Source organism: Trichomycterus rosablanca, chromosome 17 (assembly GCF_030014385.1).
Source record: "Trichomycterus rosablanca isolate fTriRos1 chromosome 17, fTriRos1.hap1, whole genome shotgun sequence".
Classification (NCBI taxonomy): domain Eukaryota; kingdom Metazoa; phylum Chordata; class Actinopteri; order Siluriformes; family Trichomycteridae; genus Trichomycterus; species Trichomycterus rosablanca.
In genome coordinates, this window is record NC_086004.1 from 745,924 (window position 1) to 806,871 (window position 60,948).

General features: G+C 44.7%; 1 protein-coding gene across 1 annotated transcript; it reads left to right on the forward strand.

The window, feature by feature from the left end:
* Positions 1 to 22,625: 22,625 nt before the first annotated feature.
* On the forward strand, positions 22,626 to 60,678 carry LOC134331232 (arf-GAP with coiled-coil, ANK repeat and PH domain-containing protein 2-like). The gene is made up of 23 exons (XM_063012549.1): positions 22,626 to 22,896; positions 31,228 to 31,285; positions 32,279 to 32,398; positions 32,805 to 32,858; positions 34,845 to 34,903; positions 35,658 to 35,841; positions 36,429 to 36,473; positions 36,570 to 36,665; positions 38,463 to 38,537; positions 46,686 to 46,798; positions 47,745 to 47,796; positions 49,427 to 49,527; positions 49,856 to 49,961; positions 50,497 to 50,699; positions 50,941 to 51,010; positions 51,822 to 51,916; positions 52,007 to 52,191; positions 52,416 to 52,508; positions 53,341 to 53,552; positions 53,764 to 53,873; positions 54,161 to 54,271; positions 54,592 to 54,653; positions 59,305 to 60,678. Exons 1-23 carry the CDS (start codon positions 22,844 to 22,846, stop codon positions 59,382 to 59,384), a joined length of 2,337 nt encoding a protein of 778 aa, XP_062868619.1. The 5' UTR covers positions 22,626 to 22,843; the 3' UTR covers positions 59,385 to 60,678.
* Positions 60,679 to 60,948: the final 270 nt, after the last annotated feature.

Sequence of the window (60,948 nt, forward strand, 5' to 3'; positions counted from 1 at the left end):
TCATCCCGCGTTCCTGCGTGAGCCGAAACCCTCAGAGCCGCGCGGGGGGTGGGGGGTGTCCTACAGGAAGCGCGAGCCGTGTTTAGGGAAATTAGCGCGCGTAATGGATGTTTTCGCGAAGCCCCGAGCACCTGGAAGGTCTCACAGCGGCCCCGGTCACGCCGAGCCCTCCATCAGCGGCCCTGTAACGATTTTAGCGCGTAGCTTTATTCCGGCGGTAACCACAGCAGAGCCGCCGCGCCGCAGCTGGGAATCATTTAGCAGCGTTTGAGAGGAAGGAGCGGAGACCTCCGCCATCGACCCCGCTAATAGTAGCACACACGCTAGGGCTAATTTAGGCTACGGTAGTCAGGACGAGGGGGCGCGGGGTGTCGTCATGCTACCAGGTCACCGTCGCGCACGAGCGCCCGGGAGGATAGCAGGAGGAACGTAGCGGTCGTCACACGCCGGCGGGAAATAAAAGGAACTCAGGGGATTTAGCGCTGAAGTTTATTTGTATACTGTGTATATGTATATTGGGCGGCTCGGTGGGCAGCACTGTCGCCTCACAGCAAGAAGGTCCTGGGTTCCATTCCCAGGTGGAGCGGTCTGTGTCCTGTCTGTGTGTTTTGCATGTTCTCCCAGTGTCTGTGTGGGTTTCCTCCCATTCTGCACCATTTAAAGAGACCTTGAGGTGAGACGAGACACTGATGTTTTGTCCAGAAGGCCCGACTCACAGTCGGCATTCCGATTCATCCCGAATGTGTTTAATGTGGTTAAGGAAGGACCAAACTCCCTAAACTAATGTCTTTATAGAGCTTGTTGGAACAGAAAGGGACCTTCCCCAAACTGCTGGCACAAAGTCAGAGGCAATTCCTGGTCAGGGTCGCAGTGGGTCCACTTTATCCTGGTCAGGGTTGTGGTGGATCCACTTGATCCTGGTCAGGGTTGTGGTGGGTCCACTTGATCCTGTAAAGGTTGCGGTGGGTCTGCTTTATCCTGTAAAGGTTTATTTTATCCTGGTCAGGGTTGCAGTGGGTCAGCTTTATCCTGGTCAGGGTCGCAGTGGGTCCACTTAATTCTGATCAGGTTGTTGTGGGTCAGCTTTATCCTGGTCAGGGTCGCAGTGGGTCCACTTAATTCTGGTCAGGTTGTTGTGGGTCCGCTTTATCTTGTAAAGATCACTGTGGGTCCACTTTATCCTGGTCAGGGTCGCAGTGGGTCCAATTTATCTTAGTCAGGGTTGCTGTGGGTCCACTTTATCTTGGTCAGGGTTGCAGTGGGTCCACTTTATCTTGGTCAGGGTTGCTGTGGGTCCACTTTATCCTGGACAGAGTCGCAGTGGGTCCACTTCATGGTCAGGGTCGTTGTGGGTCCACTTTATACTGGTCAGGGTTGCAGTGGGTCAGCTTTATCCTGTAAAGGTCGCTGTGGGTCCACTTTCCACCGATCGTGTTTGTAAGCACCATCGGGGAATAGAACCCTGGACCCCGGTGTTGGAGGGTCAGCCCTGGTTACCTCTGTGCCCGTACGAGCAGATCAGTCGACACTCCGGACCGAAGCTGAAGAACCAGAAGCTCTGCGGCGAGAGATTTTCTCACGAAAGCCGATACGAAGGTGGCTCTCAGGAAGCGGATTCATTTCCTGCCGGGTCCCCGTCCCTTCCTCCTGCTCTGAGATGTTTTCTTTTCTCTGATTTCGGGGCGGGGTGGGTACAGGGGTGGGTACAGGGGTGGGGCGCTGAAGCCCTTTGATGTTTGATGTTCGTTTCCTCTGGGTCTCTTACATCATCTCATCAGAAACGTCCAGCGTCCGAGCAGATCGGCGTTACAGCAGAACCGGGGCTCATCAGGGGTCCGAAACCGTGCACCACTCACACGACAGGTCACCCCCACCCGCTTACATCACAGCAACAGTTTAGGGAAGGTCCTTTCATGTCCTACTGTGCCTGATCTCCTCCCAGAGATGCACTCCAAATAAAAAAACAAACAAAAAAAAGCTTTCACAGAGAAGCCGCTTTTGGAAAGACCTGTCATGAGATTTTGGAGTGCGTCTGTGGGAATTTATGCCTGTTTGATCAAAAGAAGTTCATTACTCAATCAACGTCCCGATTCATCCCAGTGGATATCAGCAGGGTTTCAGGGCCTCGATAGATTCTCCAAACCAACCATGTTTATACTGACCATCATACTGGATGAAGGGAAATGTCCTTCCCTAAACTGTTCCCACAAATCTGGAGGCATGTAATGCACATCACTGATTTTATCAGAAGGCTTTCCTGAAGATTTATAGTGCGTCTGTGGGAATTTGTACTCATTCTGCACCATCCAAAGAGAACCTGAAGTGAGACGAGACACTGATGTTTTGTCCAGAAGGCTGCGCTCACAGTTGGTGTTCCGATTCATCCCGAAATTGTGGTTGGGATTAAGGTTCCCAGAGTCTCCCCGAGTTGGCCGGCTGGGCGCCCCCTAGCGGGCATGATCAGCAGTGTTGTACACCATCGGGGTCTCCAGCAGAGGAGGAGGAACTGGCTACGACTAAACTGGGAGAAAAAGAAGAAAGTGCAGAAATAAAACAGTAAAAGTCTGAAGCCTGTTTAGCGCCTGAATACTTTTGGCATTTTATCCTATTACTTAATAACAGTAAATAGATTATAATAATAAATAAAGTCATGTTTATGGCGCCTTTATGAGACGTTGGAGACGACGCTGGATCAGTTCAGGTCAGATTTTAGCGTCTCTGAGCAGAACGCCGCTGCTCAGACAGTGAATCACGCTAACCATCGTTAGCGAGAATGAAAAATGCTAATTAAAAGCGAATCGGAGCGTAATCGTCCTAACTGACCGGACAGACGGACGCGTGTTCCGGTCGCTCATCCATCCTCATCACAAACTAAATTATCCGCTCATACAGTGTCCAGTCTAACGGTCCGACCACGCCCAAGGAGAGGGATCAGTGGTCACTGTGGTTCTCTGCTGACACCCTTACCCCTCCCACCTCCGGGGGCGCCGTGTCCTGCCCACCAACCCCACCGGGAACTTGGTAACATGTACACAGGAATGAACTCCAGTTAAACCAGAACACAGGAGCAGGAATTCAGGGTTAAAGGGCCTGACGGTGGGGCTTGAACTAGCAACCTTTTGAATACTAGTCCAGTACCTTAACCACTGATCGTGTGAACACGCTATGCTTTCTGACCTCCTCCACCACCACTCGATAGTGGATTTAGGTGGATGCGGAGGAGATGAAGGAGCTGAGATCCTGGTCAGGAGTGACGAGGACAGACGGGATCAGGAAGGTTTAGAGGAGAGACTGAGACGATCTGAGCATGTGCAGAACAGGGATGAGAGTTCTATAGGGAGACGATGCTGAGGAGGAGAACTAGCTTTATGGAGGAGGTGAGGAGGACGTGCAGGACAGTGTGATGTGGAGACGAGTGATCCGCTGTGGCCACGCCTAACAGCCGAGAGAAGAAGAAGAAAAACAAAAGTAAAAGAACAAAAAGAACAAAAAGAATAATACTAATAATAGAATAAGAAGAAGAAGAAGTAGAAAGAAGATTTAAGAAGTTCTCACGAGGTCTCCAGAACGTTGGGTGGAATGGGGATGATGACAGCAGATCAGGCGTCTCACTCTCAGTGTTACTGGTTTCATTAAGGACGTTTGTTCTGGTGACGCAGGCCGGTGTTTCAGGGATTGTTGAAACACCCCCGACGGTGTTTGTTTGATGTTTGTTTGATGTTTGTTTGATGTTTGTTTGTTCGAGACGTCAAACTTCATTTGGCGTCACTGACGCAGAATAACCAAAGAACATCAGCATCAGTCTCACCGCACAAGCACTCGACAACGACACTGGGGGAAACAAGGTCTGATTCAGCGGTGTGTGGGAGGCGGTTCTGATGGACACCGGGGTGACGATGTTAATAAACGTCGGTTATATGGTTCGAGTCGTGGTCAGAAGTTTAAATACAGCAGCAAACGGCGACTTACAGTTTTAAAAAACATCCCAACTTTTCCGGAAACTGCGTTTATATAACAAAAGGGAAAAAAATACAAAAAGGAGAAAAATGAAAAGAAGTAAAAAAAAGAAGAGGAAAAAGAAGAAAGAAGAAAAAGGAAAAGAGAACAAAAAGAAAGAAAAAGAAGAAAAAATAGAGGAAAAAGATGAAAAAGAAAAAGAAGAAAAACTAAATAAAATAAAGGAAAAAGAAGAAAAAATAGAGAGGAAAAAGAACCCAGTAAGGACCTTCCCCAAACTGATATATATTCTTACAAGTTAGGACTTGTTACTTAGGTACCCAGGCTGTTAGCTTATATGTCAGTGTTCACAGTCGAGCAAGCTTTATACTGCTGGTGCTGCTGGGTGAGCAGCTTAAATCAGCACCTCAAAGCTTTACTGAAGTTCGTTTCTGATCACCAGTGACCAAAAGTATCTGGACACCCCTCTTAATTACTGAGCTCAGGTTTCAGCCACACCCATCATATACACTTAACTCAGTGGCAACAGTTTGGGGATGGGCACAGAGCGACGCCCATAAAGACGTGCTCTGACGAGTTTGGTGTGAAGGAACCGTGTTGGCGTCTCGTCCGCAGATCGTTCCCTAGTTTACTGCTGCTATGTTGACCAAACGAGCACAAATTCCCACAGACGCACTCCGAAAGCATGTGGAAAGTCTTTCTGAGACGCCGCCTGTGATGTTTTTCTCTCTCAGCCGTGATGACGTATCCGCTTCCCTCTGAAGATTTACGGCCCGCCGCTGCCAGTGCAGGTGATTATCTCACACAGACACCAGGTTCAGGCTCGGACGCTTAACGAGGGAACAATTAATGACAGCGACTGACCTTTGAACCCCGGCGAAATCAATCATAGACGAGGAAGCGCAGAGACGGAACGAGTCACGAAAAAACCTCGACGTCCTTCACTGACTGAGGAAGCTCTGGATGATCGGTGCATCACAGGGTGTCACGAGCTTCCCTGTTCACTCACTTCATCTGTGGAGGAGTCTAGAGCTGCCAATCCACCTTCTGCATGTCTTAGGAAGTCGGATACAGCCTCAGAATCCAAATGGCGTACTGCCTACTCCCTACCTGATCAGCTCCCTAGTAGAGAGGATTCTAATAAGACCTGACCCTCGTGCACCTTTATACAGATTAAACATCAACCAGAATTTATTTACATGTGAGAGGATCTCTGTTGGTTGCTCCGCGTTTCGTTAGTCCGCCATGTTTGTAGTTCTTTGTGAGAAAAGTCATGCCGCACTGAATGCTGGGATTGATCTTCAGCGCTGAGGAGGCGTCGGACGCTCCCTCGTTATTCAGTCAGATCATCACTCAGAATTAAGGCGCCTCAGTAGGAGCATTTTAAGGGATCTAAGAATTTAGACACGCCTTCTTCTAAAGGGAGTAAATGTGACTGGACGCCTGATTGGAGGATTCATGTCACCTGACTAATACGGAAAAGCAGGAACGGATGCGAAATTAGAGATGCCAGCTACTCAATCCACCACCCAAAACAAGCTCTCAGGAAGAAAAACAGACTAAAGGAAAAAGATCCTCTGTAGATCACCTGAGGACTCCATCACTACAGTGAAACATGGTGGTGGTAGCATCATGATAGAGGAGAGCTTCAAAGCTGCAGGAACCTGGAGAACTGAGGGATGAAGGAATGCTGACAAATACAGGCACAAAATACATCAAACATCTGATCCAGTCTGACAGCCTGAGAGGATCTGCCATTAATAATGAGATAAAGTGCCTAAATCCACCTGCAAAGCTTGTGTAGATGTTTCCAAAAAGTCCTGTCAAACGTGCGTCCACAAAATTTCAGACAAAGTTGCTGATTAGGAGATTTTAGCTTTTAGTTTCTAATAAACAATGACCCGGCGCTTGCAGTGCATTATGGGATTCGTAGCTGTAATTTGAAAGCTAACAGAGCGGGTTTATCTCAGGTTGGCACCGGCGGCTTTGTCCCACCCTGATCGTCCATCACTCCCACACACCCGGCGTCCAGCGTCCTGAAGGACTCGGGGTCACGACCCCCGGCGGTGCGTGTGGTCCGGGGCGATAACGGCGGCTCCTCTGAGCGGACGTCAGCTCTGTTCTCATGCTAATTCAGACGTGAATGGAAACGGTGGCTGTTTATCAGGGAGGGTAAATATCACCGAGCTTCTGCTGAGGGTTCCAGCACCTGGAGCACCTTCCATCAGGACGAAAGTATCTGGACGCCCCTCTAATTATTACATTCACGTGTTTCAGACACAACAGTTACTGACAGGAGTAATAAATTAATCATATAAAGGAAATCACATGCTTCTGACTTTGCAGCAACAGTTTAGGGAAGGTCCTTCCTGTTCCAGCATGAGCGAGCTCTATAAAGTCTCTATAAAGTCCTGACCTCAGCCTCACTCAACAACTCTGGGATAAACCGGAACATCGACTGATCAGTTAAACCATTATTCAAAATTTTAAAAAAAAAAGAAAGAAAGAAGAAAAAGGAACAAAAGGAAGAAAAAGAAGAACAAAGAAGAAAAAGAAAAAAAAAAAAAAAAAAAAGAAATAAGAAATAAGAAAAAAGAAAAAAGAACAAAAAGAAGAAAGAAGAAGAAAAAAAGAAGAAAAAAGAGAAAAAAGAACAAAGAACAAAGAACAAGAAGAAAAAAGAAAAAAGAAGAAAGAAGAAGAAAAAACTAAAAGAACAAAAGAACAAAAAAACCAAAAAGAACAAAAAGAACAAAAAGAACAAAAAGAAGAAAGGAATAAAATTCCCTTTTCTTAAATCTTTTGACTGAATGGGCACAAATCCCCACAGACAGACTTTAAATTCTTGTGATTGTTGTTCCAGCTGAAAGGATCACACAGAGGGTCGTTCTGTTTTAATAGCGTTGGTTTTTAAACGGGACGTCCGACATGCTGACGGTGAGGCGTCCGAATACATTCAGTCACATGATGTAGTATCGTCCAGTGAGCGGAAAAAGTGTTTATTGTTTTAATGTTTTAAACAATAAAAAATTGTTTGTATTTTATTTTGTGTTTGATTAAAATGATCTGTGTTGTTTGTGTGGAATCACGTCCGGAGGTTCGAGAGTGAATTTAATAACGTGTGAAATAAAAATCTAAATAAAATCAAATAAAAATCTAATAAAATCTAATAAAATAAAAGTGATAATTTGAGGATAAACTATTGAAGCGTTTGTTCCCCTCTCGGTGTTTCAGGTTCTCAGGAGGGAGGAGGCGAGTAAAAACACATTATTGATGTTAACCGCATTAAGAGACGCGTGAATGAGCCGGAACGTTCCGCATCAGTCCGACACAAAACGCCAGAACGCCATCGAAATGCGGCGCACGCTCGGCTAACGCGGCGTTTCTTTCTCTCCCCTCTGTCCTCAGAGTCGGGAAACAGAGCGCAATAAAATTAAATAAACCTGACCGACGGTGATGGGGGTGCGTTTGGGGGGCGTGGGGGTGGGCGTGGGGGTGGGCGACCCGCCCTGAAAAGCAAGCGGACGCGCTTTTGTTCCCCGGCGTTTCACCCCAGCAGCAGGGGGCGTCCCTCCGACCGCGCCTGTGTCCCCGGACCGAGCGTGAACAGGCGCAGTGAAAGGAGCCGCCTCATCGATCATTAGTATAAAGACGCCGGAGGGTTTTTTACTCTCAATGAGTCTTTTCAAGCCGAACATCGGCTCACACGTCACGTCAGAGCCGGGCCGAAAATCTGGGGCGCAATCGGAACCCCTACCGAGATCAGGGATGGCGCCCAGGTGGTGCAGTGGGATATTCCTCTAGCACACCAGCGCAGAGATTCTGAACTCCTCGGCATGGCCACCGGTCGGCTGGGCGCCATCTAGCGGGCATAATCGGCAGCGCCTGCAGCAGACACGTTTCTGCTAGGGTGTCTACACAGACATGATTGGCTATGTCTCGAGGGTGGGAGGGAGAAAATTTAACTCACTCATGTGACAGATCTGGAGAACAAGCAGAAGTTCCAGACAGCTTTCAGCTTTGCAGCAACAGTTTAGGGAAGGTCCTGTCCTGTTTCAGCATGAGCGAGCTCTATAAAGACCTGAAGAGAAGCTTGATTTAGAGAAACTGTGTGTGTGTGTGTGTGTGTGTGTGTGTGTGTGTCGGCGGGTACCAGTGTATGTTTAGTGCGTGTGCACATTGTGTGTGTGTTTGGTGTGTACACAGTGTGTGTTTTATCAGTGTGTGTACAGTGTGGTTACAATACGTGTGACACAGTGTCCATTTCTTCCACAGTACACGTTTCATTGTGTGATGGTCCATCCCAGACGCCTCCGAGCCCAGAGAAGTCGACGCCGCTTCAGGACGTGGTTCCCATAATGCCTCTTTTTTACACAGTGAAGTGTGAAGCGCAGGTTGTGATTGTGACTCTGGTGCCACGCCCACGTGGTTCCTGATGCGACGCCGCCAGCTTAGACGCACAGAAATTCTTCCAGTTTACCTGAATGGTTTAATGATACCATGCACTCTAGAGGGAGAACATGCAAATCCATTCTAATCTTTCAATTTCAATAATAGTGGACAGACTGGAGATCCTCTGATCGTCTCTGCTCCTCTAAGACTTTTGTACCGGATCATGATTATAATCACGTCATTATTTATTTCTTTAAGCTCGTCACTCGCCCAGAATTTCGCCCGTCCCAACTTTTTTTGGAATCTGTTTTAGGTCTGAAATTCAGGAATGGATCTTTATTAACAAATGAAATGAAAGAGTTTGAATTTAGCTCTGCTACTGGTCGATTGGGCCACCAGTCCGCCGGGTGGGAAAAGACGGGAATAAAAAGTGGGCGAGGCCGTGTAAGGACCCCGGTTAGTCGAGATCAGTGCGTGACTCTCCCTGTGTGAGACCGACCTCACACGCCGATCCACCGAAGTATGGGGGGATAAGAAGGGGTCTGTGAAAGGGCGTGTCAGGAGAATATACCCTCCTCATACACCATCGGGGTCTCCAGCAGAGGAAGAGGAACTGGCTACGACTAAACTGGGAGGAAAAGCAGAAATAAAAATCTAATAGAAGTCAAAGGAAACAGAAAACTGAGTTTTTTATTTTTCTTCCTTTGCAGCTTTATTGATTTGAACCTGGACTTCAAAGATACAGAGGTGAGGACGGGCGTGGCTCGACTGCACTCGTTTGTTCTTTTAAACGGGACGCCGAGGAACCATGACGTCTCTTTTTTTTCGACTCGACTGCTGCTAATCGCGCTCTCGGGTTTCAGGGTTCAGATCTTCTGATTCCTGCCGGCGCACAAAGAGACGTTTGTTCAGATGAGATGATCTCAGCTCTCGCCTCCGTCCATACGCTCATCATCACGTCCAAACCGGCCCGGTACACCCCGTATATCCAAAAGTATGTGGACGCCCCTGAACCTCGTGCTACCGACCGGCCGGGTGTCTACACAGACATGATTGGAGGGGATGTTTGGGGGGAAGGGGGGGGGGGGTAGATTGGCGCCCTGAGCCGGACCAGGTATTTAATACTCACACACTCACACTCACACACACTCACACACACACTCATCGCAAGCCTGGTCTAATCACCAACGTTCTCTTCATTTAAGGGGCACAAATTCCCACAGACGTCATTCAAAATTTAACCCAAGGCATAACAGAGGAGTGGAGACTGTTATAGACACAAGTGCGGGGGCAATTTCTTTTTAAAGCCCATAGTTTAGGACAAGGATGTCCAGTAAGATTATGGTCGGGTGTCTAATAATAATAATAATAATAATTTTATCATTTTATCATCATTTACATAATTTAAATTTGCACTTAATCGCCCAGAACGACAAAATAAATGTATTTAAACATCAAAACCCAAAAATTTTTATTTGCAAAAGTATTTGGACACCTTATTTAACACTTTTGACGCTCCTTTATCAGTAATTACAGCTGCAGGTTCTATTAGATCTATAAGCTTTGCATACCGGATTGAGGCGCTTTATCTCATTCTTCATGGCAGATTCAGTCCTGGATGCTCCAGTTCGTTCAGTAAATTCTCGAAGCCTTGAACCCTCAGATGTTCCACCTCCATCCCGTCTCATAAATAACTGGACGCTTAGTTTGGTGGGAAACTCTTCCGACTTCTGATTGGAGCGTGGAATTCAACGCTCATTCATCAATGGTCTGTTTTACTAGCGGTTTATCCTGGTCAGGGTTGCAGTGGATCTGATTCGCTGGATTACACAATCACTCCCACACACACACAATCACTGGTTCAAACACACACACACACACATACTCACACACTCTCTCACACACACACACACACACACACATACTCACACTCTCTCTCTCTCACACACACACACACACATACTCACACACTCTCTCTCTCTCACACACACACACACACATACTCACATACTCACACACTCTCTCTCTCACACACACACACATACTCACACACTCTCTCTCTCACACACACACACATACTCACACACTCTCTCTCACACACACACACACATACTCACAGACTCTCTCACACACACACACACACACATACTCACACACTCTCTCACACACACTCACACACACACATACTCACACACTCTCTCTCTCACACACACACACACACACACACACAAATATATTTACACACTCTCACACACACATACTCACACACTCTCTCTCACACACACACACACACACACACATTCTCACACACACACACACACACTAACATACTCACACACTCTCTCTCTCACACACACACACACACATATGCTCACACTCTCTCTCTCACACTTACACTTTTATTTCTAGTATCTCCAGTTCACCTCACTTGCACGTCGAGGACTCTGGGAGATAACCCACACAGACATGGGGAGAACATACAAAACTCAGACCCTGCTGTTTGGGGGGTAGCGCTGCCCCAGTGTGAGTGTTTTCTGGAATTTCGACTCATAATGTACAGTCTTCTAAATTAAGCACTAATTCGTGTTTTAAACACTAAAAGTTAAAAACTAAACTTTTATTTCAGGATGAATTGGCGGCTCCGTCCTTCTGTTCTCTCTGAACTGTAAATTCATTAAGAAACTTTTCCCGCCCTTGAATTCCCGCCGAGTTTAATGTTCTAATGAAGCGAACGCCTTTACGGCCCGATTTAGCCGCGCTGCGCCTTTTAACGGCGTTTAGCGACACCGCCGAGGGGGTGAGAACGTTTAATCTGAGGCGTTTCATCTCTTATCTGCTCTGGTTCTCGCTCCGCGGGTTTTATAGCGCGGCTAATGGGAAACCTCGCGTAATACAATTATCCGAACACACACACACACACACACACGCGTATATAAACGACGCGCGGCGGAGAGGAAACTGAGGGGTGTGTAAATGCACCCGGTGGAATTTGTGCCCTGATGGGATTTTTTTTTTATTGTGGTGTTTCCACGCCGCCGCCGCCGAACTTTCCGTTAACTGCACCGACGCTGTGGAAAGTCCTCACTGCGCCGGTGTGTGTGTGTGTGTGTGAGGGTGTATGGGGAAGGGGGGATTATTGCAGAGTCTCAGGGTTCCTGGCTGCTGACGAGGCGCTCGCTGTTCCTCTTTGATTCAAAGCTTTAATTGATTGTGTTTCTTCATCCTGGACATTTTCAGGACGTCGCGGCTAAGAAACGCTCGCGGCGGTTTATCACCGGCACACAGCGGCTCCGGCTCGCTTCAGCAAACATAAAAGCGGCATAAAATAAAATAACAATAATAATTAGTACAGTACAGGGTCAAAAGTATTCAGACACCTGAGCGTGAGCTTGTATTACAATAGAGTGACCTCTAGTGACCTTTTCAGCTTCTCACAAGACTGTGTGTGTGGGAATTTGTGCCTGTTTGGTCAGAACATGACTGAAATGTACAGCTGGGCACTGATTGATCAGTTGACGTTCCAATTCATCCCAGAGCTGTTGAGTGGGGCTGAGGTCAGGGTTCTGTGCAGGACACAGGAGCTTCTTCAAGTCTTTATAAAGCTCTCTCATTCTAGAACAGGAAAGGGCCTTCCCTAAACTGTCCACTGTTACCCCTGTGCATAAAAGACCGAGGAGGGTCGTGACTGACACACGCCCCTCCGCCACATGTGCAGATCCGACCGCTTCTTCTCACCTGCACCAGGGTTCATACGAAGATCCGTATCGTGCACAGAGAGTCACACTGATCTCCATTATCCCCCGTCTCTGTGCAGCACCATCGATCATCCAGCAGAGGGCATAACTGCAGCAGTTATTAGGAATCCCTCCGGTCTTCCTATTCTCAGACGAGCCAGTTGTCTGTATAGGCGTCCGGCTGCTCGATAGCTCAAGATCTTAGTGCTGGTGCCGGTCTCTTATTGAATTGAATCTGGACTGACGTTCTTTCTATCGACAGCAGGGGGCGACAAAGGGGCGTCTTTAATTTAACCCCTCACTCCAACACAAATTGAGCAGGCAGGTATGAAGGATTTATTAGCTTAGATTGCATTTCTCAAATCATGAGCAGATAAAATGAAACTGAGCTGAACGCTATAATAAAGGATTATTATTAGAACGGGGCGTGGCGGTTCCCCTCTGAGGTGCACAGCGGGTCCACAGGGTGCCTCTGTGTTAATCAGGACGTGTTGTTGTTACACAGGTGCTCAGGTATTTCGGTTACAGATTGCTGGCGGCGGGAGGTGAGCGCCGCTCCTTTTCTCTCCTGCACTAATCACCCCCCCCCCCCCCCCTCGCCCTGCTGCCCCGCCCCGCCCGATTGGCCAGGTTTCTCTTCCCTGCAGGTGATATTCTGAATCTTCTGAGCTTGGTTCCCGTCCAAAAAGCTTTCAGAGGAAATGCGGCGGCTCTCGGGCTCATCAGCTGTCAGGGGGGTTCGACACGGGGCGAAAACAAAGAGCTTCATTATGGTGGGGAGGCGTCGGCACCCCGGCCGTCACGTCGCCATCCACAGATTTCGGTTTAAAGGATTTAGAGAGAAAGAAAAACAAACGTACGAAGATGTAATGAGTCGCTGCGAGCGCTGAGAGGGATTCGAACCACCAGTCAGCCAAAACGATCACGGTGGCGTCTGTTCTGTAGCGCTGGTACGGGTGAGGGTGAGGGATCTATTAGATGTGGATCTGATGGTGCGTGTGAGGGTGAGGGATCTATTAGATGTGGATCTGATGGTGCGTGTGAGGGTGAGGGATCTATTAGATGTGGATCTGATGGTGCGTGTGAGGGTGAGGGATCTATTAGATGTGGATCTGATGGTGCGTGTGAGGGTGAGGGATCTATTAGATGTGGATCTGATGGTGCGTGTGAGGGTGAGGGATCTATTAGATGTGGATCTGATGGTGTGTGTGAGCGTGAGGGATCTATTAGATGTAGATCTGATGGTGCGTGTGAGGGTGAGGGATCTATTAGATGTGGATCTGATGGTGTGTGTGAGGGTGAGGGATCTATTAGATGTTGATCTGATGGTGCATGTGAGGGTGAGGGATCTATTATATGTCGATCTGGTGGTGAGGGTGAGGGATCTATTAGATGTGGAGCTGGTGGTGAGGGTGAGGGATCTATTAGATGTCGATATGATGGTGAGGGTGAGGGATCTATTAGATGTTGATATGATGGTGAGGGTGAGGGATCTATTAGATGTTGATCTGGTGGTGTGTGAGGGTGAGGGATCTATTAGATGTTGATCTAGTGGTGTGTGAGGGTGAGGGATCTATTAGATGTTGATCTGGTGGTGTGTGAGGGTGAGGGATCTATTAGATGTTGATCTGATGGTGCATGTGAGGGTGAGGGATCTATTATATGTCGATCTGGTGGTGAGGGTGAGGGATCTATTAGATGTGGAGCTGGTGGTGAGGGTGAGGGATCTATTAGATGTCGATATGATGGTGAGGGTGAGGGATCTATTAGATGTTGATCTGGTGGTGTGTGAGGGTGAGGGATCTATTAGATGTTGATCTGGTGGTGTGTGAGGGTGAGGGATCTATTAGATGTTGATCTGGTGGTGTGTGAGGGTGAGGGATCTATTAGATGTTGATCTGGTGGTGTGTGAGGGTGAGGGATCTATTAGATGTTGATCTGAGGAAGGTTCCTTGTATTTCACGTGTTGAATGCAGCAGATCTGATCAGCATAAAGACCTGAGGAACTTTGATCAGGACCAGATCGTTATGATCAGATGACTGGGTTGAGAGTCTGAAGTCTGTGGCGTCTGGTACGGACCAACAGAAGCTTCTCACAAGTCTTTGGAGTAGATGTAGTCAAAAGATGGCAGGCTGTTTTGGAGTGATTTTGGAGTTTGTCTGTAGGAACTTGTGTTCGTTTGGTCCAAAGAGGTTGTCTGAAGTCAGGATTAAATGGCCTGGCTCACAGTTAAAGTTCCAGTTCGTCCCAAAGCTGTGTGCACAGGCTCTCAGTCTTGACCTAATGGGTGTAGCTGAAACATCTAAACTTTATAATTATTAAGGGTGTCCACATATTTTTGACCATGACGTATATGTTTGTACATAAATTAAGAATGATTCAAAATAAACATACAGACCCCTGAGAGGTGGAGTTTGTACCGCTCGGCTCTCCTCTCTGCCCTCGGCTGTGAGGCAGGTGGACGGAGTCGTAACCACAGACCCCACAAAGGAAGCTGGCGGCTCTATTCAGGCTCCCGCTCGCTCTTCTCTTTTCAGCTCTGATTGATCACCGCCGGTGATTGATGGCGACCTGGACGAGGGGAAAACGCTTCACGGCCGATTCATCACTTTCGCTTCAGGACGGCGAGGGAACAAAAGAAGTGGGCGCGGTTTTTGGAACGGGGGGCGAAACACCGACCCTGTTCTGAAACGATCGGGACGGGGGGGGTGAAACAAAAACGGAAAACAGCACATCAACGGATCTGTGTTCGAATCTCGGAGGTGCTGTCGGCCGGCCGGGCGTCTACACAGACGGGTGTGATCAGGGCCGGCGCTAGGGGGGGGCCCCAAGCACAATGCAAGCAACGGCTATTTTTAAAATTATCTCTGAACCAATCACAAAAATGCATTTTGTTTTACAGTGTGAAGATATTTCCTTGCTTATTCCTGATTGGCTCTTTGAGTCATATAAAAATCGGCAGACTGCCCCAAACAGTTCAGTTGGGCAGTATATGTTCTGTTAGTGTGAGCGAGAGGCAGGTATACTGGTAAACACTTTTTTTTTACAGAATTAGTATTCTTTTGTTTTCTTTATATTTTAATTTCCCAATAATATAAATATTCTCACTCATTCCTATTTCCACGTTTGAATATTCTCAGTCTGTGTGTAGGTACATTTGTCAGCTTTGACTTAAATTTGTATTAAAGCCTTTCAAGAAATAGAGTTGTTCTATTAGTAATGGCAATTTAATTAAGGGGGCGTATTAAAATGAAATACAATTAGATAATCTTTTTTCTCCATTTACATAATCAACATGTATTTTTTAATCATTGGGTTTTAAGTTTAGGTTCGAAAACATGCATTTTTATTTCTTTACCTCATACATCACTTTAAGCCAGTATCAATAGCTTGGCTGTCATCATTCATGCACAAATCAAGCCTTGAATATATTTCTGGCTTCAAAAACATGACTATCAACATGCCCCCTCATTAGGTTTTACTGCCCCCCTAAGCAAAGCAGTCCAGAACCGGGGCTGGGTGTGATGGATAAGCACTGTCCAGGGAGCCAGACCCCCAGAGACCCTGACCAGGACAGTAAATAGAAAGAAAGAAAAGTGAGAAATGGGGGGACGGAGTGTGTGTGTGTGTGTGTGTGAGTGTGTGTATGTGTGTGTGTGAGTGTGTGTGTGTGTGAGTGTGTGTGTGTGTATGTGTGTGTGGGTGAGTGTGTGTGTGTGTGTGTGTATGTGTGTGAGTGAGTGTGTGAGTGTATGTGTGTGTGTGAGTGTGTGTGGGTAAGTGTGTGTGTGTGTGTGTGTGTGTGTATGTATGTGTATGTGTATGTGTGTGAGTGAGTGTGTGTATGTGTGTGTGTGAGTGTGTGTGGGTAAGTGTGTGTGTGTGTGTGTGTGTATGTATGTGTATGTGTATGTGTATGTGTGTGAGTGAGTGTGTGAGTGTATGTGTGTGTGTGGGTGTGTGTGGGTAAGTGTGTGTGTGTGTGTATGTATGTGTATGTGTATGTGTGTGAGTGAGTGTGTGAGTGTATGTGTACAGTATGTGTGTGTGTGAGTGTGTGTGGGTGAGTGTGTGTGTGAGTGTGTGTGGGTAAGTGTGTGTGTGTGTATGTATGTGTATGTGTATGTGTGTGAGTGAGTGTGTGAGTGTGTGTGTGTGTGTATGTATGTGTATGTGTGTGAGTGAGTGTGTGAGTGTATGTGTGTGTGTGAGTGAGTGTGTGAGTGTATGTGTGTGTGTGAGTGAGTGTGTGAGTGTGTGTGTGTGTGTATGTATGTGTATGTGTGTGAGTGAGTGTGTGAGTGTATGTGTACAGTATGTGTGTGTGTGAGTGTGTGTGGGTGAGTGTGTGAGTGTGTGTGTGTGTGTGTGTGGGAGGGGTGGGTGTACAGGGTTATATTGAGGGGGTGTAATCGATTAGCCGTGTCAGGGGGCGGCGCCTCCGCTTGAGTTCTGGGTCCGATTCGTCCCTTTTTCTCCCCTCCGAAAGTCCAGCGGCGTCTGACGCATCAATCGAGCCGCGGCCGCGCCCTGCATCCGGCGACGTCCATTCATCTCACTATTCAAAAATCAGAGCTGGTTTATTCCCGTCCACCGTTCCTCTGAGGGGGGGACGCTGACGTCCCGCTGACGTTCCCGGATCGACCCGGCCTCCCGAGAGCAACCGACACGTAACCAACATTTCACCTAAAGTATGTGAACACTTGATAAAAAATCACTGGCGCATTCACACTCCTGGGAAAAGCTTCCACATGATTTTTGGAGTGTGTCTGTGGGGATTTGTGTGCATATTTAGTCAAAAGAGCATTTATGGTAAGGCATGGATATTGGACGGCAAGGCCTGGCTCACAATCGACATTCCAATTCATCCCAAAAGTGTTCAACAGGGTTGAAGTCAGGACTTCGTGTCCAGTTGTGTTTTACGGATCTATATTTGTGCTGAAACTAAAACAGGCCTTCCCTAAAATGTTTGCTAATATAAATACTTATAGATTAAGGACGTATAGATTAAAGGGCGAGGGTTTCTTCTTATTCATTCCCACAGTTTTGGGATGTTTGGGAATAAAACAGAACGAAGCGCCTCGTCTCGTTCCCCCTCTGACTGACGTGAGAAACGGAGGCCGCCGCACCGGCGAGGGTAAGAGGGGGGCAGAAAGGGGCTCGAGAGTGCATGTGCGCACCCCCGACCGGGCGTTCGGAACTCCGTCCCCGCCCGTTGCCCCGGGACACCCGGAAAAGAGGCACGGCGGGAGCAGGAAATAAAGCGCCGGAGAATGAAAGAGGGCTCAGAGTCGCACCGCCGACTGGGACGTGTTCAATAACACCGAACCGCAGGAACTGGGAGGAGAGCAGCGGAGGAAGGTGAAGTTCAGACCTCCTCCTGACCCCCGGGTGGACTCAGATACCTCTGACCCCATCCGAACCCCGCGCGTGTGTGTGTGCGGGTGTGAGATCTGAAACTAGCACCGTATATCCAAAAGTATGTGGACGCCATCTCATTCCAAAACCACGAGCGCTGAAGTGATTCTTAAAAGCTTTCCACGTGATTTTTGGAGTGTGTCTGTGGGGATTTGTATGCATACTATTTAACAGAACGTTTGAAGTAAGGCATTGATGTTGGACGGTAAGGCCGGGCTCACAATCGACATTCCAATTCATCCCAAAAGTGTTTAACAGGGTTGATGTGGACACCTGATCAAAAGCACTGGCGCATTCCACATGTTTTTTGGAGTGTGTCTGTGGGGATTTGTATGCATGTTGGTTAAAAGAAGGTTTTAGATAAGGCATTACAGGATTAAAAAACTTCCTCGCTTGCAGTTGATCGCTAGCTGTTCCTCCAGACCAAACTCCTGATCCTGATCCTCCATACTGGAGTCCTCGTGCTGCACGTCATCAGAAAGGTTCTACAGGAACCCCCGAAACGCAGCCCCCCGGATCAGGGGGGAAACCTTTCCTACACCGCCGAGCTTTTACGACGGGAGTCCCGTGTGAACAACCTGCACTCCTTCTATTTTTAGGAGAACAAATTAGCCCTGGCACCAGAACCCGGGGCAGAAAATAGAGCCGTAAAGTTTTGGGTGGAAGGATCGGTACCTGCGCGGCTCACGTGTGGTCCCGGCTCCGCTAACGGCCGCCGCTTTTCCACTCTCATGCTGGAAACTTCAAACATCTAAAGGACTTTGATATAAAGCAGGTTCCTTCGTTCTGGCCGGAGATCCTGGGAGAGAGAAAGCTCTCGGCTGGAAAATAAAGAAGCTTCTGGACAGGTTCCTGGATAAGGATCAGGAGGACGTGATTGGCTAGAATAAACTCTGCACTTGTTCCTCAAAACATCTAGCAAACATTGGGGAGGGGGGGGGGGTGTTTGAAGGGTGTTTGAGCCCCTTGGAGGTGGCACGATGGACCAGGGGGGTAGTACCAGAGCTAACTTGGGTTCGATTCCAGCCCTGGTGACTATCTGTGAGAAGTTTCCAATGTTCTCTCTGTGTTTCCTTCTGAAACATGCAGAAGGTGGATTGGCTGATCCAAAATCATCCTTAGATGTAATCAGCCCACCTGCTGTATAGACTGGGGGTGCGGGTTACGTTATCATGCCCACCTGCCCTGCCATTATGGACCAGCAGGGAATACGGAAGCACGGATGACTGTCAGTGCCGGTTTCTTAGGCAGTCTCCGCGCCTCATTTAGCCTTCATTTGCCTCTAATACTCAGATTTGATTACCTCACTTCCTGCATTTTATACAAGGCTCATTTTTCCGAGTTTTTATTCTCAGCTCTGCTACCGTTTGCTTGGGCGCCCCCTGGCGTGCCTAATCGGCGGTGCAGCAGACAAAACCATCCACTAGTCTGCTGGGAAAAACTGTCTGTCTGTGGGAATTTGTATGCATATTTAATTAAAAGGTCATTTCAGGTCAGGCACCGGTGTCGGACGGTAAGGCCTGGCTCACAATCGACGTTCCGATTCATCCCAAAAGTGTTCAAGAGGGTTGATGTGGACACCTGACCATGACCGCCTGACTAAAACCACTGGTGCATTCACAGAAATTGGAAATTGAAGTGTGTCTGTGGGAATTTGTATGCATGTTGGTTAGCTAGCAGCAGACAAAACCGTCCACTAGTCTGCTGAGTGAGAAAAGATGGGACTAAAAAGTGGGCGGGGTCTTCGACGCTGCGTAAGGACCCTGGTTAGTAGCCCGAGGTGCCTGTACAGAAGTGGAGGAACGTGGAAGATGGTCGGTGGAGCGCGGGCGTGTCGGAGGGAGGGTGTGTCAGGAGAATACACCCTCCTCGTACACCATCGGGGTCTCCAGCAGAGGAAGAGGAACTGGCTATGACTAAACTGGGAGAAAATGCAGAGATAAAAATAGGAGGGTAATAATGAGAGGACTCGATGTTCTGTGGACTAGATCACGTCTCATCTTCACCAGCATCACGGCGGTCTGACCGTCCCTCCCATCATCACCCAGTTAGTGGGTTTCGGACTGTACTGGTCTGATTACTGCGCCATCCTGAACGATCCCGCAGCCGCCGGAGCTCAGCAAGTGCTTTCACAGACCAGTGGAACACACACACTGGACGCTCAAAAGTATCTGGACGCCCCTTTTAACTACAGAATTCATCTGTTTCAGCCACAACAGTCACTAACAGGTGTAATAAATCAATCCTCTGCTTCTAACTTTGCAGCAACAGTTTAGGGAAGGTCCTGTCCTGTTCCAGCATGAGCGAGCTCTGTAAAGACGTGAAGAAAAGCTGCACAGAGCCCTGAGCTCAGCCCCACTCAACAGCTCTGGGATGAACCGGAACACCGACTGATCAATCAGCGCCCCCCAGCCGTACACATGCTGTCATGTTTTGTACAGCTGAACGGGCACAAATTCCCACAGTCTTGTGAGAAGCTTCTCAGAAGTGCGGCTGTTGTTCTAGCTGAAAAGATCACACAGACGTCACTCTGGTCAGGTGTCCAAATACTTTTAGCCAAAGGCTGTATGATTTATCTAGAGTTTGAGATTCATCCACCAGTTTAGGGAAGGCCCCACCCTTTTTTCTGTCCCACCATGACTGTGCCTGTGTGCCCATAAAGACGGTCTGTCCAGTTTGCTGTGATTAAGATGAACTGGAATCCAGACTGTGAGCCAGACCTTCTTGTCCACAGTGAGTGCCAGGCCTCATGAGAGCTCTTTCAACAGAATGGGCACAAATTCCCACAGATGCACTCCTAAATCTTGTGAAAAGCCTTTTTGATATCACAAGCTCCTTTGCTCTGGTCAGGGTCGTGGCGTATCCAGCTCCTCCCAGGCAAACAGGGTTCAGACACGACCCACACGCGCACATGTAATCACTCACTTTAGGATGAGTTTTGGAGCAGCTAATCCACCTTCTGCATGTTCCTACATATTGTCAATAGAGGTGAGGACGTTTAACATATAAATAACACCCCACCCCTAAATAAAACACACAGGTCTGCTAGACACAGGTGTCACTGTCCACAGTCAAGTGAGCTTTAATCTGCTCTATAATCTTACAGGCTGCGAGGGCAATCACCTCAGGACAGTGTAAAGCTTGTGGTTTCTAATTGTGACCTCGTTTACACCATTATGGACTGAACGGTGTAAATTCTGCTCCACACAAACCATCATCCAGCCCTGTGTATGCTGACAGCCCTCACTGCTGGTTTGTGTTGTAATGCTGCCACCATGTGGTCAGGATGATTAACACAGTCCCAATCCGAAATATTCAAACCCTACAGAACAGCGCTGATCTTAAAACTCTACTGCTAATCTGTAGGACCTAAAGTTGGGTTACAACATGATTAACCCACTGGGACTCAATAATCAGCTGTGATGTTACTGTATATTAACACCAATCAGAGATTCAAGTCTAGGTGTGTTCCAACCATGCTGTCAGCTAACGAGCAATAGATAGAAGATGATCTTCAGGACCTTGAACATTCCTACAGACCACTGGGAGTGATGTCCAAAAGTTCCAAACTGATGCCACAGCAGCAAACCTGCCTGGGTCTAGAAGGAAGCCCCAAATTTCATCCACAGGTCTCAACGATCTCATCAGGACAATGAAGAGAAAACATGTTACAGAGAAAGACCTTCGTGACCTGATGATTTACTGCGGTCAAGTTGGTTTTATATATGCTAATCTGTGTAACTGCTCATTGTTGGCAATCAAGACAATCAGCTACATCTCAGTTTACTACAGTAATAGATGCTTTTCAACATGTAAACAATACATTACTTTCACTGTGAGCTGTAAACGCTACAGGAGCTCAGGGAGTCTAAACACTCACATAACACAGAAACAGCAGCAGATAGAGATCATAGAGGTCCAAGCACTAAACCCAAGTTCAAGTGGAACCAACATGACATACATCACCTCTTACACTGGCAACTAAATATCTGCCTTATTAAGCTGACAGAATTTAATAATAAAAAAAAAAACCTTTTAAACAATTCTTCAGAGTGCTCAACAACAAGTTTTACTTCATCAAGTGTAACCCACATTACATACTGCACCTCTTATACTGACACTGTCACCCTTTATTACATAGTAAAAACTATGTATATTATCACTATGCTTTGGGCTATCAACCGGAAGATTGGCGGTTCAAATCCAGGCTCTGCTATGCAGCCACTGTTGGGTCCTTGAGCAAGGCCCTTAACCCTGTCTGCTCCAGGGGCGCCGTAAGGTGGCTGACCCTGCGCTCTGACCCCGGCTTCCAAACAAGCTGGGATATGCGAAGAAAGAATTTCATTGTACTGTACATCTGTATATGTATACTGTATATGATAAATAAAGTATATATAGAATCATGTATATCATGTATACTATGTATATTATCATTATCAACTATGTATATTATCAAGTGTAACCCACATTACATACTACAACTCTTATACTGACACTTTTACCCTTTATTACATAATAAAAACAGATTTTTATTTAATAGCTTTTAAAGTATTCGTCATATTGCTCTAAAACAAGTTGTATTATATCAAGTGTAACCCACATTACATACTACACCTTTTATACTGACACGGTCACCCTTTATTACATAGTAAAAACTGATTTTAATAATAACTTCAATTAATATTTTTAATGTGCAGAACAGCGGCGCATTTTGACTGTAGTTGCTTCGGTTTGCTTTCACACCCCAAAAACATACAGAAGGTGGATTGGCTGCCTTAGTTATGACTAAGTGAGCGAGTGTGCTGCTCCTAAATGGATTGACAACCACTACGACCCTGATCACTGTGCGAGTTTGTCATCATCTATTTATATGGGATTTGTAGTTCTGGTTAAATGGACTACAAAAAGAACTACACTAAGTCCCGCCTTCTTTTTAGGGATTGGCTAGTTGTTGATGCGTCTGTTCATTCTGAGATTTAGTGCTGGAGTATTACAGAGCCAGAGGTGGGCGTGGCTTGACTGAATGCGGGTGTGAATTGAAGAGAAGTTCACCCGTTAAGCGGAGGGAACGGTTCTGGTTTTCTGTTCTGTCGCGTTTGTGTGAATGTAAATAATTTCAGATTTTTAAGAGTTTAAATCTAATGTAAAAGGTTCGTAAATAGAGATTAAAGTCAGTGTGAGTTATTTGTAGTAGAATCCTGTATTAGAAGCTAAGCGAGTGTGTTTACTGAGGAAAAGCTAAGCTGGTTAGAGAGGTCGGTCCTGACGAGCTGCTTAACCGATTATTGTTTTATATCGATTATTTTAGTCACTTATTGATCGATTCGGGATTTTAATCAACATGAAGATCACGGTGGATTTTGAGGAATGTCTCAGAGACTCTCCCAGATTCAGGTAGGAGGGGTGCGACTGTTTATGTTTGGTGTTTTTGGTAATATAATGTAAAGTCCTGCGATATTCGGTGATCCGATATACCGATCGATATTCCTCTACCGTTTAATCAATGTGTCAGTGTCAGTTAAACCTGATTACCAGAGGCTACAGCACCAAAGTGCAGAGTTTACTTTCATTGCAACACCATCCAAAAGATTTGAGAAATCCCATACAGCCAAAACATTAGGACCAGTCACCTTATATACTGTCAAAACATGAGCATTTAGACTGGCACAGGAGGGCTAGACACAGAATAGATCCCTCACCCTCACCATCAGATCCGCATCTAATAGATCCCTCACCCTCACACGCACCATCAGATCCGCATCTAATAGATCCCTCACACGCACCATCAGATCCACATCTAATAGATCCCTCACACGTACCATCAGATCTGCATCTAATAGATCCCTCACCCTCACACACACCATCAGATCCACATCTAATAGATCCCTCACCCTGACACGCACCATCAGATCCACATCTAATAGATCCCTCACCCTGACACGCACCATCAGATCCGCATCTAATAGATCCCTCACCCTCACACGCACCACCAGATCCGCATCTAATAGATCCCTCACACGTACCATCAGATCCACATCTAATAGATCCCTCACACGCACCATCAGATCCACATCTAATAGATCCCTCACACACACACGCACCATCAGATCCACATCTAATAGATCCCTCACCCTCACACGTACCATCAGATCCGCATCTAATAGATCCCTCACCCTCACACGCACCATCAGATCCACATCTAATAGATCCCTCACCCTCACACGCACCATCAGATCCACATCTAATAGATCCCTCACCCTCACACGCACCATCAGATCCACATCTAATAGATCCCTCACCCTCACACGCACCATCAGATCCACATCTAATAGATCACTCACCCTCACACGCACCATCAGATCCACATCTAATAGATCCCTCACCCTCACACGCACCATCAGATCCACATCTAATAGATCCCTCACCCTCACACGCACCATCAGATCCACATCTAATAGATCCCTCACCCTCACACGCACCATCAGATCCACATCTAATAGATCCCTCACCCTCACACGCACCATCAGATCCACATCTAATAGATCCCTCACCCTCACACGCACCATCAGATCCACATCTAATAGATCCCTCACCCTCACACGCACCATCAGATCCACATGACTGGAACGGTTGCGGTTGCTGGAGGACGTAATCGTGGTGTGGGTCAGAGAGCCCGGTCGTTCGGTGCTTTGATCTTGTGGTCAGTGTGTGTGTGTGTACAGTTTGGAATGCAGCTGCCGGGTCTTTCCTGTATGTGTGGAGAGAGGAAGTGCTGCTGAGCCCGGAGTTTGGGCCTTCCAGGTTTTGTAAGAGAAGAATAGTTCCTCCCTGGCTGAGCTGTTCCTCTTTGTTCCCTCTCAGCAAACCAGGAACACGTGTTACACACACACACACACTCACACACTCACACACACATACACACACACACTCACACACTCACACTCACACACACACACACACACACACACACACATACATACACACACACACCTACACCATACACATATATACACCCTCACATATACACACACTATATACACACTATATACACACACTATATACACACACACACTATATACATACTATATACACACACTATATACACACACACACTATATACACACTATATACACACACTATATACACACACTATATACACACTATATACACACACTATATACACACACACACTATATACACACTATATACACACACTATATACACACACACACTATACACACTATATACACACACACTATATACACACACTATCTACACACACTATATACACACACACTATACACACACTATATACACACACTATATACACACACACTATACACACACTATATACACACACACTATACACACACTATACACACACACTATACACACACTATATACACACACACTATACACACACTATATACACACACTATATACACACACACTATACACACACACTATACACACACACTATACACACACTATATACACACACACTATACACACACTATATACACACACACTATACACACACTATACACACACACTATACACACACTATATACACACACACTATACACACACTATACACACACTCTATACACACACACTATACACACACTATATACACACACTATATACACACACACTATACACACACTATATACACACACACTATACACACACTATATACACACACACTATACACACACTATATACACACACACTATACACACACTATACACACACTCTATACACACACACTATACACACACTATATACACACACTATATACACACACACTATACACACACTATATACACACACACTATATACACACACTATATACACACACTATATACACACACACTATACACACACACTATACACACACTATATACACACACACTATACACACACTATATACACACACACTATACACACACTATACACACACACTATACACACACTATATACACACACACTATACACACACTATACACACACTATATACACACACACTATACACACACTATATACACACACTATCTACACACACTATATACACACACACTATACACACACTATATACACACACACTATACACACACTATATACACACACACTATACACACACTATATACACACACACTATACACACACTATATACACACACACTATACACACACTATACACACACACTATACACACACTATATACACACACACTATACACACACTATATACACACACTATATACACACACACTATACACACACACTATACACACACTATATACACACACACTATACACACACTATATACACACACACTATACACACACTATATACACACACACTATACACACACTATATACACACACACTATACACACACTATACACACACACTATACACACACTATATACACACACACTACACACACTATATACACACACTATATACACACACACTATACACACACACTATACACACACTATATACACACACACTATACACACACTATATACACACACACTATACACACACACTATACACACACTATATACACACACACTATACACACACTATACACACACTCTATACACACACTATACACACACTATATACACACACACTATACACACACTATATACACACACTATATACACACACACTATACACACACACTATACACACACTATATACACACACACTATACACACACTATATACACACACACTATATACACACACACTATACACACACTACAGGGGTTGGACAAAATAACTGAAACACCTGGTTTTAGACCACAATAATTTATTAGTATGGTGTAGGACCTCCTTTTGCGGCCAATACAGCGTCAATTCGTCTTGGAAATGACATATACAAGTCCTGCACAGTGGTCAGAGGGATTTTAAGCCATTCTTCTTGCAGGATAGTGGCCAGGTCACTACGTGATGCTGGTGGAGGAAAACGTTTCCTGACTCGCTTCTCCAAAACACCCCAAAGTGGCTCAATAATATTTAGATCTGGTGACTGTGCAGGCCATGGGAGATGTTCAACTTCACTTTCATGTTCATCAAACCAATCTTTCACCAGTCTTGCTGTGTGTATTGGTGCATTGTCATCCTGATACACGGCACCGCCATTGGATGCACATGGTCCTCCAGAATGGTTCGGTAGTCCTTGGCAGTGACGCGCCCATCTAGCACGAGTATCGGGCCAAGGGAATGCCATGATATGGCAGCCCAAACCATCACTGATCCACCCCCATGCTTCACTCTGGGCATGCAACAGTCTGGGTGGTACGCTTCTTTGGGGCTTCTCCACACCGTAACTCTCCCGGATGTGGGGAAAACAGTAAAGGTGGACTCATCAGAGAACAATACAAGTTTCACATTGTCCACAGCCCAAGATTTGCGCTCCTTGCACCATTGAAACCGACGTTTGGCATCGGCACGAGTGACCAAAGGTTTGGCTATAGCAGCCCGGCCGTGTATATTGACCCTGTGGAGCTCCCGACGGACAGTTCTGGTGGAAACAGGAGAGTTGAGGTGCACATTTAATTCTGCCGTGATTTGGGCAGCCGTGGTTTTATGTTTTTTGGATACGATCCGGGTTAGCACCCGAACATCCCTTTCAGACAGCTTCCTCTTGCGTCCACAGTTAATCCTGTTGGATGTGGTTTGTCCTTCTTGGTGGTATGCTGACATTACCCTGGATACCGTGGCTCTTGATACATCACAAAGACTTGCTGTCTTGGTCACAGATGCGCCAGCAAGACGTGCACCAACAATTTGTCCTCTTTTGAACTCTGGTATGTCACCCATAATGTTGTGTGCATTGCAATATTTTGAGCAAAACTGTGCTCTTACCCTGCTAATTGAACCTTCACACTCTGCTCTTACTGGTGCAATGTGCAATTAATGAAGATTGGCCACCAGACTGGTCCAATTTAGCCATGAAACCTCCCACACTAAAATGACAGGTGTTTCAGTTATTTTGTCCAACCCCTGTATATACACACACACTATACACACACTATATACACACACTATATACACACACTATATACACACACACTATACACACACTATATACACACACACACACTATACACACACATACTATACACACACATACACACACTATATACACACACACTATATACACACTATATACACACACACTATACACACACTATATACACACACACACTATACACACACATACTATACACACACATACACACACTATATACACACACACTATATACACACTATACACACACACTATACACACACTATATACACACACTATATACACACACACTATATACACACTATATACATACACACACTATACACACACTATATACACACACACTACACACACTATATACACACTATATACACACACACTATATACACACTATACACACACTATATACACACACACTATATACACACTATATACACACACACTATATACACACTATATACACACTATATACACACACACTATATACACACTATACACACACTATATACACACACACTATATACACACTATATACATACACACACTATACACACACTATATACACACACACTACACACACTATATACACACTATATACACACACACTATACACACACTATACACACACTATACACACACTACACACACTATATACACACTATATACACACACTATACACACACTATATACACACACACTATACACACACTACACACACATACACACACTATATACACACACACTATACACACACTATATACACACTATACACACATTATACACACATACACACACTATATACACACACACTATACACACACTATATACACACACACTATATACACACTATATACACACACTATATACACACACTATATACACACACACACTACACACACTATACACACACATACACACACTATATACACACACACTATACACACACACTATACACACACTATATACACACACACACTATACACACACATACACACACTATACACACACACACTACACACACTATACACACACATACACACACTATATACACACACACTATACACACACTATATACACACTATATACACACTATATACACACACACTATATACACACACACACTACACACACTATACACACACATACACACACTATATACACACACACTATACACACACATACACACACTATATACACACACTATATACACACACACACTATACACACACTATATACACACACACTATATACACACTATATACACACACACTATACACACACTATATACACACACACACACACTATACACACACATACACACACTATATACACACACACTATACACACACATACACACACTATACACACACTATATACACACTATATACACACTATATACACACACACACTATACACACACTATATACACACTATACACACATTATACACACATACACACACTATATACACACACTATATACACACTATATACACACTATATACACACACACTATACACACACTATATACACACTATACACACATTATACACACATACACACACTATATACACACATACACACACTATATACACACACTCTATATACACACTATACACACACATACACACTATATACACACACACTATATACACACACATACACACACTATACACACACATACACACACTATATACACACACTCTATATACACACTATACACACACATACACACTATATACACACACACTATATACACACACATACACACACATACACACACTATATACACACACTCTATATACACACTATACACACACATACACACTATATACACACACACTATATACACACACATACACACACTATACACACACATACACACACTATATACACACACACTATATACACACACATACACACACTATACACACACTATATACACACACACTATACACACACTATATACACACTATACACACATTATACACACACTATACACACTATATACACACACATACCCACACTATACACACACTATATACACACACACTATACACACACTATATACACACACACTATATACACACATACACACACTATACACACACATACACACACTATATACACACACTCTATATACACACTATACACACACTATACACACACTATATACACACACACTATACACACACTATATACACACTATACACACATTATACACACACTATACACACACTATATACACACACTCTATATACACACTATACACACACTATACACACTATACACACACTATATACACACACACTATACACACACTATATACACACTATACACACACATACACACACTATACACACACTATACACACACTATATACACACTATACACACATTATACACACACTATACACACTATATACACACACACTATATACACACACATACACACACTATACACACACTATATACACACACACTATACACACACTATATACACACACACTATATACACACTATACACACACTATACACACACATACACACACATACACACTATATACACACACACACTATATACACACACTATACACACTATACACACATACAGTACAGGCCAAAAGTTTGGACACACCTTCTCATTCCTGTGGTTTTTCTTAATTTTTTTTAAATTTTCTACATTGTAGATTAATACTAAAGACATCCAAACTATGAAGGAACACATATGGAATTATGTAGTAAACAAAAAAGTGTTAAACAAACCAGAATATGTTTTATATTTTAGATTCTTCAAAGTAGCCATCTTTTGCTTTAATGACAGATTTGCACACTCTTTGAAATTTTCTCAACCAGCTTAATAGGTTTCCACCTGGAATGGTTTTCAATGAATGTTTGTGCCTTGTCTAGAGTGAATTTTTGGAATTTGTTGCTTTTTTAATGTGTTTGAGACCATCAGTTGGGTTGTGCAGAGGTAGAGTTGGTAAAATCTAAAACATATTCTGGTTTGTTTAACACTTTTTGGTTCACTACATAATTCTTCATAGTTTGGATGTCTTCAGTATTAATCTACAATGTAGAAAATAAAAATAATCAAGAAAAAACATTGAAGAGAAGGTGTGTCCAAACTTTTGGCTGGTGTGTCCAAACTTTTGGCCTGTACTGTACATGTACACACACACTATATACACATACACACATACATGTACACACACACCTACACCATACACATATATACACCCTCACATAAATGTACACACTGTACACCCACACATACACAAACATACACACACACCATAGACACCATATATACATACACAAACATACACTGATACACACACACATTTACTTGTTGGACTGGTTTTGTGGAATTAGAACTCCACCAGTAGATCTTTTGATTTCTGTTTGATGTGGTGTCTCTTGATGGTTCTTCTTCACTCTTTTGTTATTTTTTTTTACAAAACCCCTTTACAAAAAAGCTGAGACATTAAAAACTAAAAGCTCTGGTTTAAACTTAAATTTTGTATTTTGTAATGGTTCTGGAAGGTTCCACAGTGAGCAGTGTAACAGGTGAGCTCATTAAGGTGGGGTTTAAAAAAAGCAAGGGTGGGTCGGGGTTCACCACCGTGTACCAAACTTCAGGTCAACGAAAAAGTCCAGTCTTTTACTTTCCTCACGCAGGGCCACCATGGAGGAGGTGGAGGGCGACGTCTGTGAGCTGGAGTCCAAGCTGGATAAGGTAGGACCAGATTCACTCATGTTGTGCTTTACACCGCTTCCTCTAGCCACGCCCGTTCTGTTCCTGCCCCGTTTATTTCTGAGCTGAATCTCAGAACGTTGGAGCTCTGACCTGTTCTGAGTTCTTTGGAAACATTTTTTGAGAATCTTTGGCTCCTGCTGAGTGAATTCGGCCGAGTGCGGGGTGTAACACAACCCCGGGGGGTCGAGTCTGAACGTGAGCGTGTTCTGTTCTGTTCCTTTGAAATGCTGATGTAGGGAAGGTCACTTCCTGTTGAAGCGGTCACGGCGAGCCTGGAGAACCGAAGTGAAACTGCTGGTGAAGTGAATTGTCGTTTGGAGGGTTCGAGTGATTCAGCTGCTCACTTCTCATTCTGTGATCAGAAACGCTTGTGTTGGCATTCGGGATGTAACGATGCACCACATGACGGTTAAAAATCGATTCGCACGTGTAACGATTCAAATCGGTTTACATGTGTAATGAATCGATATTCACTTTAAACAGCAGAGGGCGCTGACGCTATTCACCTCGCCTTGACGTCACTACAGGGTTGCCAGGTTCTGAATTTTCCAGCCAAATGTATTTGTGAGGATACTTTATTTATTTGTATTATTTATTTATTTATTTAATGTTGGATTTGTTTTAAATTTTCATTTGAGTTTTTTTACACAATAAGCATTATTTGACAAGTCGTAGCCTAGTGGTTAAGGTACTGGACTAGTAATTAGAAGGTCGCTGGTTCAAGCCCCACCACTGCCAGGTTGTCACTGTTGGGCCCTTGAGCAAGGCCCTTGACCCTCAATTGCTCGGACTGTACACTGTAACTGTAATGTAAGTCACATTGGATAAAAGGCGTCTGCTAAATTCAGGAGCTTTAACAAGTACGGAGGAACACGCTACACTCGCTGTATTCGGACCTGGTTTCTGCGTTCTGATTTTCCTAAATTTTTTCTTTGTGTGTGTGTGTGTGTGTGTGTGTGTGTGTGTGTGTAGCTGGTGAAGCTGTGTATCGGCATGATCGACGCCGGGAAAGCGTACGTCTCCGCTAACAAGCACTTTGTGAACGGCATCAGGGAGTTAGCGCAGCAGTCGGCCGACGACGAGGTGATCGAGGTGAGAATCAGAGAAGGACTCATTCCATTCAGACACACATGGTCAGAAGTATGTGGACGCCTGAAACAGAGTGACCCTCTGTGTGACCTGTCGGCTCCTCTGAGAAGCTTCTCACGAACAAGACTTTGAAGCTTGTCTGTGTGTGGGAATTTGTGCCCATTCCGTAGTGTAAAAGATGACAGCATGTGTACGGCTGGGCACTGATTGGACAGTCGGTGTTCCGGTTCATCCCGGAGCTGTTGAGTGGTGCTGAGGTCAGGGCTCTGTGCAGGATGCTGTTAGCAACTCTAATAGATCCCTCACATGTACCAGGGTGGTGTTATTGTTTTGGCTCATCACTGTGTGTGTGTGTGTGTGTGTGTGTGTGTGTGTGTGTGTGTGTGTGCGTGTGTGTGCGTTTCCACAGGTTAGCCTGACCAAGTTTGCAGAGACACTGCAGGAGATGACGAAATATCACACGGTAAGAGAAGATGTGTGTGTGTGTGTGTGTGTGTGTGGTGTGTGTGTGTGTGTGTGTGGTGTGTGTGTGTGTGTGTGGTGTGTATGTATGTGTGTGTGTGTGTGTTGTGTATGTATGTGTGTGTGTGTGTGGGTGTGTGTGTGTGTGTATGGGTGTGGTGTGTGTGTGTGTGGTGTGTGTGTGTGTGTGTGTGTGTGTGTGTGGGTGTGTGTGTGTGTGTATGGGTGTGGTGTGTGTGTGTGTGGTGTGTGTGTGTGTGTGGTGTGTATGTATGTGTGTGTGTGTGTGTTGTGTATGTATGTGTGTGTGTGTGTGTGTGTGTGTGTGGTGTGTGTGTGTGGTGTGTGTGTGTGTGGTGTGTGTGTGTGTGGTGTCTATGTATGGGTGTGTGTGTGTGTGGTGTGTGTGTGTGTGGTATGTGTGTGTGGTGTGTGTGTGTGGTGTGTATGTATGGGTGTGTGTGTGTATGGGTGTGTGTGTGGTGTGTGTGTGTGTGGTGTGTATGTATGGGTGTGTGTGTGTGTGTGTGTATGGGTGTGTGTGTGTGTGTATGGGTGTGTGTGTGTGAGTGTGTGTGTGTATGGGTGTGTGTGTGTGTGTGTGTATGGGTGTGTGTGTGGTGTGTGTGTGTGTGTGTGTGGTGTGTGTGTGTGTGTGTGTGGGTGTGTGTGTGTGTGTATGGGTGTGGTGTGTGTGTGTGTGTGTGTGTGTATGGGTGTGTGTGTGGGTGTGTGTGTGAGTGTGTGTGTGTGTGTGTATGGGTGTGTATGGGTGTGTGTATGGGTGTGTGTGTGTGTGGTGTGTGTGTGTGTGGTGTGTGTGTGTGTGGGTGTGTGTGTGTGTGTGTATGGGTGTGTGTGTGGGTGTGTGTGTGAGTGTGTGTGTGTGTATGGGTGTGTGTGTGTGTATGGGTGTGTGTGTGGTGTGTGTGTGTGTGTGTGGTGTGTGTGTGTGTGTGTGGGTGTGTGTGTGTGTGTATGGGTGTGTGTGTGTGTGGTGTGTGTGTGTGTGGTGTGTGTGTGTGTGTGTGGGTGTGTGTGTGTGTGTGTGTATGGGTGTGTGTGTGGGTGTGTGTGTGAGTGTGTGTGTGTGTGTGTATGGGTGTGTATGGGTGTGTGTGTGGTGTGGTGTGTGTGTGTGTGGGTGTGTGTGTGTGTGTGTATGGGTGTGTGTGTGTGTGTGAGTGTGTGTGTGAGTGTGTGTGTGTATGGGTGTGTGTGTGGGTGTGTGAGTGTGTGTGTGTATGGGTGTGGGTGTGTGTGTGTGTGTGTGTGTATGGGTGTGTATGGGTGTGTGGTGTGTGTGGGTGTGTGTGTGTGTGTGTGTGTGTATGGGTGTGTATGGGTGTGTGTGTGTGAGTGTGTGTGTGTGTGTGTGTGTGTGTGTGTGTGAGTCAGTAACCTGTGGTTAGATCAGCTGACTCAGGATCTGATGACGTGGAGCTGATCTCAGATTTTGGTATCTGATAATTAAAGGACGTTTGAAGTTGACACGTAGTTGGGCACTGTGTGGCCAAAAGTATGTGGACGCCCCTTTCGGGCAGACTCATGACTAACAGCTGAATATGATAAACAGAACAGCTTACTGGAATATGTACTGTACTAGCTATCAAGCATCACCAACACCGAGCTGCCACTATTGGTCCCCTGAGCAAGGCCCTTAAGATTGAATCCCTGGTTTAGTATTCTGTAAATGTAATAAATGTTATAAAACAAATGATGTGCTTCTAAATTTGCCCAACAGTTTAGGGAAGGCCCACTATTGTTCCACCATGCATACATTGAAATGAACATCAGTGTCTGAACTCTCAGTACAGTACAGTACAGTACAGTATTCCTTTACTGTAATTAAATGGGAACAAATTCCCACAGTTGGTGTTTCATCCTTCGGTGTCACCACATGACGTGTGTATGTAAACTTTTGATCCGAGTTGTATTTCATGAAGAGATGAAACGTGCTGAACTGATCCAGCGTTTGTGTTTGCAGATCATGTTCGACCAGGCGCAGCGCTCCATCAAATCCCAACTTCAGATGTTCGTTAAAGAGTGAGTCGAGAGATCCACACGTCTTTATGTTTACATTTAATAATTAATAATAATATATTAACAATATAACCGACAATAATAATTATAATAATAGTAATAATAATAATAATATAAATAACAATAATAATATACATAATAATAATATTAATAATAATGATTATAATAATATAAATAATTATAATAATGATAACAATAATAATAATAATAATAATAATTAAAATATAAATAATATAAATAATAATAATAGTAATAATAATAATAATAATTACAATATAAATAATAATAATATAATAACAATAATTAAAATATAAATAATATAAACAATATAATATAAATAATAATAATGATAATATAAATAATAATATTAATATAAATAACAATAATAATAATAATAATATAAATAATAATAATTAAAATATAAATAATAATAATAACAATATAATAACATTAAAAAACTATAATAATAATAATATTAAAAATAATATAATAATCAATAATTATATAATAATAACAACAGTAATAATAATATAATTAAGATAATAATGATGATAGTATAATATAATAAGATAATAGTAATATAATAACCCTAATAATAATTTATATTTGTGGTAATACTAATAATAACTGAAAAATATATTATGTTTAATATAATTATCATAAAATAATTTTCATTTAATCATCAGTTGCTTTATAATTACTTTATAGTACCTTTCAGTTTTTATTTATGTATTTTTTGTGGGCGTGTCCCCTGCAGGGATCTGCGCCGGTTCAAGGAGTCGAAGAAGCTCTTCGATAAGGTGAGCGAGGAGAAGGAAGCGGCGCTGATCAGGAACGCTCAGGCTCCCCGAAATAAACAGCACGAGGTGGAAGAGGCTAGCAACATCCTGTCCGCCACGCGCAAGTGCTTCCGCCATATCGTCCTGGATTACGTCCTTCAGGTAAGCTCACCTGCTGCAGGAAGGTTTCAGACCCGCCGTCACCCTCACGTGCCATAAATCCAGCCCAGTGTTCCAGCACCGAACAGCAGTGTCCTGAAATAGGCTTACCGCTTAGACAGGTTCTTACAGAGAGCTGTGTAGCGTACGGAGCGTCACGCACTGCTCTCTGTTCTTCATCGTCTCTCTGTGGTGCCTCGACCAGCCAGCAGAGGGCGCAAATGCAGCAGGAGATTCGAACTCGGATCTCGAGGCTGTACAATTATTCTAATTTACGGGCTGCGTCCCAAACCGCATCCTAGCTGCGAAAGTGGACTAACTGGACAGACTACCGGCCCGGCCGGACGCCTGACGGGCACAGTCGGGCGTGTCTGGAGAGGAAAGGTGGAACTGCGGTCTGTAAATATTGCTGCTGCTGGTGTAGCGACCCCTGCTGTCTGGTCGAGGGAAAACACACACAGAGCATAGCACGACTGGATTTCACACTGGCTGAATTGTATATTTGTATTAGGGAATTGGATATGACCAAATTCGAAAGCAAATCCCAGTATGTTCTGCGGCCGCTGACGCTCGATCTTCTCGCTGTACAGATCAATCTTCTGCAGTCCAAGAGACAGTCGGAGATTCTCAAATCGGTAAGCGCTGTCCATTTAATATCGACCAATCGGATTACTGATCAGGAATATTCGTGTCCTCACCTTCACCTCTCCTCGTCTTCATCCCTCCTGTAGATGCTGATGTTCATGCACGCCCACCTGACCTTCTTCCACCAAGGGTATGACCTCTTCAGCGAACTTCAGCCCCTGATGAAGCACCTCGGGGTCCAGGTAGGTCCGAACGGAGGGGGGGGGATGGGGGGGTGCTGTCATGAACCCTAACTTTCGAATGCACATTTACTATAACCAAAAGTATGTGGACACCCCTCCTGACTCATGAGCTCAGGTGCTGTAGCCACACCCATAAGTAAATAAAGGTTTTGCGGTAAACGTTTAAAGAACCCTGGAACTGAGGAACCTTTGATCATATGGACACAAATTCCCACAGACAGACTCGCCCGTCGATTCCCTTCACCTTATGAAACGCTCCTCAGGCTTCTCAGAAGATTCAAGGTCGTTTGAAGGTGGTTCAGAATGAAAAAGGTTCTCATAAGGATCAAACAGGAGAAAAGAATGTAAACAAACAAGTTGCTCCAGCAGCTCTCGCTTGAGATCAGGAAATCTGTGGACAGTGAGATTTTGGAATGTTTCTATCCGTCTATACAGCTTATTTATTTATTGAGTGCTGCATCTTGTTTGTTGGGTTTTGTGGAATAGGCGTGGCACTGTGGGGTCATGTGATCAGCAATGTGATCCAAAATCTGCATCTCAAAATGAGACACTCTGGTATCTAAACTCTCACTTATATCTCACATTTATTCGGATATACTGTATATATATATATCCAATTTGGATGTGCTCATTTCCCCTGTGCACTTGCACGCCTCCTCTGACGTGCATCTTTATATCGTTTACGTTTTTGGCATTTAGAAAATGCATTTATATCTTACAGTACTGTGACAGTGTATTGGCTAAGCTATTGAGGATTAAGGGCCTTGCTCAAGGGCCCAACAGTGGCAACCTGGCAGTGGTGGGGCTTCAACAAGTGACCTTTCGATTACTAGTCCAGTACCTTAACCGCTACGTTACCAGACACTAAAGATCAGCAGTGTGGATTGATTACAGAATCACATCCATCTGCCGTGCCATGTAAGTCGGGCAGATGGGGCGCGGAGGGGGTGGTCGGGCGCTCTGTCCCTCAGACACGGCCAGTCGAGGGACTTCGGACGCCTCCTTCAGGATCTGATTCTCTTGTTGCTGTAACGGTGATTCTCCTGCGTGACGGCGGTCCGTACAGGAACTGGTTTCCATGACGAGTGGAGGCGCTGCGCTCCGTCGTGTTTCACTTTTATTTTTGGATTCATGCTGGTGGAAAGAGGAAGTTCTGGACGTGGGGGGGGGGGGGGGGGGGGGGTGACTGGACTGGTCATTAGGAGACCATGGGAAGTTTCCGGGTGTTGGGAGGTCGGAGCTGGAGTGTGTGGTGCGTTTAGTGTGAGGGAGTCGAGCGACAGTCCAGGGGAGATCAGGAGGAGATCAGGAGGAACGGTGCTATCATGAAGCTGGAGAAGATGAGGAGGTTGTGTAGAGTAACATGGAGGAGCTGCTCACAGGTCAGATCTTCCGTCTTTCACTGGTTCTGATGGTTTATTATGGTCATCACCCCACTGCTGCCACATCATCACCCCACTGCAGGGTTCTCAGAATTCTCATGGTTCTTGAGGGTCTCAATGATCTCAGTGTTCTTAGTGTTTTTAGTTTTTAGGGTTTTCAGTGTTTTCAGAGTTCTCTCAGGGTTCTCTCAGGGTTCTCTCAGAGTTCTGAGAGTTCTCTCAGTGTCATTAGGGTTCTCAGAGTTCTCTCAGGGTTCTCTCAGAGTTCTCAGACTTCTCTCGGGGTTCTCAGAGTTCTCTCAGTGTTCTTTCAGGGTTCTCAGACTTCTCTCGGGGTTCTCTCGGGGTTCTCTGTGTTCTCTCAGGGTTCTCGAGGTTCCACACAGACAGTAACTCTGAACTCTGTGTGTTTCAGTTGGAGCAGCTGATGATCGACGCCGCCAAGGATAAACGAGACATGGAATGTAAACACTCCACCATTCAGCAGAAGGTAGAGACACGTTCTACACACACACTCACACACACACACACTCACACACACACACACACACACACACACACACACACACACACACACACACACTGGGTCTGTCTGAAAACCTATCGACCCGCCCTGTTCCCTCGTACCTACCTGATCAGCTCTGCAGTAGAGAGGATTCTAATCAGACCTGGAGTCATAATCAGATTATTTAAACGCTCTACTTACTAAGCTAACACAGTTAGCATCAGAACGCTCAAACTGCCACTAGCACGCCGGCTAACGTCTCCCTCCGTGTACCGAAAACGCTTAAACTGTCCCTGACGCCCCAATTTACAAATAAACCCACTCGTATAATCACACCTGTATACAGATTACACATCAATGAGAATTTATTTACATTAGAAATTGATAAGAACTCTGTTGGTTGCTCCGCATCGATTTGTCCGCCATGTTTGTAGTTTTTTTGGTGAGGAAAGTCGTGCCGCACTGAATGCTGGGATTGATCCTCAGCGCTGAGGAGGCGTCGGACGCTCCCTCGTCATGCAGTCAGATCATCACTCAGAATTAAGAACCTCAGTAGGAGCATTTTAAGGGAGCTAAGGATTTAGACACGCCCTCTTCTCGGGAGTGTAAACCAGATAAATAAGCCGCCTTGAAGGAAGCACGTGTTAGCCCTCACTCTCCTGGATTGGGAGCAGTTGTGGTTATGAAGGTAACTGATGTCGAGATTACATGAGTCTACCACGCACTCATGATTAATTCAGCTGCAGCTGAAACAGGACGCGTTCGTTACCCCGTTAGTCCGGCGCTCTTACAACATTAATTCAACGTTAATCTAATGAAAGCACAACGTTACAGCAACAACATTAGTCTGGTGTTGATCTGTTAGTCCATCAGTCTAATTTAATCCAGGAGCGGTGTGAAGTGGGCGTGGTCGGGCTGACACCGCCCTGACTTTAAGGCTCCCGTTCTTAAATCTTTGTGCCAACAGGTTGGGGAAGGCCCTTTTCTGTGAGAACGTGGCATGCCCAGATCCCAGAGCTCATCTCAGCACTTTGGGGATGAATTGAAACTTGAATCGACTGCACGCCTCACAGTGCTTCTGTGAATGAATGTGAACAAATCCCCACAGACGTATTCCAAACTCTCATTCCAATCCTTCCCAAAAGGTCTAAAAACCCCCCGTTTATCCACCCCCGTGTTTCTGTTCTCCACCTGAACGGGGGAAGTGATGTCATGAAATTTCCCACATTCGTTTGGGTAACTCGAACCCACCGCTGAGTGCGGCCTGTGTGTGTGTGTGTGTGTGTGTGTGTGTGTGTGTGTGTGTGTGTGTGTGTGTGTGTGTGTGTGTGTGTGTGTGTGTGTGTGTGTGTGTGTGTGTGTGTGTGTGTGATTCAGCAGGCTCCGCTGACCTTCTTGGCACAGCTGATATGATTCCACTTCTCACAGGAAGTTGCTTTCCCTTCTCGATTGTTTTTGGAACGCTGCTGAAAAAAGAAAAGTGTGTGTTGTGTGTGTGTGTAGTGTGTGTGTGTGTGTGTGTGTGTGTGTGTGTGTGTACATGCATGCTCTTGGCCATAATTGTGTACTTTAGGTCGGTTCAAATTTCTTAAGTTAATAGGATTTAAAAACGTCTTTTATGGTTTTGAAGGTGTTTTTTATTGTTTATGGGTATTTCATGTGGTCAAAAGTATGTGGACGCCCCCTAACTTTAGAGTTTGAGGTGTTTCGGCCAGACCCAGTGCTTACAGGTTTATAGAATTAATAATATAAAATAAATAATATGATTTTGTGGGAACAGTGTGGGGTTCACACAGGGCCCTGTCCTATTTCAGTGTAACTGTGCCACCGGGCATCAAAGCGAGGTGTATTAAGACGCAGAGTTTGAGGAGGAATTCCAGTGGCTCAATCCTATTTAACACCTGTGGGATGAATTGGCATGCTGACTAAGAGCCAGGCCTTCTCATAGAACATTTCTGCTTGAAGTTCCCTCCCTAACTGCTGAGCTACAGACCTGAAGATCTTCAGCTGCTTTCACTATGTGGGCAGTCGGGTGATTCAGCAGTGAAGGTTTTATACTTTTGATCAGAAGGGCCACTGTTGGGCCCCTGAGCAGGGCCCTTGACCCTCAGTCGCTTGGATTGTGTCGTGTATCAGTTGTAGTTGTGGATAGACAAACGTATGTTTCTCTCGTCTTGAACCTTCTCGTCCAAATCGAGAATCCCGGTTTGTCATCCTGACAGTTAGTCGCGCCTGATCGATGGGGTGTCGCCTCATTGCCACAGCAACAGCGCCTCCCGAAAATCCAGTTGGATTCAGATGTGTCTATGGCAGAGATGTTCACAAGTCACAAAATACGAGTCAGGAGTCAATATAATCTACACAAAACATATATTATAAATGTAGCGTAGAAATAAAGAAATTATCTGTAAGTTCAGATAAAAATAACAACAGATTAGCGAGTGTATTTAGCCGTTTTACTTCCTGTCTTTACTTTCCTCCTCATTGTGTAAATGAATGTAATTTCTGTAACGAGAAGGTTCCAGTTAAAAGCTTCAACTGATACGTTTTGTTTTCATTACAGAACAAAAGCGCTCGATAAATCACGGCACAGCGGCCAAAATCCCAAACACAGCAAAAACAATCATAACCGCTGCTTACCTTAGCTTCTGTTCTTCCAGATGCTATTACATTTATAAGCGTGCGTCCCATTAGGAACAGAATCCGTTATTTTGTAAACGTGCTTATAATTAAAAACCTCCAAACTTTTCCCGGTGGTGAAGTAAAACAGGAAGTGGTTAGAAAGCCGATCGAGCGTTTCATTACCACGTCATCTGTGTGACGCAAACTGAATAAATGCAAATAACAGCATTTCTTACTAACAATTACAATCAGAAGCTCTGATTGGTTCAGAAAGCGTCTTTCAACCATCAGCACCGATTCTGTAGGAGCGTTCCATTCACCCCGGTTGTTCCTGTGAAGTGCACTACGTAGGGTATTCCACCATTTTAAGTGAGAATCCAATCCAGAGGTAACGAAAATGTTCAAATGAAGTGAACTTCAGACGGTGTAGGGAGTAGGGAGCGACGCTTCATCACTACACCGGAAGCTGCTGGAACATTTACACATTGTATGTGTTGTGGGTTAAGACGGCCGGAGCGTTATCATTATTAGAGAGCAGAAAATGACACGATCAGAATATAATATACAGTGTATCACAAAAGTGAATACACCCCTCACATTTCTGCAGATATTTAAGTATATCTTTTCATGGGACAACACTGACAAAATGACACTTTGACACAATGAAAAGTAGTCTGTGTGCAGCTTATATAACAGTGTAAATTTATTCTTCCCTCAAAATAACTCAATATACAGCCATTAATGTCTAAACCACCGGCAACAAAAGTGAGTACACCCCTAAGAGACTACACCCCTAAATGTCCAAATTGAGCACTGCTTGTCATTTTCCCTCCAAAATGTCATGTGATTTGTTAGTGTTACTAGGTCTCAGGTGTGCATAGGGAGCAGGTGTGTTCAATTTAGTAGTACAGCTCTCACACTCTCTCATACTGGTCACTGAAAGTTCCAACATGGCACCTCATGGCAAAGAACTCTCTGAGGATCTTAAAAGACGAATTGTTGCGCTACATGAAGATGGCCAAGGCTACAAGAAGATTGCCAAAACCCTGAAACTGAGCTGCAGCACAGTGGCCAAGATCATCCAGCATTTTAAAAGAGCAGGGTCCACTCAGAACAGACCTCGCGTTGGTCGTCCAAAGAAGCTGAGTGCACGTGCTCAGCGTCACATCCAACTGCTGTCTTTGAAAGATAGGCGCAGGAGTGCTGTCAGCATTGCTGCAGAGATTGAAAAGGTGGGGGGTCAGCCTGTCAGTGCTCAGACCATACGCCGCACACTACATCAAATTGGTCTGCATGGCTGTCACCCCAGAAGGAAGCCTCTTCTGAAGTCTCTACACAAGAAAGCCCGCAAACAGTTTGCTGAAGACATGTCAACAAAGGACATGGATTACTGGAACCATGTTCTATGGTCTGATGAGACCAAGATTAATTTGTTTGGTTCAGATGGTCTCAAGCATGTGTGGCGGCAATCAGGTGAGGAGTACAAAGATAAGTGTGTCATGCCTACAGTCAAGCATGGTGGTGGGAATGCCATGGTCTGGGGCTGCATGAGTGCAGCAGGTGTTGGGGAGTTACATTTCATTGAGGGACACATGAACTCCAATATGTACTGTGAAATACTGAAGCAGAGCATGATCCCCTCCCTCCGGAAACTGGGTCGCAGGGCAGTGTTCCAGCATGATAATGACCCCAAACACACCTCTAAGACGACCACTGCTTTATTGAAGAGGCTGAGGGTAAAGGTGATGGACTGGCCAAGCATGTCTCCAGACCTAAACCCAATAGAACATCTTTGGGGCATCCTCAAGCGGAAGGTGGAGGAGCGCAAAGTCTCGAATATCCGCCAGCTCCGTGATGTCGTCATGGAGGAGTGGAAAAGCATTCCAGTGGCAACCTGTGAAGCTCTGGTAAACTCCATGCCCAGGAGAGTTAAGGCAGTTCTGGGAAATAATGGTGGCCACACAAAATATTGACACTTCAGGAACTTTCACTAAGGGGTGTACTCACTTTTGTTGCCGGTGGTTTAGACATTAATGGCTGTATATTGAGTTATTTTGAGGGAAGAATAAATTTACACTGTTATATAAGCTGCACACAGACTACTTTTCATTGTGTCAAAGTGTCATTTTGTCAGTGTTGTCCCATGAAAAGATATACTTAAATATCTGCAGAAATGTGAGGGGTATACTCACTTTTGTGATACACTGTATAATTAATATTTACACGTAACTAATGTTAACACATGCTGCTGACTTTTGTTGTTTACGAGTCATTTTTTGCGAGTCATGAGTGGAGTCCGAGTCATTTGAAACGAGTCCGAGTCGAGTCTGAAGTCGCTGTGTGTGCCACTTACGTGCGACTCGGACTTGGATATTCCGCTAGCACCCCAGGGTTTAAAACTCAGCACTGCTACCGGTAGGCTGGGCGCCCCCTAGCAGGCATAATTGATAGTGCCTGCATCAGACAAAAACTGGCCGTTAAGTCTGCCTGGGAGGGGAAAAGACTGGACTGAAAAGTGGTTAGGACCTTGGTTAGTAACCTGAGGCGCCTGCACAGAAGTGGAGGAGCCCAGACATCAGGGCGTGGCTCTCCTCGGGCAGAGTCTGGACTTGAGGGTGAGTAAGAAGGGGTCTGGACTGCACACGTGTTGGAGGGAGCAGGACGTAGGTACCCTCCGGTTCTCGAGAAGGTTGGACGAGAAGGTTCAAGACGAGAGAAACATACGTTTGTCCATCCACAACTACAACTGACACATGACACAATCCAAGCAACTGAGGGTCAAGGGCCCTGCTCAGGGGCCCAACAGTGACCCCGATCAAAAGTATAAAACCTTCACTGCTGAATCACCCGACTGCCCACATAGTGAAAGCAGCTGAAGATCTTCAGGTCAGTAGCTCAGCAGTTAGGGAGGGAACTGGGCTGCGAATCGGAAGGTCATTGGTTCAAGCCTCCAGCAGCTGAAGACGAATTAGCTGCGCTAAATTGGGAGAAGAATGAGAGATATGCATGAATAGAACAGCAACTGTCCCCCGGGTCCGACTTGGCATCCGCTCTGGTGGACGTCTGCGTCGGTGGTGGACATCCAGACCCGTCTCTAAAATCATCAAAGCGAACGGGACGCACCTGATCACAATCCGGAGCGCCTCAGCAAAGGGTCTGAATATTTCCCTGAATCTGAATACTTTGAGCAGAAAGGCTTTAGGACTCCACCGAACCACGGCGAGAGCTGTATTTGAACAAAGGAAGAAGCTAGGAACAGTGGTGAACTGTACAGGCACAGACGTGAGGCGGATCCGGGTCATGTTTACCCCTGTGCTGAACCTCTGAATGTTTAATGCGAGAGGCTGTTATTCTAGCCGGCTAGCTAAGATTAGCACAGACGCTATCCGCTCTGCCTTCAGTCGGCTCGCACACACGAGGACGGGCTGCTCGCTAACTGCAATGCTAAGTGGATTTAGGTAACGTCAGTGCAGACCGCGCTCTCGCTAGCTCACGCAGCATGAGGATCTTCAGCCGCTTCCACTACGTGTGGTACCCGGTGAGTCTGGAAACGTTTCGTTATACGGGGCTCTGTCGGTGTTTGGATTTCAGACGCATTTCCCATCATCCTACACTCCCGGGAAGAGGGCGTGTCTAAATCCTTAGATCCCTTAAAATGCTCCTACTGAGGCGCCTTAATTCTGAGTGATGATCTGAGTGAATAACGAGGGAGCGTCCGACGCCTCCTCAGCGCTGAAGATCAATCCCAGCATTCAGTGCGGCACGACGACTCTCACCAAAAAAACTACAAACATGGCGGACGAATCGATGCGGAGCAACCAACAGAGTTCTCTTCAAATGTAAATAAATTCTGGTTGATGTGTAATCTGTATACAGGTGTGATTATACGAGTGTGGGTTTATCTGTAAATTGGGGCGTCAGGGACAGTTTAAGCGTTTTCGGGACACGGAGGGAGACGTTAGCCGGCGTGCTAGCGGGTTTGCACGTCCTGATGCTAACTGTGTTAGCTTAGTAAGCTAAAACTGCGCTGATGTGTAGGTAGAGCGTCTAAATAATCTGATTATGAGTCCAGGTCTGATTAGAATCCTCTCTACTGAGGAGCTGATCAGGGAGGTAGAGGGGAGCAGGGCGGGTCACCAGGTTTCAGACAGACCCTGAAATTGTTTGGAAGTTAACAACACCAGGTTACTTCAATCTTTTCATAATATCATGTCCGGTAGATGGTGAAAGACCTAAAAAACCTTATTTTTGAACGGATTGACGTGCAAAATCGACGGATCGATGAACAGACGTGACGATATAGCTGGAATGGACGTTAAATGCTGGGGTGTCCACATACTTTTGACTCTTATATCTCCTATACCAGCATTTCTGGAGATGTGATTTGTAATCAGATTGCTGTAGTCTGCTGCCGCTGTAAGTCTGTATAAAGGTGAAACGTTTCCCCTCTCCGTCGGACTGACGGCCGATCCTCCGTCTCCAGGCGTCTGGTTTTCATCACCGGACCGTCCAGGCTGCGTGATGGTGAATCACCGGGTGTCTGGTTTCGATCCGTTTCCATGCCGCCGGCACCAGCGAAGCGCAGCGTTTTAACGACGGCATTAAAAAATGTATGCCTTTATTATTTAATATACGACGTTCCTTATTTAAATTAATCACTGCCATCACTGTTTAGCATAAATGTACCCTCTAAAAACAATACAATTAATAAAATAAAACACACGGAACGTCTCTGTGCTGGTTCCGAGTAAATACAGCCCAGCGTACACACACATGGCCAAAAGTATGTGGACGCCCCTTCTAATAATTGAGTTTTTACATGTACATTTACATTTACATCATTTAGCAGACGCTTTTATCCAAAGCAACTTACATCTATCACTAAATACATTTCAGGCAATTGAGGGTCAGGGGCCCAACAGTGGCAACCTGATGGTAGTGGGGCTTGAACCAGGAACCTTATGATTACTAGTCAGGTACCTTAACCACTAAGCTACCATGGTCATGTATAAAAATGACATTATGCCAACACTTTAGGGAGGCCCCCTCTCTCTTCCTGGGCACATGGTTTGACTAGTTGTGTGCCACCCAGATTACACTCGGTTGCCTCCCCATAGTCTTGTAGAAAGGCTTTGCAGAGGAGTGGATCCTGTCAAAGCTGCAACATAAAGGAGCAATTCAGTATTGCTGTGTCTGATCCACTCATACCAGCACAACACACACTAACACACCAGCACCATGTCAGTGTCACTGCAGTGCTGAGAATCATCCACCACCTCAATAATGGTGGTCCTGTGGGGGTCCTGACCATTGTAGAACAGGGTGAAAGGGGGTAACAAAGCATGTAGAGAAACAGATGGACTACAGTCAGTAATTGTAGACCTACAAAGTGCTTCTATATGGTAAGTGGAGCTGATAAAATATACAGCGAGGTGGTTTTAATGTTATGGCTGATCGGTGTAAACGTGTTAGATCTGCTCTAGATGATAGATCCTCGTGATGTTTCCTCAGGACTATTCGAATGATGACACCAAGCTGGAGTACAACGTGGACGCTGAGAACGGGGTCATCATGGAGGGGTATCTCTTCAAGAGGGCGAGTAATGCCTTCAAGACCTGGAACAGGTAAGGAGCGACCGCTTACATTGTCAGTATATAGCGGACGCTTTTATCCAAAGCGACTTACACTGCTTTAACAGCGTACAGTCTGAGCAATTGAGGGTTAAGGGCCTTGCTCAAGGGCCCAACGTTAGCAGCCTAGCAGTGGTGGGGCTTAAACCAGTGACCTTCTGATTACTAGTCCAGTACCTTAACCACTAGAATGAATGCTCAAAAGAAAGAATGAGAACAGCTATTGTATGGCCAGGATTTAAACCCACAACCTTTCGATTGACAGCCCAAAGCTCTGCACTAGGTTACCACTGTTCCATGTGAAGATGAAGCTTCTATAGTGGGTACAGAGGGCCAAAACAGAACTGCACATCTACGGGCTGAATTGGAATGCTGATTGCGAGCCCAGACCCCTCTTGTCCAGCATGAGTATTGGGCTGAACGGGCACAAATTCCCACACACACACACTCCACATATTGACCACTAGCTATGAATCCTAAGCAGTGAAGGAGGTTAGGGCACTTGTAGCCTGACTGTTAAGGTTATGGACTAGTAAATTACCCTTGAAAGGCGATTGCCACTGTTGGGCCCTTAAGCAAGGCCCTTAGCCCTTAATTGCTTGGACTGTGCTTTTGAGAGGAAGATGATCACCACTGAGCGAGTGTACGAGACTGCCAGAACATTAAAGAAGCTCCTGAACCTCATGACAGAACAAGGGAGACCAAGAATCAGCTGGATTGGCATCAATACGTCGTGGATTGTGTTAACCAGCGACACGAGACAGGGTGGCATAAGAGAATCAGAGCAGACAACCATCACAAAGGCATGACGGCGTAGTTGTTGTGTTATTATAGCTGGGAATGAGAGGCAACTTTGGAGTAATGACCAGGTGTCCAACACTCTCATGGTTGGGTGTCCACATACTTTTGACCGTGTGTGTGTGTGTGTGTTTCTCTGCAGGCGCTGGTTCTCCATTCAGAACAATCAGCTGGTGTATCAGAAGAAGTTCAAGGTTGGTTCCGTTCCTCCTCCGAAACGTTCTCTTGTGCCTCAGGGGTGCCCGGGCGGCGCAGCCGTCTAATTCGGTACCCGCTGGTGCCCCCGCGGGTCGGGAATGTGCTCAAAAGACACAGTCGGCCATGCCTGAGGGAGGGAATGGCTCATCGATGCTGTAACGCTGACCCCTGCTGTCCGGTCGAGGCACCGGGACGAGCAGCAGAGCACAGGGAGAGTAGTGCAGTCCTCCGTACACGTGTGCCGCATGGTAGCGACCTGTACTAATTTTGAGTTTGGGTGATTTAGCCACACCCGTTAGTCAAGTAATTCATCATCGAGGGCCTTGCTCAAGGGCCCAACAGTGACAGCAGATGTGGGTGGGACTTAAATTGCATAAAGGAAGATGGTCACCACCGAGCGAGTGTACGAGACAGCCAAGTAATTAATCATCGAGGGCCTTGCTCAAGGGCCCAACCCTGGCAAACTGGCAGTTGTGGGTGTGGCTTAAACCAGCATCCTTTATATTATTAGTCTAACAGATACCAGCTCATAGCCACCAGATATGACATCATTGATTAAAATACAATAGATGATATGTTTTCGGCTTTGTGGCATCAGTTTGGGGAAGGACCTTTACTGTTTCAGACGAAGTCAATGAATCAAGTCGATATTAACGAATGGTTTTATGTACAAAACGTCAATATCAAACCCCGCGCTGAGGCAAGCGGCAACATGTCCGTGAGCAGTGAGAGTAACCCTTAAATTATGTAATGGGCGTGTCAGTTAGCCGTTTACCATCCTTTTATCAGGTTTAAGTTTATTGTACGGTTATACGGCAAGCTGATCAGCTAGCGTGCTGTTAGCAATTTGCTAGCTAATATACTGGTGCTGGTCATAAAATTAGAATATCATGAAAAAGTTGATTTACTTCAGTAATTCCATTCAAAAAGTGAAACTTGTATATTATATTCATTCATTACACACAGACTGATATATTTCAAATGTTTATTTCTTTTAATGTTGATGATTATAACTGACAACTAATGAAAACCCCAAATTCAGTATCTCAGAAAATGAGAATATTGTGACAAGGTACAATATTGAAGACACCTGGTGCCACACTCTAATCAGCTAATTAACTCAAAACCCCTGCAAAGGCCTTTAAATGGTCTCTCAGTCTAGTTCTGTAGGCTACACAATCATGGGGAAGACTGCTGACTTGACAGTTGTCCAAAAGACAACCATCGACACCTTGCACAAGGAGGGCGAGACACAAAAGGTCATTGCTAAAGAGGCTGGCTGTTCACAGAGCTCTGTGTCCAAGCACATTAATAGAGAGGCGAAGGGAAGGAAAAGATGTGGTAGAAAAAAGTGTACAAGCAATAGGGATAACCGCACCCTAGAGAGGATTGTGAAACAGAACCCATTCAAAAATGTGGGGGAGATTCACAAAGAGTGGACTGCAGCTGGAGTCAGTGCTTCAAGAACCACCACGCACAGACGTATGCAAGACATGGGTTTCAGCTGTCGCATTCCTTGTGTCAAGTTTCACTTTTTGAATGGAATTACTGAAATAAATGAACTTTTTCATGATATTCTAATTTTATGACCAGCACCAGTGTATTAAAATTAGTTTTTATTTCCAGGAAAACCCCACGGTGGTGGTGGAGGATCTGCGCCTGTGTACGGTGAAACACTGCGAGGACATCGAGCGCCGCTTCTGCTTCGAGGTGGTTTCACCTACAAAGTGAGTCCAGATCAGTGAGGGGTCTTTTGCAAAGCTGCCACACGTTTAAAAAAAGGAGATAGAAATTGGCCTACTGTTGGATGTGGTTCTCTGAGAGGCGTGTTAAAGCGCTGGGTTACGTTTGGCATCATTTCCCAGCGCTCACTGAGCTCCAGTACAGATCGCGTCCATGACCCGAGGCCCCGTGGTGGATTGGTGTCCTGTCCTGGACCCACCATAGCCGTGAAATGAAATTATTACAGCATGTTTTGCAGAAGTTCCAGGATGTTAATGTGTGTGTGTGTGTGTGTGTGTGTGTGTGTGTGTGTGTGTGTGTGTGTGTGTGTAGGAACTGTATGATGCAGGCTGACTCGGAGAAGCTGAGACGGGCGTGGATCAAAGCCGTGCAGAACAGCATCGCCACGGCCTTCAGAGACCGATCAGATCCCGCCGAGGTGTGAAAAAGTATCTGCCCCCTTTCTGACGGACGATTTTAGCTCATCGAACAACTTGAGGGCCATTTTTTAGCGACTTTAAGGGTTAAGGGCCTTTCCGAGGGGCCCGGCAGTGGCAACTTGGCAGTGGTGGAGCTTGAACTGGCAAGCTTCTTTATTATTGGTCCATTATCGTAACCACTGAGCCTCATCTGCGCTTCCGTGCTCCCTCTGCCAGCCATATTTGGCAGGACAGAAGGGCATGATTCTGTAATCGAGCCCAGCCACTGATCTCTATTATATTAACTGCTTCTTATTAGGTTCATTTGCTGGTTTTTAGTCTTGAACTGGTGGTTTAATGGCTCACCAGGTCACAGCGTCTCTACAGGTTCTCTCCTCAGGTGAGAGGTTCTGTTTCATCTTCAGCTCCCAGACAGATGACTTCAGTTAGTTTTACACCAGACATACAGGTCCGTCTGTGTCCGAACGGTCTGTGATCCGTCTGTCCGTGGAACGTGTGTTTTTTTCACACCCCGCTGTTGATTATTGTTAACAGAAGCTGGACAGGAAGTCCTCGCCCTCCACGTGCAGTTTGGAATCCGACCCCAGAGAGAAGAGCGTGAAAGGAGAAGGAGCTTTACAGAAGGTCATGGCCATCGCCGGGAACAACGTGTGCTGTGACTGTGGCCAGCCGGAGCCCAAGTGGGCCAGCATTAACCTGGGCATCACGCTGTGTATCCAGTGCTCGGGCATGCACAGGTACAACCCGAGTCATCGGGGTTGCCAGGTCTTTAGTTTTTGATCCGAGCTGTTGAGGGTGAAGTGCCTTGTAGTATTTGTATTATACTTTTGTAATGAACTATTCAATATCTACTTTAATAAAAAATTACTTTCATTTTAGTGAAAAGTCCAGATAATTAACCACAATTTGTATTATGTTATTATTATATTTTAATGTTAAATCTTGTTTGATCTGTACTGATGTTTTGTGTTTGATCAGGAGTTTGGGAGTTCATTTCTCCAAGGTGAGATCTCTGACCCTGGACACATGGGAGCCTGAACTGCTGAAGGTGAGTACGGGGAGGACGGACAGAGAAACAGAGAGGACAGATGGAGATACAGAGAAGACGTGAGGAGAAAGAAAGAGGACAAAGGGTGGTATGGGTCGTAAAGAGAGGACAGGACATGGAGGACAAATGGAGGGAAGGACAGAGGGAGAGATAGGGAGGACGGGACATGTAGGACAGAGAGAGGGGCGGAGAGGACTGATATAGAAACTGAGAGGACAGAGAGAAGGATAGAAAGGACGGGGACATGGAGGTCAGAGGGAAGAACAGAGAGGACAGTGGGAGGGATAGAGAGGACGGGGACAGCAAGGACAGAGGGAAGGACGGAGAGGACAGACAGAGAAACAGGGAGGGACAGAAAGGACAAGGGACATGGAAGACAAAGGGAAGGACCGAGAGGACTGATTAAAAAAACTGAGAGGACAGAGGGAAGAACAGAGTGGTGTAAAGTGAGAATCTGCTGCTGGCTGGCCTAAAGAAGTGGTCTGCAGCTTTACATGTTGAGGGGAGCAGGTGCTAGTCTGCGGCCCTCTTTTGCCAGCATGGGGGTGGTAGCTCACCTGTGTGGAGTGTTCAAACTCAGCAGTGCTACCTACCTGGCTGGTACAAAGAGGAGGCCGAATTTAAACTCGGCTTCTGGACGCAGCAACAGTGACTCCTGCTGTCTGGTCCAGGCATCAGCACGAGGTGTGGAGGAATATAAAGAGAACAGTGGGATCCTCTGTGCTAGTGTTTTTGTTCAAATAAACCACCACTGATAGACGGTGGGTCCGGTTCTGACGTCCTCGGTGGTTCTGTGTGTCCTGTGCTGCAGCTGATGTGTGAGCTGGGAAACGACGTCATGAATCGGATCTACGAGGCTCGCAGGGAGGAACTCGGGGCGACAAAACCTCAGCCAGGAGACTCCAGGTACGTATGAACACACACACACGCGTTAGAAGTCTAATAAAGTCTAACCTAAAGCCGCTGACCAGGCCTCCGTGTCTCTGGGTTCCTCAGGCAGGACGTGGAGTCGTACATCAGAGCTAAATACGTGGACCGGAGGTTCATCAGAAGGCCGTCGGAGGAAGATCTGAAGCTGAAGGTCACGGCTTTGAGCGTCCAGCGGAAACGTCTCAGCAGCTCCTCGGAAACGCCCCAGGCTCCTCGACGCTCACACGGCCACAAAGAGTCCAGAACCTCAGGTGGGTCCATCAAACTTCATCGAACTTCATCAAACACTGGGTAAAAGTGTGAGGAACACTTCAGAAATATTGAGTTCGGCCACGCCCAAGTTTGGGGAAGGCTTGATTAGATCCTGGGCTATGCAATTCACAGTTTGGGAATTGGAAATGACTAAATCGGGTGATAAAGAGGGTGGGAGAAAATCCAGACAGTAAAACAATAGTGTATTTGTTTGTTTTCTCAGTGAAAAGTGAAGACGGTGGAATTCCGAACAGCGCTGAAGGAAGCAGAGAGGTTCTGAGCACCAGCGCATCTTCTAACAACCTGGACCAAACAGGTGAGCCCCATCATCACCGATCCCTCCAGAGATACAACTGCATGGAGGCTCGAGAACGGAGGGTTCTAAAGCAGTGGTTCCTCAGTAATAACCATCCAATGAGCAGCGTCAAGTCAGCATAAACAATACAAATGTCCAGTAGAGGGCGCTCATGTGCTGCAGTGATTGTCCTTATTATTATTATTATTATTATTATTATTAATATTGTTATTATTAATATTATTATTATTATCATTATTATTATTAATTATTATTATTATTGTTATTATCATCATCATTATTATTATTAATATTATCATTATTATTGTTATTAATATATTTTTTAAATTTATTATTAATTATTATTATTATTATCATTATTATTATTATTATCATTATTATTAATATTTTTATTAATTACTATTAATTATTATTATTATAATATTATCATTATTATTATTATTAATATTATTATTATTATCATTATTATTAATATTATTATTATTTTTATTAATTACTATTAATTATTATTATTATTGTTATCATTATTATTATTAATATTATTATTATTATTACTATTAATTACTATTATTAATATTATTATCATTATTATTATTATTAGTAGTAGTAATATTATTGTAATTATTAATATTATTATTATTAATATTATTATTATTATTATTATTATTATTATTACTATTACTATTAATGAGCAAAATTAGTTTTGTACACCACCATGAGGTGCAGTGAACAGAGGAACTATAAACAGGCCCTGAACAGTTCAGGAACCAGTGTAATGTTGGTTCTTGTGTGTGAACGCGAGTGTGTGAAACGTCTCTCCTGTATCGTGCAGAAGCGGCCGACGCCCAGTCTGCGCCGTGCGGCGGTAAAGAGTCGCTGGTTTTCTCGGAGCCCAAACAGTTCAGTCCCAGCATGCAGCTGTACTGGGCGTCCTTCAGCTGCAGCCTGCCCGACATGGCCGAGGCGCTGGCACACGGGGCGAAGGTCAACTTCATCAACACGGACGAGGACAAGAGGACGCCGCTCATCATGGCCGTGTACGGGGTGAGTCCTCGACCAGCGGTTTACTATTAATAATTGCTGGAGTCTCGCAGAGAGCCGCACCGCGCACGGAATGAACCTGCGAACACCCCAGCAGTCGTGCTGTCGCCCCCCCCCAGACAGCAGGGGGCGCGTTTCAGCAGCAGCAGCGGTCGTCTAAATTCATAAAACATGTGACAGATGAAATATGTTTGATGTTTTTGATGTTTTTTAGGGATCTCTGGTCACCTGTGAGTTCCTGCTCCAAAATTCAGCCAATGTGAATCAGTGTGACAGTCAGGGGAGAGGACCCCTGCACCACGCCACCATCCTCGGCCACACCGGGTCAGTGTTACACACACACACACACACACACCAGTTTCTGCAGCAGAAAATCACCCCCATAACATTATTGTCCCCGACATGCTTGACCTTGTTGATTGTATTCTTCTGGTCTGAGCTGTTCCTAATAAAGTGCTCGGACAGTATAAATATGAAAACACAGAATGATAAAAACATGTTATCTTATATTTATTTATTTATTTATGTATTTATGTATTTATTTATTTATTTATTTATGTATTTATTTATTTATTTATTTATTTATTTATTTATTTATTTGTGGTTCTCAGGCAGGTGTGTTTGTTCCTGAAGCGCAAAGCCAATCAGAACGCATCAGACATCGAGGACAGGACGCCGCTCTCCATCGCCGTGGAAGCAGCGAACGCCGACATCGTAACACTGTGAGTCTTTGTTTATAATTGTAATGTGTCAGAAAATCTTAATTACACATGGGATCACAAACGTAAACATGGCAGACTACCTTGCTGAAATGCCGGCCTCTACAGCGAACGTTTTACCTCCCGATCTAGTCGTATCCAATTCCCCCGATGGTATTGACTAACACACGCCCCCTCCGACACGTGTGCAGCACCGACCGCTTCTTTTCACCTGCACCAGGCGGATTCATACGGAGATCCGAACTCGAGCCCAGTTTTAAAGGTTTTGATGACATTGTTGAGCAGGTCAGTGACTGACTGATGGTCGTGTCTCTTCTCCTCAGGCTGCGACTGGCGAAGATGAATGAGGAGATGAGGGAGTCGGAGGGACCGTATAACCCCACAGGTCAATATTCAGCTAACAGTCTGACCGAGCTCCAGTACAGGACCTGCATAGAGGAGTTCATTAGCTTACAGCTAACAGAGCGCTAACCTTTACATCCCAGCATCTGCTGCTGTACACACACACACACACACACACACACACACACACATACACACACACACACACACACATACATACACACACACACACACACACATACATACACACACACACACACACACATATACACACACACACACACACACACACACACACACATACACACACACACACACACACACACACACATATACACACACCCTCACATAAACACACTCATATACACACATACATACACACATATATATACACACACACACATAAACACACATACACACACACACACACACACATATATATATATATACAGACACACACCTACATACAGTGTATCAAAAGTAAGTACACCCCTCACATTTCTGCAAATATTTTATTATATCTTTTCATGGGACAACACTATAGACATAAAACTTGGATATAACTTAGAGTAGTCAGTGTACAACTTGTATAGCAGTGTAGATTTACTGTCTTCTGAAAATAACTCAACACACAGCCATTAATGTCTAAATAGCTGCAACATAAGTGAGTACACCCCACAGTGAACATGTCCAAATTGTGCCCAAAGTGTCAATATTTTGTGTGACCACCATTATTATCCAGCACTGCCTTAACCCTCCTGGGCATGGAATTCACCAGAGCTGCACAGGTTGCTACTGGAATCCTCTTCCACTCCTCCATGATGACATCACGGAGCTGGTGGACGTTAGACACCTTGAACTCCTCCACCTTCCACTTGAGGATGCGCCACAGGTGCTCAATTGGGTTTAGTCCATCACCTTTACCTTCAGCTTCCTCAGCAAGGCAGTTGTCATCTTGGAGGTTGTGTTTGGGGTCATTATCCTGTTGGAAAACTGCCATGAGGCCCAGTTTTCGAAGGGAGGGGATCATGCTCTGTTTCAGAATGTCACAGTACATGTTGGAATTCATGTTTCCCTCAATGAACTGCAGCTCCCCAGTGCCAGCAACACTCATGCAGCCCAAGACCATGATGCTACCACCACCATGCTTGACTGTAGGCAAGATACAGTTGTCTTGGTACTTCTCACCAGGGCGCCGCCACACATGCTGGACACCATCTGAGCCAAACAAGTTTATCTTGGTCTCGTCAGACCACAGGGCATTCCAGTAATCCATGTTCTTGGACTGCTTGTCTTCAGCAAACTGTTTGCTGGCTTTCTTGTGCGTCAGCTTCCTTCTGGGATGACGACCATGCAGACCGAGTTGATGCAGTGTGCGGCGTATGGTCTGAGCACTGACAGGCTGACCTCCCACGTCTTCAACCTCTGCAGCAATGCTGGCAGCACTCATGTGTCTATTTTTTAAAGCCAACCTCTGGATATGACGCCGAACACGTGGACTCGACTTCTTTGGTCGACCCTGGCGAAGCCTGTTCCGAGTGGAACCTGTCCTGGAAAACCGCTGTATGACCTTGGCCACCATGCTGTAGCTCAGTTTCAGGGTGTTAGCAATCTTCTTATAGCCCAGGCCATCTTTGTGGAGAGCAACAATTCTATTTCTCACATCCTCAGAGAGTTCTTTGCCATGAGGTGCCATGTTGAATATCCAGTGGCCAGTATGAGAGAATTGTACCCAAAACACCAAATTTAACATTTGCTCCCCATTTACACCTGGGACCTTGACACATGACACCAGGGAGGGACAACGACACATTTGGGCACAATTTGGACATGTTCACTGTGGGGTGTACTCACTTATGTTGCAGCTATTTAGACATGAATGGCTGTGTGTTGAGTTATTTTCAGAAGACAGTAAATCTACACTGCTATACAAGCTGTACACTGACTACTCTAAGTTATATCCAAGTTTCATGTCTATAGTGTTGTCCCATGAAAAGATATAATAAAATATCTGCAGAAATGTGAGGGGTGTACTCACTTTTGTGATACACTGTATATATATACACACATACTTTTTATATATTTATATATATATATATATATATACACAGATACACACACATATATGTATATACACACACCTACATATATATATATACACACACACATAAACACACATACACAGATACACACACATATATATACATACACACACACACACATATACACACACTGATATACACACACACACACACATACAGATACAGTAGATGTAAGTTTATACACCCCTGTTACAGTGACGAGTTTTTATCATGTGAAAAAAGTCAGACTGGAATTAATGAACTTTTCCACTTTTAAAGTTTCCTGTACAAAACAAATCTGTAAAATTTCATTATAAACAAACTAAAATCTTTTTGTTATAAATAATGAGGTTGCATAAATACTTACACTTTGTTGAAGCACCTTTTAAATTGATTTCAGCGTTCAGTCTTTTTGGGTTGAAGTTTATCAGCCTGGCACGTCTTAACTTAGTGATCGTTGCCGCTTATCCTTGCAAAAGCGCTCCAGATCTGTTAGATTTAGGAAGATCTTTGTGTTTATGCTGTAAGACGCTGTAAGTAAATGTGATAAATCCTAACAGAAGAGCTGAACTTTATATGTGCTGAGTACTGTTTAACATGAGCTTGAATGTGATTGGTTCATTCTAAACAGAGCTACACCCCCTATAATAAGAGGGTGTGAATATTTATACAACCTCATTATTTTAGTTTCATTTTTATTTTCATTTTAATTGAATTCTGCAGATGATGGGAAGCATTAAAAGTAGAAAAAGTTCTGAGATGATTCCTTCTGGTCTGATTTGTTTTACATGAAGAACCTGCCACTGTAACAGGGGGGTGTAAACTTTATATCCACTGTATACAAACACACTCACGCTTTTCGAGACGGATTTTTGAGTCTAAATTTCTGATGCTGCCAGAATATTTTCAGACCCTTGTGGTCTCAATGGAGGCATCATGATGCCCATCATCACACAGTGTAGCACCGGCTTCAGCGTGGTCACTAAAGCTGAAATACATTCCTGATCTGTGTCAGATCACTTTATACCAACAAAGTCATTTATTATTTATTAATCTGATTATTTATTTTATGTAGAAATTAGGATTTTTTTGTAAAGACTGAATGTAATTAAGAGGAGTAATTATGCATAATTAGCTTTTTATTTTTCCTAATCACGGAGTCGAAGCATTTTAATTTTTAGGGATAAATTTATATAAATGTTAAATAGAAATGCTGATTATTTTTTTCTGTATGTATGTACTGTATATATTCTGTATATATTCTAGATTTAGTCCTCGGGGTACCTTTATAAGGCGTAGCTGTGTGATCATTAGACTAGAATAGAAATGAGAACGTACTCGGGTTTTACTGGTGTTGCTCTGGAGAAGCGTGTCCCAAATTTATGCTGCTATTTTTTTTTATGCGGGTCGTGTTCACAGTGAGATGCTGCAGATTTGATTCTATTTAAATTATTTTTCCACCTCTTTCACTTTACTAGAACCTTTTTCTGCTGTTCTGTTTTGCTTTTCTGTGAAACTTTCACTGCTTAATCTGGTCTCGAATGTAAACATAAAATAAAATCACAGATTAATGTTAATAATAAATAATAATAAATCGTTTCTATTTTCTTCTAATGCTCCTTTGCTTTCCTCCCTCATTTAATGGTTCACGTCTTTTATCTGTATTTTCTTTCTTTCTAGTTTCATCTCCTGTTGTTTCCATTCATCAGCTTCTGATTAACAATTCTTCCTTCTCCTCTACATCCGTCCTGTTTTTGTAACATCTGTAACAAATCAGACTGATGAGATGTGATAAAAATTCTATTTAAAACTTTATTTCAGACCCTGCTGCTCTTTAGCTGTAATTCTCAGTTCAGGACACCAGAGGGCGCCAAAGCCTTGCGTGTCATTAATAAAGCTTCACTATAAAATAGCCTGTGAGGATCGATTACAATCAATCACCCCCCACACACCCACCCCAAAAACATGGTTTATTTTAACCCTTATGGTTATGGAACTGCTCTCTAACATACTTAATAATGTATAGTGTAAATAAACACATTTAGTACAGAAAGAACCTAAATATAACATTTGTCTGCACATTTTAATATGTGATTATTGTTTAATTACTGAATGTGACAAAAAATAGTAAATCGGGGGTTAGAATTTAGTACAGGATATAAAACCAGACCATGAAGTTTAACCAGTGATGTCCAAACTTAAAAACACAAACTACTGGCTGATATTATTCGTTTTAGCTTCTTAATCATTGGTACTCAGGGAAGGGAATCAGAAGAGGTTAAGTGTTTGAATCTTGCTGTATCAAGCAGCCCCTGTTTGGCCCCTGAGTTTGGCCCTTAATCCTCTTGGCTCCAGAACGGCTGTATAATGGTTTAGATGTATGTAAACTTCTGACCTGAACTGTACGTACACTTCTCTCTCCTCTTGCTCATTTTCTCTCTGCTGATTGGCTGATGAGCTCTGAGTGCAGGTACGATCGCTTCTTCCCTTTTTTTCCATCCTTTACTAATTTTCCGTTTAAAAAAATAACATTCTTGTATAAAATAAGAGAAGTGTGCATGGACAGAGTGTTAGAAGACGTTTTTTATTTATTCTCTGTGTTTTCCTCCTCAGGTGATGAAACATATCAGGATATTTTCCAGGATTTTACTCAGATGGCATCAAACGATCCAGAGAAACTGAACCGTTACTGATCCTGAGTCTGCTGCTGAAGGACAGTGCATTCCAAAAGTATATAGACGACCCCAACGAGTATATTCAGCTATTTTAGCCACGCCCATCACATACGGATGCATTAAATCATCTACATGTCCATAAACATTAGCAGCAGAATGAACGAGCACGTCCTTCAATTCTTTATCTGTCTTAGAAATGCTTTGATTACCTGGTGCTATTCTATGAGCAGCAACAGCTCGGTCTCAAAGCCAGACGAGCTTATTAAATAAGCCGAGTGCTGAATCATCTGTCCTGCAAACACACTAGAAGCCACATCAGCTCGTGACCTGTTCATCAGAAGCTTCGTGGATTGATTTCATGCAGGAACGTGGTTGCACACTCGCCCGCTGGTGGGGTGTAAAGCACACCACCATTGGACACCGGACCATTCTAAATACCTAAATCTGGCAGATGCCAGGAGAGAGCGACCCTGTAGTGATAGTGAATCCCTGTAGTCGTGTTCCATGATCTAGTGAACAGCGTTCCAGAAGGGTGGGGCAGAACTCAGCTCAGTATGGATGAGATGCTCAGGTTTCAGACGACTCCGCTCTGTCTGTGAGGAGTTTCACTTCATGTATTTACAGGAGGGTTTTCTCACCTCCTAAAACATGCAGAAGGTGGATTGGCTTTAATTTTCCCCAAGATGGGAGTAAATGTGTGTGTCTGTGATTAACTGATGCCATGTCCAGGGTGTAGTAAGACAGTGATCAGTGTTTTCAAGCGGTGCAGATCCTGATTGGGCGGACAGATGGATAAATGATTGAATGAATGTAGGAATGGATGGATGAATTATGGATGGATGTGTGGATGGATGGATGATTAGGTTGATGAATGGATGATGATTGGACGGATGGATGGATGATGAATAGATGGATGGATGATGGATGAATTATGGATGATGGATGGTTGGATGGATGATGAATGGATGGATGATGGATGGATGGATGGATGGTTGGATGGATGATGAATGGATGGATGGTTGGATGGATGGATGATGGATGGATGGATGGATGATGGATGGATGGATGGATGATGGATGGTTGGATGGATGATGGATGGATGGATGGATGGATGATGGATGAATGATTAGGTTGATGAATGGATGATGGATGGATGATTAGGTTGATGAATGGATGATGGATGGATGATTAGGTTGATGAATGGATGATGATTGGACGGATGGATGGTTGGATGGATGGTTGGATGGATGGATGATGGATGGATGGTTTGATGGATGGATGATGGATGGATGATGGATGGATGATGGTTGGATGGATGATGGATGGTTGGATGGATGATGGATGGATGGATGGATGGATGGTTGGATGGATGATGGATGGATGGATGGATGGATGGTTGGATGGATGATGGATGGTTGGATGGATGGATGATGGATGGTTGGATGGATGATGGATGGATGGATGGATGGATGGATGATGGATGGTTGGATGGATGGATGGATGGATGATGGATGGATGATTAGGTTGATGAATGGATGATGGATGGATGATTAGGTTGATGAATGGATGATGATTGGACGGA

Bases quoted from the DNA above. Each gene is read 5' to 3' on its own strand.
- LOC134331232 (XM_063012549.1), top strand. From the start codon at position 22,844: ATGAAGATCACGGTGGATTTTGAGGAATGTCTCAGAGACTCTCCCAGA. The intron at 36,474-36,569 runs GTAAGCGCTGTC...TCCCTCCTGTAG, and splicing joins AGTCGGAGATTCTCAAATCG to ATGCTGATGTTCATGCACGC. The intron at 52,192-52,415 runs GTGGGTCCATCA...TTGTTTTCTCAG, and splicing joins CAAAGAGTCCAGAACCTCAG to TGAAAAGTGAAGACGGTGGA.